The sequence below is a fragment of the Apodemus sylvaticus genome, chromosome 10, assembly GCF_947179515.1.
Source record: "Apodemus sylvaticus chromosome 10, mApoSyl1.1, whole genome shotgun sequence".
NCBI lineage: Eukaryota > Metazoa > Chordata > Mammalia > Rodentia > Muridae > Apodemus > Apodemus sylvaticus.
Genome location: NC_067481.1, coordinates 20,265,204 through 20,336,662, shown reverse-complemented (window position 1 = coordinate 20,336,662; position 71,459 = coordinate 20,265,204). Strand labels below are relative to the sequence as shown.

General features: G+C 44.8%; 2 protein-coding genes across 2 annotated transcripts; one reads left to right on the top strand and one right to left on the bottom strand.

Annotated features, from left to right (window-relative positions):
- The first annotated feature begins 39,338 nt into the window (after positions 1–39,338).
- On the top strand, positions 39,339–53,362 carry Meioc (meiosis specific with coiled-coil domain). The gene is made up of 8 exons (XM_052196346.1): positions 39,339–39,404; positions 39,894–40,028; positions 42,908–43,065; positions 44,336–44,440; positions 46,060–47,932; positions 48,577–48,711; positions 52,536–52,716; positions 53,133–53,362. The coding sequence occupies exons 1-8, from the start codon at positions 39,339–39,341 to the stop codon at positions 53,360–53,362; spliced, it is 2,883 nt and encodes a 960-aa protein (XP_052052306.1).
- A 4,734-nt stretch (positions 53,363–58,096) lies between these two features.
- Ccdc43 (coiled-coil domain containing 43) lies at positions 58,097–71,013 on the bottom strand. Its single transcript, XM_052196363.1, has 5 exons — positions 70,767–71,013; positions 65,740–65,827; positions 63,516–63,651; positions 62,308–62,366; positions 58,097–59,959 (listed from the first exon to the last, which is right to left on the bottom strand). The coding sequence occupies exons 1-5, from the start codon at positions 70,962–70,964 to the stop codon at positions 59,772–59,774; spliced, it is 669 nt and encodes a 222-aa protein (XP_052052323.1). The 5' UTR covers positions 70,965–71,013; the 3' UTR covers positions 58,097–59,771.
- Between the last annotated feature and the right edge of the window lie 446 nt (positions 71,014–71,459).

Sequence of the window (71,459 nt, the reverse complement as noted above, 5' to 3'; positions counted from 1 at the left end):
ACACAGCCCCTGTGAGCCATTCCTGTTGGAGGCTCCTTCACAGTCCTATTTCTTGTAGATCTGAGGAGATGAAGGATCTTTCTTATGTCCCCAACCCAGCTCTTGTCCCAGTGGAATCAAAGGAGGGACTCAGGGGAGACTCTTGGCAACTTTCTCAGTTCAAGGTAATGAGACTGAGGCCAAGGTCAGGGAGAGGATGTGTCTTGACTGAGCTGAAGCCAGGTCCATTTATGTTCTTCAGGGCAACCCTCTTCATCCCATAACCCACCCCCAACCCCTGCCAGTGCCCCCCCCCTTCCCCATCCCAATCTGTCCCTTCTCTCCCCACCCTTCCTTCCCCAGCTTCCCTCCAGCATAGAGTGGTGGGGACTCAGAACTTGGGGTAATAATGGGTGTGGTTGTTTGAATGAAAATGGCCTCCGCAGACTCAGAGGAAGAGCATTATTGGGGGTGTGGCCTTGTTGGAGGAAGTGTGTCACAGGGCGTGAGCTTTGCGGTTTCAGAAGCTCAAGTCAGTCACTCTCTGTCCCTGCTGCTGCCTGGCCACCCAGGTGTAGAACTCTCAGCTGCTCTCCAGCACCATGTCTGCCTGCATGCCGCCATGCTTCCTGTCATGACAGTAACGAACTAAACCTGAACCTATAAGCTAGCCCCAATGAAACGTTTCCCTTATAGAGTTGGTGTCATGGTTTTCCTTTGTAAGAGTTGCTGTGGTCATGGTGTCTCTTCATAGCAATAAAACCCTAACTAGGAACACAGGCAACAGGCAGCCTTCCCTGGCGAGTGTGTACCTGACTCATTTATTGAATGTGTGAGGGACATAGGCACACTTCTGAGCAACTTCACACATGCACGCACACACACACTCACACACATGCACACTCTCTCACACACACACATGCATGTGCACACACACTCTCTCTTTCACACACACACTCACACACACTCTCACACACACATGCACACACACACTCTCTCACACACGCACACACTCATACACACTCACACACACATACGTACACACTCACACACACACACATATACGGGCACACACGCGAGCGCGCGCACACACACACACACACACACACTCATGCCTGTACTTCCATTAGTCCCTATGTGGTCCCCCAGTCACCCAGATGGACCCTCACTGTTGTCTATAGCTAGCATAACTTTGGGCGACAGGTACAGGACACACGCATAACTTCTTCTGGCTCTGGATCCAGAGGTGGAAAGAAGACAAGTCTATTGACAACTGCATATTAGCAATACAGTATACTTGTGTCCCCTTGGGACTCCTGCCACTGGGTCCCCAAATGTCCATCACTGCTCCCTGTGTACCTCCCCACTCTCTTTTTCAGGGTGAGGGTGGGGGTGTCAAGCCCAGGCCCTCTGCACGTTCGTTAGGCAAGCACTTAACTGCATCCCGGGCTTCTTTCTTATTCTTGATAAGAACCTGTTTGTACAAGTTCCTGCCTGGCCACAGAGTCTGAGAAGACACAGCCGGATCTCTTTATTAAACATAAGGGCAGATGCTTATCTTTTCTCTCAGAACAGGCTGCTACCTCCTTCTGGGCCGTGCCAGGCAAGGGCACTGCCTGGTGAGACAAATTAGGTAACACTGAGCAGGCCCCTGATACCTACTGCAGAGAGAGCGGTCAGCGCTGGAGGAGGGGAGAGGCGGGGGGAGGGGCCGTGAGCAGGATCAGAGTCCCTTAAAGTTCCTTCTCTCTTCCCTTCCCTTCTCCTCGCTCCCACCCCCCAGCCCACAGCCCCAGCCTTCCCAGTGCCCCCTACCTCTGGAAAAGCTGAATTGGGATTCGATCCCCAGCCAGTTGCCGAGTTCCGGAGCAGCTGTCCCAGGCTCGGGGGGGAGGGGGTCAGGAATGCTGGGGCTGAGGCCCGGGCCGCCCCAGACAGAGCCGGCTCTGAATTCTGGGAATGTTTGTGCAGCTGGAGCCCATTAGGGGAGGGAGCCGGGCCGCTTATTAATCCCAGCCTTGTTCCCCGGGTGGGGCCAGGGCCCCCGCACACGAGTGAAGGGGGAGGGGGCTTTGTTGGAAGAGGTGGGCCCCAGCCCTCAGGCCCCTGCTTGGTTGTGTCTCAGATAGGAGACTGGACATCTGCACCTTCCACCTCAGAATACTGATGTCTATAGGGAGACAATCATGGAGCCAGGTGTGGACCCTTGTGAGAGGCCTCTTGGGGACATGACCAGGTCTGACAGAAGAGCTTTTACTGGGAGAGGCAGGGGACATTACTGGTCCTGAGAGGGATTTTGCATATTCCTGGGGTACCCTCTCTTGCCTTCCAAGAGCTCTTTCTGGCTGGCACCCTGGGTAGTGGAGAAAGGGGCATGGGGTTCATGTGTCAACTGTTTGACCGTGTTCCCAAAGCAGCTCAGGAGAGAGACTGGAGGCAGGGTGTCCGCAGACAGTCAAGAGGTTGACAGCTTGCAGCAGCTCCAGGAACCGCTATCTACTGGGGCTCTAACTGGAGGAGTACATTGGAGATTTGTGCAGTGTATGACATGCCCAGCCATACACAGCGTTCTTGGGTGTAGGCTGGGATAACAGGGGTCTGGGTTTGGTTCTAAATTGATACTATAAGCCAGAAAAGGTCCAGGCAAGGGTTAGCTGTGTCTGAGTCTTCCTTTCCCATCTGCTAATTGGAATAGTCTGCCCTATGCATCTCGCTGTTTGGCTGGATTGCTGGGGTGTGCTAGATAAGCCCCCCACCTCTGGCTACATCCCCAGCCACTCGAAGCGTCATGTTCATGCTCCTTGCCCGTTTATGCATCCGTGCATCAAGTCATCCATCAAGCTTAAGTGACTGCGTGCCACATGCTCTGTGGTTGCCGAGGCCGCTGGTCATTAAGCAGCTCGAACGTGTTGGGGTGTGGGCTGGGTCCGGTGCACATGCAAACGTGGTGTCAGTGTGAAACACGCTTGAGCCTGACGCTGTGCTGTGGAGTGTGCAGAGTGTGTGTACGTCAGCAGTCTCGGGATGGTGCTTGGGAAGGCAGCAACGCAGATCTAGTGGGCAGAACTGAGGCCTCCGTGTAGTTAGGGTGCCCAGGCAACTCTGTCACATCTCCAGTGAGGGAGAACTGCAGGGGGTTCATTAGTTCAGTTCAATTGCAGCTCTGTGTGTGTGTGTGTGTTTGTGTGTGTGGTCAGAAGCTATGATGTGTCTATCTTCACACTAGGTATGTCTAGAAGACATGGCATTCCCTTCCAAGGGAGAAGTTTCTGTCTCCTATACAGATTAAGAAATGTCTCAAAGCAGGTCTTGGGCCTCCGGAATTACAGAGGCCTGCTTCTTATCAGTCCCAGTCTCCTTCCTTCTTCCTTCCTTCCTTCCTTCCTTCCTTCCTTCCTTCCTTCCTTCCTTCCTTCCTTCTCTCCCTTTCTCCCTCCTTCTTTCTTTCCTGCTTTTTTCTCTCTCTTCTCCTCCTCCTTCTTCTCCCTTTCCTCCTCCTCCTCCTCCTCCTCCTCTTCTCCTCCTTCTTTTTTGAATATTGGTGATAGGGTTTCTCTGTGTTGCATCCATGACCGTCCTGTAACTCTCTCTGTAGACCAGGCTGGCTTTGAACTCACTGAGATCTGCTTGCCTCCCGAGTGCTGGGATGAAAGGTGTGCACTACCACAGCCGGCAACCCCGTTTTCTTTAACAAGCAGTTCTGATATTAATTCCTTGCCCACATGATCTGGTTTTTTTGTTTGTTTGTTTTGTTTTTTTTTTTTTTTTTTTGTTTTTTTTTGTTTTTTCGAGACAGGGTTTCTCTATAGTCCTGGCTGTCCTGGAACTCACAGGCTGGCCTCGAACTCAGAAATCCGCCTGCCTCTGCCTCCCAGAGTGCTGGGATTACAGGAGTGTGCCACCACCACCCGGCTGCCCACATGATCTGGGATGCACGTGTGGACAACCCTTAGACAAGGAGTACTCAGCTGAAGGACTGTGGGTAAGAGGACAAGTGGCATTTGGAGACATAACTGGGGAAATCTCAGACAGACGTCCCAATTCCTCGTTCATCCTCAGGATTCCAGTTATTTCTGTCACGGTAACAGTTAACCTTAGTGTTCCTGTCCCACTTGCTCCCATGGAAAATTCTCTGATATTTTGAAGGGACTCTTTGGACACTGGAGACATTTTGAACTACAAAGTCCCATAGCAGGAAGGGGGAGACAAGTCTCTGCAGCCTTGGCCATGGCCAGAGTTTTAGGGATTGACTTTAAGGTAGAGAGCCGTCTCCAGGGCTGCCCAGGGCCCCTCACTAGCCTTCTCTCCCATGTGTTTCAGCCGCCCTCCTCCTCAGCTCCCATGAGGTCATCGATTTCAACTATGTAAAGCTAATTCTTCAGAGCTAACCCGTTCTTTAAAGACAGGTTTTGGTGCCTTCCTCTCTGTTCCCCAAACATGGATGATGGAGATTAGGGGCGCTGCCTAAATGATGCTAGAGGATCCTCTGTATTGGAGGGGAACAGAAAAATGACCCTTTTCTAGACACAAGTACCCTGGTGCCTGTCCCAAGGGAGGGCAGTGCACAGAGCACTGGACTGAAGGATTAGGTGTTTGCTCTCCAGTTTGCTGTGTGACACTGGGCAAGACACGACCTCTCTGAGCCTGGAAAATGGTAAGATGGCACCAGTTGAATCCATCCTTAAATCCCTTCAAGCCAGACTACCCTAGACTTCCTGGCCTCTCATCATGCTTTCTCTCCCTCAGAACCTCCCGCATGGCCGATCTTCCGTTTGCTTCCATTTGGTCCGTCTTGAGGCAGGTGGTCCAGCCAGCTGTTGGGCCCGTGTGGCGATGAGGTTCCACTCACAGTGTGGGTGGTACTCAGTGTTGGTGGGTTGTGACCCAAGGAAGATCTGCTGCCTGGGGTTGCCAGCTGGGATTTGGGGTACAGCTTGAGGGCTTGAGGGGATTCAGGCTGTCCTCCTGACCCTCTATTAGGCAAATGTGTGAGGGAGAAGAAGAGATGTCAAGGTTCAGGCTGCGGTGGGTCTGTGTCCTTTGGGCAGGCACAGAAGCAAAGGTTGGACTCCACTTTCCTTGAGCTTGGGGACGTTGGGGCCAGCCAGGCCAGGCTGGGTGGTTCCTGCAGCTGCTGGGTGGGTGTGCTTGTTGCTGAGGAGCTGGGGCTAGTGTATGGATCCGAAGGGACAGCTGGGTTGTCCAGGAAACAGAGACTGGTGAGAGCAGATGCAAGCAGGGCCTTAGAGAGCCCTGCTCCCTTCCCCTCTCTGTGGTTCCATCCAGAAGACTTGCGTGAGGACTTTGTATGGCAGTGTACACCTGTAATTCCAGCATTTGGGAGTTGGAAACAGAAGGATCAAGGGTTCAAGACCAGCTTCCTCTACTCTGTGAGTCTGATGCCAGCCTCCATGAAGCAGACCCTCTTTCAAGAGAGAGAGGGAGAGAGAGAGAGAGAGGGGGGGGGCTGGGGAGATGGCTCAGCGGTTAAGAGCACCCAACTGTTCTTCCAGAGGTCCTGAGTTCAATTCCTAGCAACCACATGGTGGCTCACAACCATCTATAATGGAATCTGATGCCCTCTTCTGGTGTGTCTGAAGAGAGCAATGGTGTACACATATAAATAAATAAATAAATAAATAAATCTTTAAAAAGAGAGAGAGAGAGAGACAGGCAGACAGACAGACTCTGGAGGGAACCTGCCTGAAAAGCACTCTGGTGCTGCAGAGGTGGAGAAAGTAGCAGCAGGGCCTTGAGATAGCTCAGGTGAAGTGCTCAACTCCCATTAATGGGACTAGCCTGGGATATTTCCCACTAGTCTTTATCCTCAGGGTCCTGGATTTCGAACTCTGTTGTGCTGGTGAGTTGTCTGGGTGGCTTGTTTGTTTTTATTTGATTTTATATATTATTTGTTTTTGAGATAGAATCTCCTGAAGTCTCGACTGGCCTCACACTCAGGATACGTGGTTGAGCTCGCTAAATAGCTAAGGATGACTTTGGATTCTTGGTCTTCTTGCCTTCGCCTCTTGAGTCCTGGGGTTACAGGTGTGCACCATGCCTGTTCTGGGTGGCCACTCCCCAACCAGCTCATCCGTTGACTCACTTTAGGAAATGGATCGGATCTGGTGTGGATCCTGGAAATTTGAATTTCCAACATGTTCTCAGTTGCTACCGATACTCAGGGTCTACAGGCCATGCTTATCCCCGGAGTCTCTCTGCTCAGCTGTCTAACCCGTCTCCACACCCTACCATCCACAAGCCATGCCAGCTGTTCAAGACTATCACATGGCCCTAGTGGCAGAGGGCCAGGCTCAGTGCCCCACAGGAGTAGGAGGAGGTGGAGCTGGGCTTAGCTTGGCTGCTTCTGTGGTGCCCAGGCCCCTGTAACACAGCGGGGTGATCGTGGGCCCGTTGTCTCTCTTCCCCAGCATGGTGACTCACAGTCTCTGAGAATCCTGGGGATTTGTAAAGGGCCAGAGTGTCATCTGTGGGTGTTTCCAGTGTCTCCTAGGTCTGTATCCTGTAGACCTAGGAGACACTGTCAATATGTGTGGGAGATATTGTTGTAATTTAAAAAAAAATAAATGTATGCTTTTTTTAACTTTGACAACATTGTCAATCATGCATGATGGCTCATATTTGTAATCCCAGCATTCAGGAGTTAGAGACAGGGGGATTGCTAAAAGTTCATGGCCAACCTAATCTACATAGTGAATACCAACACAGTTAGGGCTACAGAGAGTCTCTATTTCAAAACAAAACAACAATAAAACTCACATATATGTATACATCATATACATAGGCATACACACACACACACACACACACACACACACACATACATACACACACAGTGTATCACGCTGAGTTAATAGCTCAGTGACAAAGTATCGTGTCCAACATTTGACAGCCCGGGTTCCATCCCCAGCACTGATAAAATAATGACAGCAGCAACAGCCTGGGTTTGGTAAAAAAATAAACAATTCTGCTGGCTGTGGCTTTGTGCATCTGTCGTCCCAGGAGGTTGGGAGGTTGAAGCAAAAGGACTTGGACCCAGGTGCTCAGGAGGCAGCCTAAAGAGCAACAGAGTAAAACCCTGGCTATTGCTGGGTGGCGTCCTGCACACCCTTAAGCACTTAGGAGGCAGAGGCCAGCCAGGGTTGCGCAGTGAGACCATGTCTGAGGAAAAGAAAAAAATAACACAAAACAAAACAAACAAACAACAAAGAAAGAAAAAAACTGCTTGTCTCTCCCTCTCTTTAAAAAAAAATAATTTTCTTTGATGTGTATACAGACACCAGGAGAGGGCATCAGACCCCCTGGAACTAGAAATATAATAAATGTAGGTGCTGGGTGTGTGCACACGCACGTATTAGAAGACAACTTTTGGGAGTCTGTTCTCTCCTTCTATGGGTCCAGGGACTGTGCTCAGTTTAGTCAGGTGACAAGAAACGTCACCTCCAGAGGCATCTCACCAGCCTAAGTTGTTTCAGCTTTGTATTTTGCTGTGTAGCTTTGATTGGTTTCTGACTCCCCTTTTCAGACTGATAAATTCCCCAAGACAAGTACTCTTTCTGATGCAGCTCGAGAGCCAAGCACCAACCTTGGCACTACCCGGGCACGGGATATCATTCATCAGCCGACCCATCACCGCATGAAAGACCCGGAGTCAGTAGCCGAGGGCTTGTGACCCACCTGGCACCAAGGGACAAAAGTCACTAAGTAAATAAATGAATAGAGGCACACACAAAGTACCGTCTGCCTGTAATCTCACCACCCAGGAAGTTGAGACAGGAGGACTTTGAGTCAGAGGCCAGCCTGGGCTACATAGTAAGGCTCTGTCTCAAAAAACCTAAAACAAAGCAAAGAATCTAAAGAGAGAAGGAGGACAATGGCCTCTTAGGATGCAGCAAAGGGAAAGGAATGAAGGGTTCGGAAATGCATTTATGGGGAGGTCAAAGGGTCAAAGGGTATCGTTTGACTGCCTTCCTTTGCTGCGTCTCTGTTCAGAGCCCCACTCCCACTTCCCGACCCCCCCTTAGCCCCCTCTGCTCTGCCCCAGGAGCTCAGCTGGCTTATTTTCCCTGGGAGGGCTTCCTGAAAGGGGAGCCTGGCTTTCCTGACACGTGAAAAGTGTCTCAGACTGACCCTTCCTGCAGAGCCCAGCTCCGGAGATTTTTGTTTGACAAGCAGTCATGCACGTGGACACAAGTAGATACCCTGGCACACAGCACACACATGCACCCAGGAACCCTAGTGTGAATAGGAGTGCTGTGTGCACAGACATATACGCACATGTGCTCATTTAGAATAAGATGCACATACTCCCAAATGGTGCGTGCATAACTTCCTCCGAGGAAACATTGTTCCAAAGTCCCAAGGGTGACTATCGGAGACAAGAAGAACCAGCCATGGACATGGTGTAAGAGTGGAAGTTTTAGTCCCCACTGCAGCCCTGGGGCCAACAGTAATTTCTCCCTGAGTCACAGAAAAAGCTAGTAGGCAAGAGAGACCACCCACTGAGGTGGAGTGGATTGTCCCCCACCCCCACCCCTGTGGGTGGGAGGGATGTCTGTGTCCTCAGGGCCCCTAACTTCAGGCTTGCGCCATCTGTACTTCCCTAGCAGGCTCCTGGGAAATGGGAGTGGTGTGCTCCCCTAAACACGTGCTTCCTCTGGCTCTCCTAACCGTTGGGCCGAAGCCCACACCCCAGACCCAGGGTCCTTCCTTCAAGATAAACTCTCTGGGGAGTGCCCAGGGATGCTTAGACCTCACCAAGACTCGCAAGAATAAAATTCAGCACCCGCCATCTGCCAGATGTGTTAGGTATGATATTCTATTTAATTCCTTTAACTACTGGGTGGAGAGTCCTCCACTCTCCTCAGCAGATGGGGGAAACCGAGGCTATGGGGAGGAGTGCAGGAACTTGTTCCAGCCACAGAGCTGAGGAAGCCAAGGACTAGGATTTGGTCTCAAGTCTGTTGGCTGCAACCCAAGTCTTGAACATGAGCCATGCTGTCTCCTGCCTTGTCCGCCTCAGTATCCCTTCACTCTGAGAGCATCTACCTCAAACAATCCCAAGAGAGGGCTGAGGAGATGGCTCGGTGAGTAAAGAGCTTGCCAGAGGACTGGACATTAATCACCAGAACACACATGAAACAAAACAAAACAAAACAAAACAACAACAAAAACACAACGAAATACCTGTGACACTAGGTAGCGAGGTCCAGGGCTTGCTGGTAAGCCAGCCCAGATTCAGCAAAGAAACCTGTCTCCCAAAGCAAGAGTGAAACCTGGTTGAGGAGGATAGCCACTACTGAGGCCTGGTCTCCATGTCGTTGTCAGGTGCACACGCACTGTCCCTCCCCCCTCCCCACACACAAGTCACAACAAAGCACTTTACTGGACAGAAACACACAACAAAAACCTTTCCAGGGGAATCAAGTTTATTTTTGTAACAGCCTCACCACCCCAATGCCTGGCACAGAGGGTGAGGGTGGGGTCCGGGGAGGTCAGGGTGGTGGTGGGTGGAGACATTGGAAAACTGAAAATTTAAATTTCCTTCTCCTTTGGATTCACATCTTTTACGAGAGGAGGTGTGTTCAAACCTCCCTTGGACCAAAGGGAGGGACTTAGGCAGCAAAGAAGAAATTGATCCAAAGCACAGAAATCATCACCTGAGCCCCAAACTTCAAGGGCGGGAGGGTTGTTCCCACCACATGCCCCTCTCTCTACGACATCCCAGAAGGCATGCAGGCCTTCCCAGACTCCCAGACAGAAGGAGGAAGGAGCTGGGAGGATGGGGCCCGTCAAACACTGAGCCATTGTGGGATTCCCAAGCATTTAAGTAGAAAGACTTCATAGCCAAGAGTCTTTGTCCTTCCCCCGGGAGATGGGGGAGGAAAGAGAGAGAGACAAAAGGGAGCTGGGTAACCGGTGAGGGTTTCAGCCTGAAATAGGAAATACCAATGTGTAACCTGAGTTAGGTGGGAGGGAACTGTGAGGGCCCTTCCTGAGGAACTGCCTCATTCCATTTTGGGCTTCTGAGATCCCCACTCAGAGCCTTCGATTGCCCCTCTCCAGGCCCCTGCTGATTCACTGCAGAGAAACGCGACCCACGTGCTCCTTCCAGACCCCTGCTCTTCCTGCGGGCCTCCACTACTCCCTTTCCTGCTTGCTGCTCCTGCTTAATCTCTGGTTCCCTGCCTTGTGTCCCCGGTCCTCCCCATCAGTTCTTGCCTCTTCTGACGTCACCCGCCAGGATCCTGCATCCCATCCCGCATCCCTTCCTCTTTTCCTCTTTTGTATTATTCAGCGGGCGCCCAGGACTTTCCGAGAGTCAGGCAAGTGCTGCACCACTGAGCCACACTCCCAGGCCCCTTCTGTCTTCTTAACCCAGTTCTGGTTGAGTTTCTGAGACCCCGGCCCCCAAGTCTGTCCAGGGATAGCCGATCCTGCTTCTCTAAACCTCAGCCAGCATTCTTACTTCTGCTTCCATCCCTGGCCCAGCCAACATCAAAACGCCCGGGGTAGCACAGAGCGTGACCTTCCCTGTAACCCTTGAAAAGTTAGTGTTATTCATTTATTTACTCAAGAGCTGTTCATTTTTGAGGGCCAAGGCAATGTCGGATGCTCTGTTGGGTGCTGAAGCTCGTGTGCAATTTTCATTTCCCACCATGCTGTGGCTCCACGAGACTGGATTCCCGTTCTAGGTGTTGGCTTACAGGCGATTCCACCAAGCTCCTCCCAGGGACTTAGCAATGGCTTTACGTCATCATCTGCTGCCATTACCTGCCGCCAAGTGTGGGTGGCGGCATATAAAAGGTCCCTTGTTATCTCTCTGTCCTCTCTCTCTCTCTTTCTCTCTCTCTCCCTCCTCCCCCTCCCCTCCCCCTTCCCCTCCCTCTCCCTCCCCTCCCTTCCCCCTCCCCCTCCCCTCTCCTTTCCCCTCCTCTCCCCTCCCCATCTCCTCCCTCTCCCTCCCCTCCCTTCCTCCTCCCCCCTCCCCTCTCCTTTCCCCTCCTCTCCCCTCCCCATCTCCTCCCTCTCCCTCCCCTCCCTTCCCCCTCCCCCTCCCCTCTCCTTTCCCCTCCTTTCCCCTCCCCATCTCCTCCCTCTCCCTCCCCTCCCTTCCCCCTCCCCCTCCCCTCTCCTTTCCCCTCCCCTCCCCTCCCCATCTCCTCCCTCTCCCTCCCCTCCCTTCCCCCTCCCCATCCCATCTCCCTTCCCCTCCCTTCCCCTTCCCCTCCCCTTCCCATTCCCTCCCCTCTCTTCCCCTCCCTCCCCTTCCCTCCCCCTCCTTCCTTTCCTCTCCCCTCCCCCACTCCTCCCCTCCTCCACCCCCCTTCGCTCCAGGCTGGTCTCTCCCTGTCCTTCTCTGTCCCCCACTCCCCTGCTCTCATGGCTCTGTCCCTGTCTATCAGCCTCTACCCCCTCCTCCATAACTTCTCAGGGGGACACGTTGGCTTGGGCCTGCTGTACTCCTTCCTTCCCCACGGCCTCGTTATAACATCATACACATTCTATACATCATTACACTGGCAGCCTCCAGGCCCTGTCCAGCCTTTCTCATCCTCTGTTCTGGGGCCCTGCACCAGAGGATGAAATCACATTGGATCTGAGGCTAAATAAATAAGTCAATGAAAAGAAAATAAAAGTAATATTGGTTTTGTCCTTTAAAAAAAAAAAGATTTACTTATTTATCATATATACAATGTTCTGCATGCATGTATGCCTGCACACCAAAAGAGGGCACCAGATCTCATTACAAATGGTTGTGAGCTACTATGTGGTTGCTGGGAATTAAACTCAGGATCTCTGGAAGAATAGTCAGTGCTTTTAACCTCTGGGCCATCTCTCCAGGCCTGATTTTGTCATCTTAAAAGTGGATTTCTTCTTTTAAAAAGATCAGTGAAGAGAAAATGGGGATGCCAAGAAATGGGGGGGGGGGGCGCCACCATGCTCTCATTCAAAACCCCAAGTCACCAGGGACACATGCGTCCAGATAAATGTTTTATTGGATGATTTTCTTGGTTTATAAACTTTAAATATTTATAACTTTTTTATCTATGACCTTCTGTTTGGAGTCTTACCCTAAGTCCTGCAGATGTCACCAATGGGCCAGGGCTAAAGAGATGGCTCAGCAATCGAGAGCACTGTCTGCTCTTCCAGGCAACTGAGCTCTGTTCCCAGCATACACACGGCAGCTCACAACTGTCTGTAACTTCAGTTCCAGGGGATCTGATGCTCTCGTCTCTATGGGAACCAGATATAAACATGATACACAGACATACGTGCAGGCAAAATGCCCATATACATTAAAAAACAAACAAATAAATAAACAAAAAAGAGAATGGTGTTTGTGTGTGTGTGTGTGTGTGTGTGTGTGTGTGTGTGTGAGAGAGAGAGAGAGAGAGAGAGCGCTGAGAGCTGCTTACAGGACATAAGCATTAACAGGCTTCAGTAAGCCAGCCTGATACACCCACTACCATGATGTCACCTGTGTCACTTTGTCACCTCCGTGACAGAAGCAACTGAAGGGTGGAGAGACTGATTTTGGTTCACAGTTTCAGCCCACCACGGTAGGAAAGCCATGGCAGAGCAAGCAGTCTATGGCTGCAGGAGAACGTGGAGGAGGCTGTTCACAGCCTGGAGGACCAGGAACTGGAGGGCACAGCGTGAGCCAGGCGGTAGCCCTGATGGCCTTCTTCCAGCTCGGACTAGCTTCCTGGAGATTCTAGATATGAGCTTGGGAGGGGCTTCTGACTTAACGCTGCACCAACTTCTGATCTGATGACTTTGGTGGCTCTTTTGTCGAGACACGGTTTCTCTGTGTAGCCCTGGCTGTCCTGGAACTCTGTAGCCCAGGCCGGTTTTGAAATCATACTGATCCACCTGACTCTGTCTCCAGAGTGCTGAGACTAAAGGCGCGCACCACCACTGGCTGGCTGGTTCTGTCATTCTCAAAGGCCTCTGAACCTCCAGGCTCTCAACTGCAAGGTCTGGGAAGCAAACTTGAACCGGTATTTTAGTGTGTGTATATGCGTCTCATCTGAGGAGCCAATTATCTGTTTTGTTTTGTTTTTGTTGTTGTTTGTTTTGGTTTTTGGTTTTATTTTCTTAGAGACAGGGTCTCATTATGTAGACCAGGCTGGCCTCTGACTCACAGAGATCCACCTGCCTCCACCTTCAGAATGCTGGCATATGTGTGCCACCATGCCCGACCTGATTATGATGGTCTGAATCTTGGTAGTGACGATTTTATAGTGTTTTTAGTCTTCATGTTCTCTGTGGTATTGTATTGAAGTTAGAAAAGTACCAGGTTGAAGTTGGCCAGAGACCTAGGGTGGTGTCAACCCTGTATCTTACTTGCGTTGTGTCTTTGGGTAGTTTAGCTTTTCTGAGCCTCAGATTTCTCACCTCTAAAAAAAACAAAAAACAAAAAACAAAAACAAAAACAAAAAACAAAAAACAATAACAAGGTTAGAAATACAGCTCTGTGGTGGAGTGCTTGGCTAGCAGGAGATCTTGGCTTTAATCCTCAACACTGAAGGTAACATAGGATGTAACGATTGTTTGGCAATTTGTTGTGAAGAAATAAGTATGTATATTTATTGTTTGATTTTTTTTTTTTTGAGATAAGGTCTTGCTATGTAGCCCTGGCTAGCCTAAAACTTGTACATAGATCAGGCTGGCCTCAAGCTTAAACTTATGGCCCCTGCCTTGGCCCCCTGAGTACTGAGTTTAGAGATGAATGCCGCCACCCGCGTCTGGGTCCGCCAAACCAATCAATAAAATGTATCCCAGAATGATTATATTGTATACACTCTAGTAATATATAGTTGATAGTTAGTATGTACCTGCCATTCTATTGTTAATCAGATGGTTGGGGACAGCTGGGGGACTCCTGGCGCCTATGTGAGTAGGAGTGGGGTCCTACAACTTGATGCTCTTCTAAGAAAAGAGTCCGAAGAAGCCTGTGGTTGGGTCGCTGTGGTAAGGGAACTCCTGGAGTCCGCACTTCTTCCTCAGGCCTTTAGCTCTGGAGTGAGAACTGCACAAGGCTCAGACTTAATCCTTCCTTGTGGCAAAACGCTTCTTGACCCTGGGCACTTCAGTTAGCCACGCCCTTGGCACAGTCCTGTCCCTGAATGCTAGTAGCAGCTGTGGACCTGGCGCCACTTCCATCTGTTGGAGAGTTGGCCAGTCTTCCCAGCACACCCTAGAGTGTCTGCCCAGGAGAAACCATGGGAACGGGGGGGGGGGTAGGGGGGGTAGGAGGGGGCAGGGATGGCTAGATCACAGATCTCAGGACCACCCACCCTGACCTCCTCTCCTATGCTTATTAAAGACATATTTTCAAAGGATTAGCAACTATGCCAGGGATGTGGATCTGCTCGTCCTCAGTCGGACCAGTGGTTTTAATCACCAGTTGCAACCACATTAATGCTGCTGACAAATAACTGCTCAGCCAAGGTGTGATGGACATTGGAGGAGGCTCTGGTGCTGACAGAAATACCTGTTTGACTGAATCAAAGCGGGCATCTAACTCCTAATCTGGACCGGCTCCTTAAGGCATTAAAGACAGTGCTGGGGCTGACGGTACACCAGGCTCAGAGACACAGTACTTGCCTAGCATTCTTGAGACCCTGAGTCTGATGGCTACCATGATGAGGAAGAGGAGGAGAAATTGGCTTATAGACGGAGAGACTCTGTCCAGGTCTTCTGCAGGTCCACATCGTGTGGGGGGAAGGTTCAAGTCGGGCCCACCCTAACACATAGCAGGAAGCTCACCTTAGGCCAGCCAAGTGTCTAGACAGCAGCTCCTAGTAAAGACCCAGTTCTTGTCTCACAAGTGTGTGCTCCAGGCCTTTCTCCTGTCTCCTATCAGAGACAATAGCTAACTTCACGGCAGTCTTCAACTTCATCTCTCCCAGCTGGTCCCTTGGTTTTGGTTTTTGTTTTGTTTTTAACTTTAATATTTTTTTTTAAATGCACATGTGTGTCTTGCCTGTATGTATGTCTGTGCACCACATGCATGCCTGGTGTGCATGAAGGCCACAAGGGAGCGTTGGGTCCCCTGGAATGAGAGTTAACAGATGGCTGAGAGTTGCTGTGTGAAGTGAGCCACCATGTAGGCGCTGGGACTTGAACTCCTCTGGAAGGACAGCCTTCTTGTTTACCCAGCCATCCCTCTAGACCTTTGTCTCTTCTTTTTTCTTTTTCTTTTTTCTTATTTTTCTTTTGTTTTGTTTTGTTTTGTTTTTTTGAGACAGGGTTTCTCTGTGTAGCCCTGGCTGTCCTGGAACTCACTCTGTAGACCAGGCTGGCCCCGAACTCAGAAATCCGCCTGCCTCTGCCTCCCAAGTGCTGGGATTAAAGGTCTGTGCCACCACCTCCTGGCTGATCTCTCATTTTTTAGCAAGCACTTCTACTTATCAGACAGGGGAGGCTACGAGCTGGTGAGGAAGGTGTAAAAAGTTCCCTTTGTCCGTGAAGAGTGTGGTCCAGGAAGAGACAGCATAGGAATACACAGGGGCAGAGGAGGCATAGAAGGAGAGGAAAAGGGTGAGGGGCCTCTGGAGACCCCTCTGGTTTCTATAGACCCCATGTAAAAAGCAGCAGTCAGCCCAGGACCAAGTTGTTGCTGCGACTCACAGTCGTAACCTTTCCTGTTCAGTTGGTTAGCGAAACCCTGGTTCCGTGGCACATACACGCGCTGGCGTCTGTTGCATTTTCTCCTTTGTTCTTGTTCTAAAGAATGGTTCAGGCCAAAGAATTGTCTTCCCTTCATCCAGGGTGGATTTTTTTTTTCTCCCTGCCTGGAGAGAGTCCTAGGAACTCAGCTTCCGCCTGGACCTGCATCAGCACCACCCCGACCCTCCCCCACACCTCCCAGCCCCAACAGACCTCCTCTTTCCGAGCACTCACCCTGAGCTAGGCACCTGGGATGGTTACAAGGGAGATCTGCCGGAACCTGCAGCAGTTCCAAGGAAAAGAAAGTTACAAGAGCCCAGAGCCAAATGAGACCGAATGAAAGCGCGGGTAGCCAAGCACAGGCTCGGCTAATTGGGCAAAGAGAAAAGGCATGAGAGTCCTTGGCAGAAAGACATTCAGGTAAGGAAGGAGTTGGGGCTGGCCCACTGGGCGGCTGCAGGGATCTCTCTGGACAGGGGATGAGGCAGCCTTCTGTCTCATGTACCTGTGTCCCAGCTAGAGGCTGGCCTGGGGGGCGGGGTGGGGAGTAAGTGTCCCTTGGGGGTAGCTGTCATGAAACTGCTCTTCCGCCTTCCCAACCTGGAGTCTCTGAAATCTAAAGGCTCAGGCAGTCTCTCCTGCCCCACCCCACACAGCCAGTGACAGCCAAACCATCTCTGAAGTAAACACCATGTAAGGACAACAACCCCCAGAAACTCTAAAGGAGCTTTGATGTTGGGGCCAAGGGCTTGACTAAACAAACTGGAAGCGATTTGCCTGGAGGAGGCTGGTGGCTCCTCTGGGGAATTGAGTCGGGCTGTTACAAATGAGGAGGGGACTCTCACCCCCAACCGGACCCAACCAGCTTCAGGATGGCAGAGAGCAGCTCAGCGAGATCAGATGTGTGTGGGTGTCTTCCCTGCTTCCTTCCCTTCCACCATCTAAAGGCACCTAGGAAATGCCAAGCTACGAAGCCGTCGGCCAGGACAGTCGTGCCACTGCTGTGTCTTCCCCAGAACATACATCTATCTCCCAACTCATGTAGCCGTCTCCGCGCCCAGGCCTTCCTGCAAGGTTCTCTATAAGGAACCGTTGATTTGGGGAGTAACTCTTGTCATGGCGACAAGTCCTCAGACCACACACAACAGTGTCTGTATTGAGGACAGTCACTCCGGCTAAGCAACAGAAAGGTCCTCCTTGAAGTCCTTCCTGTGGAGTGATCCTGTGAAGGCCTGGCCTGCATCTTACCCATCTTTGTGCCCCATATCATGCCCAAGGGTTTTGTTTTTGGTTTTTTTGTTTTTCTTTTGCCTGCCCGTTTGTTTGTTTTTTTTGGGGGGGGGGGACAGTAGCTCATATCTATCCTATGCTGGCCTCCAGTTCTCTACAGAGCTGAGCATAACCTTGAGATTCTGACCCTCCTGCCTCTACTTCCTAAAGGCTGAGATTACAGGTATGTGGCACCAGGCCTGGCTTGTGTGATGCCAAGGCTCTGACCCAGGGTTGTGTGAATGCTAAGCAAGCACTCCAGCAACCCATCTCTGTCCCCAGGCCCCACGCAAGGTCGTGGAATGGATAGACAGTAGATACGTGATCATTTCAAGGGACTAAAGAAGGTTAAGGTCTTTGCTTTCAGAAGCCTGATTTTCTCTCCAGAATAGTAGTATCTAGCTTATTCATAACTGCTTTACACACACACACACACACACACACACACAACTGTGTATAAGCTGGGGCTGAGGATATAGCTTATTGGTAAAGCATTTGCTTAACACCCACCAAGGCCTGATTAGGATCCCCGAGTACCACAAAACCCAAACCAAAATCCTACCAATCTATTTGTAGAGCAGCTAGGCCAGGGTCTAAGACACAGTAGGTCCTTCACACCTAGTGATGGCCCAGCTAACCTGCCTCCAATTTCTGTCAACATGTATACTCGTTAATGCAGAGGGGCTTTGAGGGAAGATGCGATTCTCCTTCTGAGGCCAAGGTTCAGGTAAGAAGGCAGGGCTGCTCTGCCCCAGTGACCTTGGGGCACTCTGAAACACTCTGGAAGCATGCGACAGCCTTTAACAGAGAGGAAAAGAAGCCGGGGCTTTGTCTGCACTTCAAGGAGTTCCAAGGTCCTGTGCAGAGGTCCCCCTTAGCTGTCTTTCTAACTCTGCTTGGATGTCCCCATACATCCTCTCCCTGAAGGCCATCTGCCTTCCGGCTATTTTTGCTTTTTGTTTTTTGGGGGACCTTTTTTTGTTTTTTGGGTTTTTTTGTTTGTTTGTTTTTTTCAAGACAGGGTTTTTCTGTGTAGCCCTGGCTGTCCTGGAACTCATTCTGTAGACCAGGCTGGCCTCGAACTCAGAAATCTGCCTGCCTCTGCCTCCCAAATGCTGGGATTAAAGGCATGTGCCACCACTGCCCGGCTGTATTTTTTTTTTAATCTTAATTATTGTTTTACATTTACTCATCAAGTCTTAGATAATAGGATCCTAAAAGGGTTGATGAGGTTTCCCCAAGCTGTTCTGAATCTCACAAAGGAAACTAAACCAAACCAGGGAAGTTTCTCACAGTGTCTCAGATACACACACACACACACACACACACACACACACAGTCCATCACTCTAACAAAGAATACAAGGAACGTAGGCATGTTTCTCTTGTGTCCTGTAGATATACATCCCACACTGACTCAAATGCTTATGTCTATACAGTCACACACTCACACATACATACATGCACACACACACACAGATACACACCATACATACTAATAAAGAATACAAGGAACATAGATGTGTTTCTCATGTGCACCATAGGACTCAAACACAAGCATCTACATACCCCCCCCCCTCTCACACACACACACACACAAATCCCACCAAAGCCACCTATGCTTGAGCGCACACAGACCCACAGGAGGCTCGATGACTGTATTCTAAGCCTCACCCGCCAATCTGAGCCCCCAAATCTGTCTCCAATTATCTGGCCAGTTTGGGGAGCCATGGAAATCCCAGACCTGCCTCTGTCTTCTATGGGAGATGGAAGAGTTTTAGCCATTCTCACTAGGAAAGAAAACCCTTCTGGCCTTGCCCTCTGCAAGTCATCTGGGGCTAAGCAGGTAGAGGTGGGCTGGGTAGGAGAGCAGAGACATCAAACACAGCCTGAGAGCAGTTTGGGTAGCCATGTAGATAAAAGCCCCAAACCCTGGGTAGGAAAAATTGCTTGGGCAGTAGAAAAGGGGATAGGGTAGGGACCCAAGAGTCAGCCATGGCCAGGGAAGGGAGACTAGCCTTGTGAGGTGGCAAGACAGCATCGTGGATTGGCTCCCAGCCTAAGATCAGAAAACAGGATTGCATCTCCAGTCTCCAGTCAGCCAGGTGTCAGTCGTTTTGGTCCTTGGAATCTCACTTGGAAAGCAAGAGGGGTGTACTGTGGGAGACTGAGAAAGTAAGACTGAAAGGCCAGGGTCATCCTGGGCAACTTAGCAAGACCCTGTCTATAAACTTCTAAAAAAGTGTTCTTGCCGGGCATGGTAACCCACACCTTTAATTCCAGCACTGGAGATTAAACTCCAGGCAGAACTCAGGCAGAGTGCTGAGTTCGAGGCCAGCCTGATATTCAGAGTGAGTTCCAGGACAGCCAGGGCTACACAGAAAAACCCTGTCTCAAAAAATAAAATTAAATTAAATCAAAATTAAAAAATAATAATTATTTAAAATTATTTTATGTGTATGGGCGTTTTGCCTGTATATGTGTCTGTGTACCATGTGGGTGCCTGGTACAGGTGGAGGCAGAAGGTATTAGATCTCTTGGAACTGGAGTTATAGATGGTTGTGAACTGCCATGCAGTTGCTGGGAATTGAACCTGGGTTCCCGCAAGAATAGTCAGTGCTCTTAACTGCTGAGCCAACTCTCTAGCCTTCCTCTATTTTATTTTTTAATTTGCTATTTATTGTTACTTGTATGGGTAATGTTTGCCTGAAGTGTCTGTGCCTATGGAGGCTAGAAACCATCTCTCCATCTCTCCATCTCTCCATCTCTCCATCTCTCATCTCTCATCTCTCATCTCTCCATCTCTCCATCTCTCCATCTCTTCATCTCTCCATCTCTCCATCCCTCCATCTCTCCATCTCTCCATCTTTCCATCTCCCCATCTCTCCATCTCTCCGTCCCTCCATCCCTCCATCTCTTCATCTCTCCATCTCTCCATCTCTCCATCTCTCCATCTCCCCATCTCTCCATCCCTCCAGCCTATTCTCCTTTTTCTTTCACCCACCTCTTTTTTTTTCTTTCTTTTTTTTTTTTTTTTGAGTCTTATTATGTAGCCTTGGCTGTTCTGGAACTCTCTATGTAGACCAGCCTGGCCGAGAACTCACAGAGCTCTGACTGGCTCCCAAGTGCTAGAATTAAAGATAGATGCCACCCAGCCTGACTCTCTCTCTCTCTCTCATATATATATATATATATATATATATATATATATATATATAAAAGATTGAAAAATGTTGGGCTGGAGAGATGGCTCAGCAGTTAAGAGCACTGACTGCTCTTCTGAAGGTCCTGAGTTCAAATCCCAGCAACCACGTGGTAGCTCACAACCATCCATAAAGAGACACTTCTTCTGGGGTGTCTGAAGACAGCTACAATGTACTTACATATAATAAATAAATCTTTTTAAAAAGATTAAAAAATGTTTTTAAAAAGCTTTTTTAAAAAAGAAATCACCCAATCTTTATTCGTTTTAAAGATTTGTTTAGTTATCTTATGAATACACTGTCTTTATGCACACAAGAAAAGGACATCAGCTCCCATTACAGGTGAGTGTGAGCCACCATCTGGCTCCTCTGTCCCTGGTCCTCATTAGGTCGAGCAGATCTCCTTATGCCCACACTGTCTCCATCCCCTGTATTGTCACTTCCACCCCAAGAATACTCAATGAAGTCATCGTAGTGGCTGGGTGTAGTAGGACACTGGGTTTGGGGATCTTTCTTATTCCTAAGGACATCTAAGCTAGAGGCTGTGCTTCCTAATTGAGCCCAGCGTTGACTCTTGTCTTTACATGTGACCCATATGCCTGTGATGGTTCTCAAAAAGGTTATATGGAAGATTTGGTCCAGTGACACAGTGGAATTCAGGGCCTCAGATTGCTAGGCAAGTGTTCTTTTACCAAGTTATACCCCAACCCTAGAAAAGAGTGTTTGAAGCGCTGCGGGACCCTGTGTGATTCAGAGCCGCTCAGAGCGTGCTTCTGGAGAGTCTTGCCACAAAGCCATCCAGTGGCTGTACTGGCTGTCTTTGTAGCATTTGCAACTGGAAACAATACTGCTTTGTCAAAGACTTCCTGATTGTTTTAGCTTAAATTCCTCCACCAGATGGGGAGTTCTTGAAGGCTAAGCACTGTCTCCCCTCGCAGAGGGAGTTCTGGGACACCTTCTCAACAGCTCCAGTCAGATCCTGCTTCAAGAATGGGAGAAGAGAATTGCCTGTCCCTTAGGGAGTCCTGCTTGATTCTAACTCCATAGCTTGACTTAGGGTCCCCACGATGAGGCAAGGGCCAGGTGCCAAACCTCTGGTTGGATGAGAATGACTCCCTCTTCTCCCTCACCCAACACACACACACACACACACACATTCATATATAAATATATAGTATATAAAAAGTATACATTTGCTTACTTATTTATACAGGACTTCACAGTCTAGGCTGTCTTTGAAACCCTAATTCTCCTGCATCAGCATCCTGAGTGCTGAGATTATCAGGGAACACCACCACACCCAACTCCAATACATAAACTGTTAAAGTGTGGGGCTCTTCCATATGGGGTAAAAGGACACGGAGCAGTCTGCCTCTGGAATTAAGAGGTCTGAACTCTGGCTTGCCAACAGTGTCGCAGAGGGTCATGTGCAGTCCTTTGAAGGCTCTGAAAGCTGAGGGTTGAGCTACCAGACTGCCACAGGAGTGAGTCACAGTCTAACAATGTTATCTGTCAAGTGCTGCCGCTCCCTGGGCTTCTCTTGCCCACAGCCTCATGCGGCCTGGATTGTCATAGGTCGCCCCTTGACCTTACAGCCTCTGGAGGCCTCGTAGTTCTAGATCTCCACTACTTCCTATATGGCTAATCTGGGGGGTGGGGGGCACACTGGCAAAGAGAGGGAACAGAGATGGAAAATGCTGGAATATGAGGCAATTGTTACACAATTTAGGTCCAGGATTCTTGGGAGATTAAGAAGGAAGGCAGGAGGAGCTCTGAGGACAAAGGGCTGAGTCTGTGTGGCAAAGAACAGACTGAGGTGGCGCTGACACAGATCTGAAGTATGTTCGTAGACTCTTAAACAACCACTGATACGTGCATTTTAAAAGGATGAGTCGGGGCTGGGAAGATGGTTCAGTAGTGAAATGTGCTCACTGCTCTTGCAGAGGACTCAGGTTCAGTTCCCAGCACCCATGTTTAAGAGGCTTAAAACCAACTGCCTGTGTCTCTTCTTCCAGGGAGATCTGATGCTTTCTGGCCTCTGAGGGTACCTGCTTGCACGGGGTGCACATAACTCACACAGGCACACACATGCACACATTAAGTAAAACAAACATTCTTTAAAAGCCTTTGATTGTTTGTTTTTTGTTCTTTTGAGTTTTGTTGTTGTGGTTGTTGTTGTTGTTGGTGGTGGTGGTGTTTTTGAGACAAGGTCTCTGTGCTCTGGCTGTCTCGCTTTGTAGTCCAGGCTGGCCTCGAACTCATGGAGATCTGCCTGCCTCTGCCTCCCTAGAGCTTCCATTAAAGGCCATCATATCCTGTCCTAAAGTTTTTGTTGTTTGTGTAAGGACAGAGCTACCCTCCTATAGTTCTAGCTACTAAAGAGGCTGAAGCATGAACAGAACCCAAGACCAAGAGTTCTAGGTCACCATGGGCAACACAGCAACTCATCTCAAAAAGAAATGGAACAATTAATTTTATGACATTTTTTAAAAGATTTATTTATTTATTTATTTATTTATTTATTTTTATGTATATAAGTACACTGTCACTGTCTTCAAGCACACCAGAAGAGGGCATCGGATCCCATTACAGATGGTTGTGAGTCACCATGTGGTTGCTGGGAATTGAACTCAGGAACTCTGGAAGAGCAGTCAGTGCTCTTAACCACTGAGCCATCTCTCTAACCCTTTATGATGTTTCTTATACATGCATACATATGTGTATAAACATAAAACTAATTTTTTGTTGTTTTGAGACAGAGTCTCATATAACCTAGGTGCTCTCTTCAAGCACATTATGAAGTTGAGGATGACCTTGAGTTCCTGATCCTTCTGTCTTCTTCATGAAGGAGGTGTCATATTGCTGTATGTGTGAGTAGGAAGAAGGACCTGGCTGCCCCCAGGTCCGAACACATCTGGATTTGGACTAGAGAAGTAACATCTGGACAAAGGGTGAGATTGAAATCGGCCCCTGCTCTCATATCCATGGCCTATTCCAAATCAGTCAGCTTTTCTATTGAGCCCTCAGTTTCCATTCTAGGCACCCCAAAACACCATCACCCCAAGTGACCTCTCCCACGGATTCAGAATATACTTTCCAGCATACATTACCTAGAAACCTACACACACCAATGTAAGCATCTGTCTGCGTTTCCGACTCATTCTGCTCTTGCCCGTTTTTAATTTTTGCTATTTTTATATTTTACATTCCTTTAAACCCTGTAAATCCATCCCCCAGCAAGGCGAGATATAAATATTTTTAAAAATATAATTTGCAAGGCACTCTTGTGTACATTTTCTCTTTTGATGTCCACACGGAGAGCACGGAGAAGGTGCAGCTATCTCTATTTTTAGGTGAGGGAGATTAAGGAGCCTGGCTAAGATCAGCTGGGCTGTTGGAGGGAGAAGCAAACCTCCTAACTAACTCTGGGATCTCACTCTCCTCATTGCAGATGTGTTGGAAGTTGGAAGTCCTCCTCCTCTTCCTCCTCCTCCTCCTCCTCCTCTTCCTCCTTCTCCTCCTCCTCCTCCTCCTCTCCCAGCTTTGTTGGCACACAGATCACGGCCCATCATGCACACAGGTCCTTGGCATAGCAGTGTCTCTGCTCATCTCTTAGCTTCAGGCACACCAGGGCCTTGGGGGCAACAAGCAGCTTTCTTTTTCCAGCTGCGTGTATTTCAACTCCTCCGAGTAAGCAAAAGCTCTTCCTGCTGATCGGTTAGACATATTTGCGGGGTGCCGTGCCTCACACATGGTAGTTGTCTCCACGCCTAGGCAGACTTGCTCTGTAGAGTGTGTACAGGGGAATGGGGGGTGCAGGGGGGCACGCAGAGTTACATTATCTCCTGACATTCCAAGACTCTGAAGTGTGCCTGTAGCCGTGGGAGTGACCAGATGCCAATCAGGAAAGATGCTGGGGGTGTGGCTTGGAGGGAGTTGCCTAGTATGGATGAGACCTTCAATTCCATCCTCATCATCACACAGGAAAAAAAAAATCAGGCTTGGTGTCACAGGCCTATGCTCCCAGTTACTGCTTAGGAGGCTGAGACAGGAGGATAGGAAGTTCAAGGCTAGTCTCAGCAATTTTGTAAGATGCTGTCTGTCTTTATAGAGAGAGACACATTCCTGCAACTCACTTTGTAGACCAGGCTGGCCTCAAACTCAGAGATCCACCTGCCTCTGCCTCCTGAGTGTGGGATTAAAGGCATGTGTGACCAAGGCCTAACAAGATGCTATCTTAAAAATTTAAAATGTTGTGTTGAGCCTGGCGGTGGTTGCGCATGCCTTTAATCCCAGCACTCTGGAGGGAGAGGCAGGCAAATTTCTGAGTTCAGGGCCAGCCTGGTCTACAGAGTGAGTTCTAGGACAGCCAGAGCTATACATAGAAATCCTGTCTCGAAAAAACCAAAAATAAAATAAAATAAAAAATAAAATAAAATAAAATAAAATAAAATAAAATGTGTGAAACTGAAGAGATGGTTCGGAGGTTAAGATCAGGAACTCTTCTTCCAGAGGACCAGAGTTTGATTCCCAGAATCCACTTCAGACAGCTCAGCTCAAACTATACTTGTACTTCCAGCTCCAGGGGGATCTGATACCTGGAGACACATGTACAACCCACGAATGGACACATCCACCTAATTTAAAATATTAAAAATAGCTAGGTATGGCCTAGAACATAGTGAGTTCTAGGCCAGCCAGACTACACAATGAGACCCTGTCTCAAACAAATGAACAGAAATCAGAAAGTAAATCTTAGAGGGAGCTCAGTTGGCAAAGTGCTTTCCAGGTGAACATGAGGACCAGGTCTCTGATTCCTCGTTCCTGTGTAAAAGTCAGGTACAGTGGAAACGGGTCCGTAATCCCAACACTATGAAGGCTGCAGCCTTCCATGCACATAACCCCCACACAGACACACAAATATACACATAATTAGAAGCCAAAACAGGGTCTGGAGAAATGGGTAGGTAGTTCAAAGCTCTGGCCACTTTTCCATGAGACCCATGGGTGGGTTCCCAGCATCCACTGGGCAGCTAGCTCTAGTTCCAAGAGATCTGATGCTGCCTTCTGGTCTCTGTAGGCACTGCACACATGCAGTGCAGACAAACATGCAGGCAAAGATATCAATACATATAAAAATATAATAAAGACATATTAAAAAAATCTCAAGGGCTGGAGGAATGGCTCAGCAGCTGAGTGAATTTACTGCTGTTCCTCTAGATGCTGTTCCCAGAACCCACATTAGGCAGCTTACAGCTCCAGGGAGAATGTGATGTCTCTGTTCTTTGAGGGCATCTGAACTCATGTGCACAGACACACAGAGAGACACAAAGACAGACAGACAGACAGACACATGCACGCACACACACAATCTTTTTTAAAGACCTATTTTATTTATATGAGTACACTGTAGCTGTCCTCAGACACACCAGAAGAGGGCATAGGATCCCATTACAGATGGTTGTGAACCACTATGTGGTTGTTAAGAATTGAACTTAGGACCTCTATAAGAGCAGTCCACGCTCTTAACCACTGAGCCATCTCTCCAGCCCCTAATACATTCTTTGAAAGCATTGAGCCTGGCATGACGCTCTTACCTGTACTCTCAGCGCTTGGGAGGATGAAGGTCAGGAGTTCAAGGTTATCTTCGGCTACACAGCTAGTTTGAGGCCAGCCAGGGCTACAAAGTTATGATCATATCTCATAAAACCCAAATAAGAACAAAACAAAACGTTGCCTCTCTTTTTCAAACAAGGGCCTGACGGGAAGAGTAAGGTGGAAATGTGTGCGCAGATGGGTGTGCCCTTGGCTGGGGCAACTCAGTGCAGGAGGCACACAGGCACAGGAGACCTGTGGAGAAACTCAGTATGGTTAGAGAATGAGGTAGTGGAAAAAGGACCAGAAACGTAGACAGGAGTCATATCACAAGGCCCTTAAATTCCAAGCTAAAGAATGTGCACTTCATTTAGTGGGCCTCGGGGAAACCTCCCCAGACGACTGGATTAGCTATGGGAGAACAGGGCACCGTGAACAGAAGGAAAGCAGGGTAGGCAGCGTAGGCGGCAGCGAGAACCCAGAGGCCTGGTGAGTTAAGCTACCACCTAAGGGGACGGGCCTCCCGGAGGATGGATTCTTAGAAGCTGAAAGGCAAAAGTAAACCCACTTGAAAGTCCCCTGTAGGACCAGGAAGGTGGCTCTGTTGACAGAGGGCTCACCTGGCTTTACAAAGCTCTATGTTCAACCCTCAGCACTGTATAGACCAGGCGCATGCTGGTAGCCCCAGCATTTGGGGGTGGCGGCAGAAGGGTAAAAGAGTGTAAGGTCACCCTCCGCTACTCAACGGGTTTGGGTAGCCTGGGCTGCCAAAAACAAAACAACAACAACAAAAACAGAACCTATCTAAACAAATAAGTAAATAAATAAAGACAAACATTCTTCTGTTGATTCCTTCTTTGGTCTGAGGAGAGAGGGGCAAAGGGGGCCTCTGGGTGCTTCACAGCTAACGACAGAAGCAGTTTACGGAGCAGCTGTCTGCAACAGTTGGTTGGGACTCACCTGCGGGGGAAAGTGTTCTGGGCTTTGAGAAATAGTTCAGAGCTTTCTCACAGAGAAGGGAATTAGTATTCTAACCTTTTCTTCAAATAAGCTCCACTTCAAACTTTTCTTTTAGGGGCTAGAGGGTGGCTCTGAGGTTAAGAGCACTGGCTGTTCTTCCAGAGGGCCCGGGTTCAAATCCCAGCACCCACATGGCAGCTCACAGCTGTCTGTGACTCCAGTTCCAGGGGATCTGACACCCTCACACAGACATACATTCTGGCAAAACACCATGCACATAAAAGTAAATATTTGAAAGATATTTTTCTTTTAGATTTATTTTATGTGTATGAATGTTTTGCCTTCATATATGTATACATACCACATACGTGCCTGGTACCCACAAAGACCAAGAGGTCATCAGATACACTTGAACTGTAGTTACAGATGTTATGACCTGCCACATGGATGCTGGGAACTAAACCCAGGTCCCCTGAAAACATGACAAATGATGCTGGCGAATACCTTGCCTGTAACCCCAGAGTGCTCAAGGGATGGAGACAGGAGCTAGACTAACCCTGTCAATGAGCTGTGTACTCAAGGTGACTTTGCCTCCATATACTAGGTAGGGATCGATCAAGGAAGATATTCAACCTCTGGCTTCCACAGGCATGCTCACACACAGGCACGGTCCACACAAAAGAAAAGAACAATAGTTCATGGTGGCACATGCTTCTAATCTTAGTGCTCAAGAGGCAGGAAGGGGTTGGAGAGATGGCTCAGTGGTTAAGAGCACTGACTGTTCTTTTGAAGGTCCTGAGTTCAAATCCCAGCAACCACATGGTGGCTCACAACCAACCATCCATAATGGGATCTGACGACCTCTTCTGGTGCATCTGAAGACAGCTACAGTGTACTTAGATATAACAATAAATAAATCTTTAGCCAGGGACAGCCAGGGCTACACAGAGAAACCCTGTCTTGAAAAAAAAAACCCAATAAATAAATAAATCTTTAAGCCGGAGTGAGCGAGGGTGACTGGAGCAAGCAGAGGTCCTGAATTCAAAATTCTCAGTAACCACATGATGGCTCACAACCATCAGTACAGCTACAGCATGCTCATATATGTAAAGTAAATACTAAATAAATAAATCTTAAAAATAAAAAAGAGGCAGAAAGTCAGAAGCAGACAGAACTCCATCAGTTCAAAATAGCATGGTCTACATAGTGAGTCTATGTGGTCTACTCTCTCTCCTGTTTTTGTTTTTGTTGTTTGTTTTATTTTATTTTTTGAAGACAGGGTCTCCCTGTATAGCCCTGGCTGTCCTGGAGCGCACTCTATAGACCAGGCTGGCCTCGAACTCACAAAGATCTACCTGCCTCTGTCTCCTGAGTGCCAGGATCAAACCTGTGAGCCACCATGGCCTGGCTAAGAAGACTCTTGACCATAGATAAGGTCACAGTATCTGCAACATATCTACCTTCTAAATATCCCACAGGCTGGGGTGTGGAGACACTTGGACTGTGGGTCTCAGAAACAGAAGGACTCAGGACCAACTCTAACCATCCCATATTCCTCAAAGCCCTGCTCAGAGGGGTTATAGGAATTAATCTTGGGAAACAAGGAAGAGGTCAAACAAAAAGCATCACATTTTCCTCCAATTTAACGCTGTAAGGTAAGAAGGCCAAGCAAGGTCTGCTTGGCCTGGTAAAGATGGTCACGCAATGGAAATGGCTTCTTAGATACAATAAAGCAGGAGGATACACATTAGGCAAGAAATAAAATGAAAGTTGGGCTAGGAAGGGGCCAGCAAGATGGGAAAGTGCCCAAAGGTGATTGCAGCCAAGCTTAATGACCCAAGTTCAATCCCTGGGCCCCACCTGGTAAAGGGAAGGAACTGATTTGTAATAGTTGTTCTTTGACCTCCACACACAGGTCATGGGGTGTACCTCAACTGAGATAGAGAGATGATAGATAGATAGATAGATAGATAGATAGATAGATAGATAGATAGAAAGATAGATAGATAGAATAAGACAGATAAGAAGGAATAGGCGATTGGGGCTTGCGGGGCTGGATCCAACTGGGCCAGAAAAAAAGAAAGAATAGATGATACAAAGATAGGTAGATTGAAAGATAAACGATAGATAAATGAGATAGATGTACTTAACACTTAAAAGAAAGTTGGGCAAAGGCTAACTGGGGAGAAGCCCCAGCAGAACCTGGTATGGAAAGGTACCTGCTAATTATTATGTATATACGAATTTCAGAGGTCAGAGAGCACTCATTATCAGAATCAATGAAAAATTATCAGCGAAGATCAGACTCCATCGTAGTAAGTCTCTGGGTTGGCGAGCGTGTGAGAAACAGTCCACGTGGACATGAATGCAGCTGTGAGTATTGCTTGCGTATAGAACTTAGCAATAGTGACTGACATTACAAATTGCAGACAACTCGGATTCTGAGAAGCCGGCCTTCAGAACCACGCATGCCCAAAGCCACTGAAGCGCCACTGCCTTTAACAAAGCTTCAGCTATAACTGTACAAGAGGAGTTGATCAAATGGCTTCTGGCTCATCTCCATTTGATTAGGTATTGGAAATTCTGACGTGGGCTGATCTGTGTGATAAGTCACCTTGGGCTGGAGGCTGGAGCTCCGATGAGTAAGGCTTGCCTGTCTTGTGCATTCGATTCCCAGCACCACTGAAGCGGAGTGAGAGGTGGAAGCAAGAGGACTAGAATTTCTTTTTTCTTTTTCTTTTCTTTATTTTGGGGGTGTGTGGAGGAGGGGCAGGATTTCTGTGTGTAACCCTGGCTGTCCTGGAACTCGCACTGTAGTGGAGGCTGGTCTCCTGCTCAGAGATCTACTCTGCCTCTGGAGTGCTGGAATCAAAAGCATCCACCACCACCCAGCTAGAATTTCAAAGTCATCCTCAACTACACAGTGAGTTTGAGGACAGCCTGGGCTACATGAAATTCTGCCTCACTAACAAAAACAATAGCATACATAAAAGATAAACAATCTTGAAATATCTGGAGTAAGAATAGTGGCTATCGTATAATATAATTTGTATGGGAAAGAAAAGATAATGTGTGGGTGTTTGTATGCTATCATCTGGGTGGAAAAAAACTTACATTTGATTATATAAGCATCCACTTCTTGGATTCAAATGCTGAGAGAACTGGGGAGCTGGGAATCAGATACATCGTATGCTCAATTATACCTTTAAGAACATACACCACATGCAAGTAGTACTTATAAAAATCAAAAACATTAATAAAACAAAAAAGGTTTATCAGAACTAGTTTGTGACCACCAACAGGGTCTCCTGAAGCGCCGGACTGGTGAGTTAGTCCACAGCGCCCCCTGCTGCTGCTTGAGAGCACACCCTGTGCAGAGCTATGCATAGCACGCACTCTGCGCGAGCACACTGACACCGGGGTCACAATGAGGAGGCCTGCTGAGAAAACACCGGTGCCTCTCTAAAGAAAGATGCAGACAAAAGAACAGCGGACTATGCTGGGGCTAGAGGAGAGGGATGGATGAGACGCCCTGGACACACTGGGAACGGGCAGCGCTGGGTGATGGCGCGCTGGTGGCCTTTGCTAGCAGCATGTCTTGGGACACGTGACCCTCTTAATAAGTCTGCTCTTGCCCCATAAATTGGGTTAATAACACCTACCCTTAGGGTAGTTGTGACGATCAAATAAAGCACGACCAAGAACAGTGCTTCAGAATGAGGAAAAGTGCCGTTAAAATGCTACGGGATTATTTATAACTATGCCCCTCATTTTACGAGGTAGTAAGAGGCAGTATCGGGCAGCGGCAAAGTTGGGGACTCAGGAGGCAGAATGACCAGTTCCACCACCCACCATCTGGGGGGGGGGGAAATCTAGAGTAAATTATTCAATTTAGAGACCTCTGTTTTACGAATGTGAAATTAGGGTTGACAATAACATTTTCATAGGATTTCGGTGGGGATTAAGTGGAGGGATCTCTAAATCTCCCATTGCTGTCTTCTATGTGTGCAACGTCCACGTACTTTGCAAACAGGTGTTTGGTAGCTTACATCTTGGCATCTTATAAGCGAAGAAACTGAAGCCGGTCGAGGAGACGTGGCCTGGCCCAACCCATCTGACACAAGTTATCGAGCAGTAATAATTCTTCTAAACTGGGAGCAGAGGCTGGTGCACAGCTGTAACCCCAGCACTTAGGAGGTGCAGACAGGAGGAGCTGAGCCTTAGCTACATGAGGCCCTGTCTCACAAACACTAAATAAAAATATAAGTAATAATTCTTTTTTCAAAAATCCCCTTCTATTTTAGAGGGGTGTCAAAAAATCTTCCTTCCTTTTTTCCTTCCTGTCTTTCTAAAAGATTATTTATTTACTTTTTTTTTTTTTTTTTTTTGGCTTTTTTCGAGACAGGGTTTCTCTGTATAGCCCTGACTGTCCTGGAACTCACTCTGTAGTCCAGGCTGACCTCAAACTCAGAAATCCGCCTGTCTCTGCCTCCCAGAGTGCTGGGATTACAGGCGTTTGCCACCACCGCCCGGCTATTTGTTTACTTTTTAATAAAATTATGTATATGTGGGGCTGGAGAGATGGCTCAGAGGTTAAGAGCACTCTTCTAGAGACCCTTGTGTTCAAGTCCCAACACCCACATGGCAGCTCACGACAGTCTGTGACCCCCAGTTCCAGAGGATATGACACCCTCACACAGACAAACATGCATGCAGGCAATGTATATAAAATAAAAATAAATTATTTTTTAGAATATGAATATGTAAATGTGGAGTATGTTCCTGTGATGGCAGGTGCCCATGGAGGCAGAGGCCAGGGGCCATGAATCTCTCAGAAGCTGGAGTTCCATGGGTTGTGAGCCACTCGATACGGTTCCTGTGAGCTGAACTCAGGTTCTCTGCAAAAGTTAGAGCTGCTCTTAAAGCTCAGCTGACTCTGGCCGGGTGGTGGCGGCGGCGGCGCACACCTTTAATCCTAGCACTTCGGAGGCAGAGGCAGGTGGATTTCTGATTTTGAGGCCAGCCTGATCTACAGAGTGAGTTCTAGGACAGCCAGGGCTACACAGAGAAACCCTGTCTGGGGGGAAGTGGGCGGGGGGGACCAAAAAGCTCAGCCACCTCTACAGTCTATTCCCTCTCACCCTCCTGCCTTTCTTTTCTTCTTCTTCTTCTTCTTCTTCTTCTTCTTCTTCTTCTTCTTCTTCTTCTTCTTCTTCTTCTTCTTCTTCTTCTTCTTCTTCTTCTTCTTCTTCTTCTTCTTCTTCTTCTTCTCCTTCTCCTCCTCCTCCTCCTCCTCCTCCTCCTCCTCCTCCTCCTCCTCTCCTCCTCCTCCTCCTCCTCCTCCTCCTCCTTCTCTCTCTCTCTCCCTCTCTCCCTCTTTCTCTCTCTCTCTCTCCCTCTCTCTCTCTCTCTCTCTCTCTCTCTCTCTCTCTCTTTCTGTGTGTGTGTGTTTGGTGTGGTGTGGTGGTGTGGTGTGTGTATGTACATCCATGTGTGTACATGCCAAAGCATACATGTGAAGGAAAGAGGGCAGCATTGTGGCTTTGGCTCTCTCCTTCTACTCTGTGACTTCCAAGGATCAAACTCAGGTTTGGCAGCAAGCACTGTTTACCTGCTGAGCCATCTCTCTGTCCCCTAGCATGAATCAAAGCAGGGGATCGACAGAGGACACAGAAATGGGGGCATGCAGAAGAGGAGCTTTAGCAGGAGACAATAGAAAGAGGGACAGAATCCGTGACAGCCCCAGGACATCCTGGGTCGGGGTGCTGTTAATAGGAAATGGAGTCTGAAGTAGGGGTTCAGAACTCTGGAGAACATCAAGGATGGGGAGCCTTCAGATACAATCCTCCCTGTGAAAACGTTTCCCAGAGAAGGCAGTATGGTGCAGTGGGAGTTAGAGAGGTGCGTGTCCACGTGGGTGCTGGGAGCTGAATGCAGGTCCTCTGGAAGAGCATAACCCTCAGAACCGCTGAGCCATCTCTCCAGCCCCAGTATTTATTTATTAAAGATTTATTTATTATTAATTGTAAGTACACTGTAGCTGACTTCAGACACCCCAGAAGAGGCATCAGATCCCATTACAGATGGTTGTGAGCCACCATGTGGGTGCTGGGATTTGAACTCAGGACCTTCGGAAGAGCAGTCCATGCTCTTAACCACTGAGCCATCTCTCCAGCCCAGCAGTATTTATTTTTATTTATATGTTGATGTGTGATGTGTGCATATGGATATTTGCACATGAGCACAGGTGCCTGCTGATGCCAGAGGTGATGGATTCCCCCCCACACCCCCCCTCCCCAGCTGGAGTTAGAGGAATCTGTAAGCTGCCAGATGTGGGTGCCTGGAATTGAGCACAGGTCTCCTGGAAGAGCAGTATGTGCTTTTAACTGCTGAGCTGCCTCTCCAGCCCCGGCCTGCCTCTTTCCCTTTTTCTTTTCTTTCTTTCTTCTTTCTTTCTTTCTTTCTTCTTTCTTTCTTTCTTTCTTTCTTTCTTTCTTTCTTTCTTTCTTTCTTTCTTTCTTTCTTTCTTTTTTCTTTCTTCTTTCTTTCTTCTTTCTTTCTTCTTTCTTTCTTTCTTTCTTCCTTTCTTTCTTCCTTCCTTCCTTCCTTTCTTCTTTCTTTCTTTCTTTTTTTTTGGATTTGTTTTTTTCTGAGAGGGTTTCTCTGTATAGCCCTAGTTGTCCTGGAACTCACTCTGTAGACCAGGCTGGCCTCGAACTCAGAAATTCCAGAGTGCTGGGATTACAGGCGTGCGCCACCACCGCCTGGCGTGGCCTGCCTCTTTTTTTAACAGATAACTAAAAATGTAAGGGCCAAGTAAGTGGCTTGTCCAGTCCCGAGATCACGATAACCTCTACAATGCATTGGTGTATCATGAATTCATACCTTCTGACTCCACAGCCATCCACAGAGCAAGGCCTGCTCATCCCAGAGGTGGCCTGTCTCTCTGCAGGCTGCGAGGGAGAGGTTGGGCTGGGCACGCCTGACTGCTTTAGAATTTTCCCAAATATTTCAACCCTGCTTCCATATTTAAAAATCCATCTGGTCTGTGTCCCGTTTATTTTCCTTTCCATTTTAAAATGTGAGTGTCCTTCTGAGGAAAAGCCAATCCATGTGTTTTTGATTCATTTAAATTTAATTTCTCAAAAAAAAAAAAGGCAGACATCACTGAGTTTCACACATTTTTAAATGACAGGAAATAGAGAGAGGCCAAGTATGGGTAACTGGGCCCAGAGAGACCCCAGGCACTCCTTGGGCTCTCCTGTTCAGGAAATGATGTCGTTCAACCCTACAGTGGACGCTGAGCCTGCCTCTATTTCCTTATTCCAGTGCCAGCTCCAGCAAAGGGAGCGGTTTATAACACCTGGGCCAGCCAGCGCTAAGACTATAATAAAACAACGGATGAATCTGATCTTTGAAAGCTTGGCTGGGGTGTGTAGTCAGGTCATGTAAGGGAAAAAAACAATTATTCTCTGATGCTTCCTGTCTGTTGGGGTTTAAATTCAAACAGACCACAAGAACAAGCAGGGTCTTACTATGTCGACCAGGCTGGCCTTGAACTCATACAGGTCTGCCTGCCTCTGCATCCCCAGAGACAGGATTAAAAGCAAACACTACCACATCTGCCCTTGCCTGTTACGCTAATATCCCACAATGGCTCACGCTGGGAAAGTCTTTTCTCCCCTCAGCTGGCTCCATTATTTATGGGAGGTATTAGCTTACTCAGGATTCCGCTAGGCTCTTCCAGGGACATAGGCGATGACTTAAGCCACAATCACCTGCCTCCACCCCTGTCACCTCTGCCAGGTGTGCCAGGTGTGAATAAAAGGACTGCCCGCCACTCCGGGGCTCTCTGCTCCCCTCTTTTCTCTCCTCCCCCCTCCCAACCCCGTCCTTCTCTATCCTCGTGGCTCTGTTCCAGCCTGTCTGCCTGTCCACTTGTCAGCCTGCCTCTACCCCTTCCCAGGTCCTCATTCCTCTCCCTTCCCACAGTAAACCCCCTTTATACCAGATCTGTTGCGTGGTGTAGTTGCACGCCCGGGGGCACACCTTGGCATGAGCCGGCCAGGTATCCCCTCCCAGTGTTATATTTTATGACAGGAAGTTGTGCAATCCTTAGGAGGTAAGGTCTAGCCAGCGGAAGTAGGTAAATAAGGCCAGGCCTTTGACTATAGCCTGGTCCCGGTTTATTAAAGTCGCTCTCTTGGCTTCCTGTTTCACCACGAGAGCCACTCCTCCCTGCCTCTCCCAACAGGATGGCCAGGACAGGCTCTCCCATACAGAGCCAGAGTAACGCTTCCTACCTGCCACTCCACGGCTTCTGTCAGCTATGTTATCACAGCAACATGAAAGTGACTAAGACGCCGAGCATGTAAGCCAGCAGGAGCTCTGTGTAAGCACACCTGCTTATACCGATGAAGTAAAAACCCAGGCTGGACGAACTCGCGGGGTGGGGGCTGTAATGGAGACAGTACTGGTTTGTAGAATGTGCTGTAGTCAGGCAAACCTGGAGTGAGCGTTTCGATTTGACACTTAGGCGCAGGAACTTTAGGCAAGTGACTTTCTATGAGTGTCATCAACAAACTACTCCAAAGACCACTGTAAGAATTAAATGAGACAGTGGTGGCGCACGCCTGTAATCCCAGCACTCTGGGAGGCAGAGGCAGGCGGATTTCTGAGTTCGAGGCCAGCCTGGTCTACAGAGTGAGTTCCAGGACAGCCAGGGCTACACAGAGAAACCCTGTCTCGAAAAAAACAAATCCAAAAAACCAAAAAAAAAAAAAAAAAAAAAAAAAAAAAGAATTAAATGAGACATGGGGATGCAGTGGGGGATGGGAGGTTGGGTGGAGATGATATAGGCCTTTAATCCCAGCACCCAGGAGGCAGAGGCAGGTAGATCTCTGAGTTTGGGGGCAGCCTGGTCCATAGAGCCCAGGGCTACACACAGAAACCCTGTCTTGAACAAAAAAAATTCTGGCCGAGCGGCCTGGTCTACAGAGTAAGTTCCAGGACAGCCAGGGCTATACAGAGAAACCCTGTCTCCAAAAAACCAAATCCAAAAGAAAAAAAAAAAAAAAGAAAAAGAAAAAATAATTCTTCCAGAGGGTCAGAATCAGCTCAGCGGGTCAGAGTCCTTGCTCCCGAGCCTGATGGCTTCAGTTGGGCCTCAGAACCCACAAGGTGGGAGGAGAAAACTGACTCCCCTGAGTTCCACATCTACTGCGGCACATCCACAGCCATCTGCACCCCCCAAACAAATAAAATGCAATAGAAATACATCACAGTTAGTCTTTGAGCGCCATCTTATGGAGAAGTTGACTATTATCATATTAAGACATGCCCTATTAAAACATGGCTACTGAGGCTGGAGAGATGGCTCAGTGGTTAAGAGCACTGACTGCTCTCTTCCAGAGGTCCTGAGTTCAATTCCCAGCAACCACATGGTGGCTCACAACCATCTGTAATGGGATCCAACGCCCTCTTCTGGGGTGTCTGAAGACAGCTACAGTGTACTCATATAAATGAAATATAGAAATCTTTTAAAAAAATACGTATAAAAATACTTACATGAGAAAGATCAAAGACTAGTTCCTTCCTCCTCCTTGACCCCCTCTTTTAGAGACAGATGTCTCACTCCTATGTAGACTTGGATGTCCTAGAATTCACTATTTAGACCAGGCTGGCCTGTACCTCACAGAGATGGCCTCTGCATATCACCCCCTATAAGTGCTGGTATTAAAGACTTACACTTCTGTGACCAAGCACCCACTTTATTACATTTAAATTTTTTTTACTACTACTACTAGTTTAAACCATTCTTAGCTTATGGGCTATGTAGAAATAAATATCAGGCAAGATTTGACCCTGAAAATTGTCTTCTAACCTCCATACTTGGGCCTGTGCCTGTGTATGCTGATACAAACACACACACAACACACAGTCACACACTGCTGCTATTACTACTACTGATGATGAAGATGAATTTGAAAACATCAAGGGGCCAAATATTTTACCTTTAGTTCCAGCATTTCGGAGGCAGAAGCAGGTGCTCCAGACAGGTCTACAGAACAAGTTAGGACCTAGTTTAAGATTTCTAGGGCTAAGGGTGTAACTCAGTGGTACAGTACTTACCTATCATTTCATTCATGTTGGCCCGAGTTCTAGTCCCAGCATAAAAGAAAAGCAATAGCAGAAAAAAAATTCTGGAAACCCTGTATTATTTATAAAATATGTTTGAGAGTACATATGTGTGCATGAATGTGGGCTTGTGTGAGGGGATCTCTGCTTGTGTGAGAGGATAGCTACTGTCTTTAATCTCACTTAGGTTTTGAAGGAGGGTCTTTTTATATAAAGATTTATTTATTTTTATTTTATGTGTATTGGTGTTTTGCCTGGATGTCTGTTTGAGGGTCCTGTATCCCCTGGAACCGTAGTTAATGACAGTTGTGAGCCTCCATGTGGGGGCTGGGAATTGAACCTGGATCCTCTGGAAGAGCAGCCAGTGCTCTAAACTGCTAAGCCATCTCTCCAGCCCAGAATTTTATTTCAGTGAACCTGAAGCTCACTATTTCACGGAGGCTGGCTGAAGCCCCGGATCCTCCTGCTTCGCTGGGGTTAAGACTTGCTTGGCTCTTACACGGGCGCTAAGGCTCCAAACTCAGGTTCTCATGCACAGGCAGCTTTACCGTGGAGCCATCTCTCCAACTGCTCCATATTTACTTTTAAAAATTATTTTATGTTTGGTTGTTTTACCTGTATGTATGTCCATGTACTGTGTGCATGCCTGGTTCCCAGAGGGTCAGAAAAGGGTGGTGTTCTTTCTCTGGGAACTGGAATGACTGTCAGACCATGTGGGTGCTCGGAACTGAACTTGGGTCATACTGGGATCATACATTTATCATGCCTCGTTTTTATTTTTGTTTTTGTCTTTGGTTTTTTGTTGTTGTTGTTTTGTTTTGGATTTGGTTTTTCCAAGACAGGGTTTTCTCTGTATAGCCCTGGCTGTCCTGGAACTCACTCTGTAGACCAGGCTGGCCTTGAACTCAAGAATCTGCCTGCCTCTGCCTCCCAGAGTGCTGGGATTACAGGCATGCGCCACCACCGGACCGACTGTCTTTGTTTTTTTTGAGACGGGGTTTCTCCGTGTAGCCCCGGCTGTCCTGGAACTCACTCTGTAGACCAGGCTGGCCTCGAACTCAGAAATCTGCCTGCCTCTGCCTCCCAAGTGCTGGGATTACAGGTGTGCGCCACCACCCCCCGGCTTGTTTTTGTTTTTGTTTTTGTTTTTTGTCCTGGGTTCTGAGGATGAGACTCAGTTCTCACACTTGAAGGCAAGTAATTAGTAAATCAACCCAATCCCAAATCCCTTTTTCTAATTTGTGTTTGTGTGTGTGCCCGTGTGCGCGTACTTGCCCGTTTGTGTCTATGTTGGAGGCCGGGGTTTGATATGGTATATTTCTTCTATCATTCTCCATGTTGAGTTAGAGATGGCTGTGAATCTAGAAAGGCTGTCAGGTCTATGTGGGCCAGTAAACTCATTCTCCTAGTCAACTTCCATTAGTGCCCGAGCTAAATGAACATCTGCTTAATCCGGTGCGTCTCAAATTTTTATTTTAAGTATAAACACCCTAAAATGCCTGAGTTTATGCCTCTTAACATTTTCAGTGCTCCCCTGTCCCCGTGCTCCCACATACGCACATTTTGAGGATTGTCTGGGGATGGACTTTGCATTTTTCTAAGACCCTAATCAGACTGCCAATGTCATCATCTCGTAAGGTCGCCGGAATAGCTTTCAAACAACAAACAAACACCCATCCTCAAAACAAAACAAATAAATTCAGGGTTAAGTTTGTTCAAAAAGCCATATTCATATTTAATAGTCAAAGCACCTTCACCCTAAAGGAAACCTGGGCCTAGCATACAGGGCAGCTTTCGTCATTAGGTCTCTAAGGGTCTCGTTTCTTTGCCCTCTGCAAAAGGCTACAACAGTCTATTGGGCTGGCGGTTCTGTGGAATTCTGGGAACTAGGGCCAGAGAACATGACACAAAACGAAGATGTTGGCCCAGGGTGCGGGGCAGAGGGCTTTAAGGTCATTAGCCAGTTGCTGTGCAATTTCCCTAATCTTCCAAGCACCGCTACCAAGCCAGTAGGCGCGCGCCTCCTATCAGCCAATCAGCGGGCCGGTGCTCGGCCCTTCTGACCAATCCCGAGCGAGCTAACTTTGAGCGGGAAAAATTTCAGACCCGAGCAAGCCTAGGGCGAAGTCGGCTAACTGCTGCTTGGTAGCCTTGTCTCTGGGGGCTGGGGGGGGTAACAGACCCTGGAGGCGGTTGCCCATTGGCTGGGCAGCCGGCCAATGAGGGGTGCGAGATGAGGGGTGACGGGCCTCCTGGGCGTGGGCGTGGGCGGGGCGCCGGCAGCCGGTGCCTAGTCGCGAGCCACCCGGAGCAATGTAACGGCCTCTTCTGAGTCGCACCCTCTCGGCTCGGCCCCCCCACCCTCAGACCGGCTCCAGGCAGCGCCGACGGCGGCTGCGGCAGCGGTGGGGTGCGGGCTGAGGGAGCTGGGCCTCGACGTCCTCCCTCATCCCCGTACCCCGGGAGCTGTAGCTAGCCCGGGAGAAGCTGGGGGGCCCCCATGGAGGTGAGCGGCGGAGACACCTGCCGGCCCCGTCACCCCCAAGGCCTGAGGGAGGGACCTGAGGTAACTGGCGGGGCCTTCGAGGATGGCGACCCGGGAGAGACGCTGAGGAGCGGGCGCGTCCGTCCGACTGCACGCTTCTTTAAGGAGGCGCCCGGGGTGGTGGCGGTGGTGCTGCGGTGTGGGGGGCACGGGAGATTGTGGGTCGCGGGTGGGGCTCAACATGTCGTCGGGCCGAGTCGCGAGTGGGGAACGGGGGCCTCTGGGCGAGGGTTGACCTCCCCGAGGCCTCCATAGCGGAGCCGCCACCTCCGTCGGCCTGTCGAGGCTGTAGCGCGGAGGCGTCTTGTCAGGGCCGTCGAGGGCCCGACGCGTCTCCGAGCTGGTGCGCGGGGGCGAGGAGGGCTCGAAGAGGGAATGGCGGGGGGCGGCGTGCGCGCGCGCGCGTGTGCGTGTGTGTGTGGTGGGGGGACCGAGGGAGGGACCCCAAGTTAGTGTCCCCGCCCGGGCCGAGGGCTCCGTGGTGACCTCGCGTTTCCTCGTCCCGAGCAGCCGAAGGTGGCGTTCCGCGGAAGTGCGAATCGGTGCTGGAACCTCAGTGTGGACACCAGCAGCAGATTATCTGATGTGTTCAACAGCATGATGCTGACCGGCTCCACGTCCTTCTACGACTGCTACAAGTCGCAGGTCCAGTGACAACCTCAATACTGCCCGTCCTGCCCCCCATCTCCCTCCCCCCCACCCCTACCCCTGCGCCCTTGTCCCTCCTCCCCCCCCCCCCCGCTTCAGTTTTCGCCTCCCCTCCCCCCTCCCCCATGCGCTAACGCACCCCCCCCCCAGGACCTTCAGCTTCAGTCCCCATACATGTTGAAAAAACTCCAGTCAAAATTAGAGGCTGGGGAAAACTGGGGGCTATTATTTTTATTATTTTTTTATTATTATATTTATCTAGTTCTATATAGATACCAAATTTTGTAATATATACATATATTGGTTAACTTCGTGTATTTATTTATTTATTTTTTTCGAGACAGGGTTTCTCTGTATAGCCCTGGCTGTCCTGGAACTCACTCTGTAGACCAGGCTGGCCTCGAACTCAGAAATCCACCTGCCTCTGCCTCCCAGAGTGCTGGGATTAAAGGCGTGCTCCACCACCGCCCGGCAAACTCTGTGTATTTATAAAATGAAAAGCTCTATCAAAATACCTTTCACTGGAAAAATAAATAGAACAGATCGGCATGGAAACGTGCCATGATAAACAGGCAGATATAAGAGAGGACTTTTCAGTCCCCGAGGGTTTGAACGCAGGTCCTCGGGATCAGCCGCAAGCACCCTGCCCACATCTGACTGGTCCAGAGGAAAATATTTTAGAGTTCGCATAATACACACTTGGTTTTGGACTTTTTTTTTAATTTTTAAAAACATTTAAGCTAGGCAGTGTTGGTACATATCTGTAATCTCAGCATTCGGGAGGCATAGGCAGGCGGATCGGTGAGTTCGAAGCCAGCCTGGTCTACAGAGTGAGTTCCAGGACAGCCAGGACTACACAGAGAAACCCTGTCTCGAAAAATCAAAAAAAAAAAAAAAAAAAAAAAAAAAAAAAAAAAAAGAAAGAAAAGAAAAAGAAAAAAAACCCACTTTTTTTTTCCGTTTTTTTCGAGATAGGGTTTCTCTGTGTAGTCCTGGCTGTCCAGGAACTCACTCTGTAGACCAGGCTGGCCTCGAACTCAGAAATCCACCTGCCTCTGCCTCCCAGAGTGCTGGGATTACAGGCGTGTGCCACCACTGCCCAGCTTGTTCTGGCTTCTTAAAGCACAGTTTCATTTCTCTGGGGTAGCCCTAACTATCCTGAAATTGACTCTGTAGACCAGGGTGGCCTCCAACTCAGAAGTCTGCCTCTGCCTCCTGAGTGCTGGGATTACAGGCATGCGCCACCACCGCCCGGCAACTTTTTTTTTTTATGATAATAGTCAAGTGTTCTGCCACTGAGCTATATTCTCAGACTCAGTTTGTTTTTAAAATAGAAAAGCCAAATGGGGCACTGTCTGTAACCCTAGTGTTTGGGAATTCTGAGGCAGGAGGATTGCTGTGAGCTCAAGGACAGCTTGGGCTATAAAATGAGTTCCAAACCAGCCTGAAATACAGAGCAAGACCCTGTCTCGATAATAACAAACAGATAATTCCCATTTCCTAAGTTGACTAAATAAAATAATATATGTAGAATTTCTATGAAAATAAAAGTCTTACAAAGTTATAAGTTTTTCATTGAATAAATTTTGTAAAGCTGGGTATGGTTGGTGCACTCCTAAAATAGTAGCATTTGAAAGATAGAGCTACTGGGAGTTTTGAAATATTAGGCCATTCCCGGTAAGTTCAAGGCCAGCCTGGTCTATATGAGGTCCTGTGTAGAGAGAATATCTTATGTCTGTATGGATGTGGCATCTGTCAATAATAAATTTGATGACCCTTAAAGATGTGACAAAAGGTACACATACTACCTAAGCACAGGTAACCAGCCATGTGGCAGAATGTAGATCAGAATAAGTGGGTTATATTAAGTTATAATCTAGTTATAAAAGAGCCTAGCTATATATGGCCAAGGTATATGTAAATATGTTTTGAGTATGAGTCTTATTTCTCAGAGCCAGACCAAACTTCTATAATCCTGTCTAGGAAAACAAAGTAAATTTTGTGTGGAATTTACTTAAAATAATACCATCAATATCCACACAAAGTCTTCTGTGTTTCAAATATTAAAACTACAGCAATTACACCTATCAGTAAGTTTTTGCAAAGAGGGACCTAAGGGAATGATGTCCTCTTCTTAAAATAACCTTTACATTAAAATTTCTACTGTGTTATGATATGCGCATGTGAATATAAGTGCACATATTCCATGGCATACACAAAGAGGGCACAGGACAACTTTCAGGATTTTTCTCATCCATTGTGGGTCCCAGGGATAGAACTCAGGTCATTAAGCTTTCGAGGGCAAACACTTTAACCCTCTGAGCCATCTCTCCGCTCCTACCTTTATGAGTTAAAAAAGATTACATATATCATTTGGGGAGTGGTGGGAGACAGGGTATTTGTGTCTGTGGCACATGTGTTAAGATCCAAGGACAACTTGAAGGAGTTGGCTCTCCTGCCACATGGATCTTGGCCATGTAAGCTCAAGTCATGAGGCTTGGTGGCAAGCACCTTTACTCACTGAGCAGTCTCATTGGCTGATCCCTTGGAGGCTTGATATGTCTTTAGTTTAACAAAAACTCTAGGTCTGACCAATAACTTTTTGTACATAAAAATTTATTGCAACAAAACCATGTTCATTTGTTTATATATTGTTGTAGTTGCTTCAGCGTCAGTGCTAGAACAGAGCCGAGGAATTGCAGCAGATTGTAATGCCCCTCAGATGTTTGTATTCCAGCTATTGACAGAGTTCTTGAGTAGCTATCCCAACTTCTTCCAGCACCTGCATTATTATGTTTTCTTACTATTTTGCTAATACTCTCTAATAAATGAAAATTTGTTCTCTCTAATGTGGAAATATTTCTTTAAATTTTCAGAATGAAGACAATGTAGACCTAAGGCAGACCTGCACTCCACTCTCCTCATCAACAGAGTATGCAAGTTCTATAGACTCCTCACTCTTCTATGCACCATGGTCTACTTATGGAGATGATATTAAACAACCTTCTAGTTCTCAGATCAGTGTAAAGAATAGGTAAGTTAATAAAATTGCTTAGAAGTTACGTTTTAAAACAGCAAAACATTACATTTAGGAAAGAATTATTTTTAAAACTAGAAAAAGTAGAAGATAGCAATTTTCCAAGTGTTTGTGTCTTTTCATTCAGGTATTAGACCAGTGGTTCTCAACCTTCCTAATGCTGTGACACTTTAATGCAGTTCCTATGTTGTGGTGACCTCCCCCAACCATAATATTATTTTTGTTGCTACTTCATAACTGTTATTTTGCTACCATTATGAACCTTAATGTAAATATTTGTATAGTCTTTGGTGACACCCTGTGAAAGTCATTCAAAGCCCCCAAAGGGGTCATGACTCAAAGTTGAGAATCACTGTATTAGATCCTATTAATTGCTGTATAGCATTTCAGAGATGTGAAACTCCAGCTTAATCATTACTTGGCAAATATATAGGGATAGCCCATAAACTACTATATTTAATGAACATGGTAAAATTATCACGTTGTCTATGATGTCCATATCTCATTACATCTTTTTATCCAATATTTAACACAGGGGCCTAAAAGCATCAGCAGTATCATAGTTTTGTGGTTGTTTTGGTTTTGCTTTAGTTTCTTCCTTCCATTTTTTTGTTTTTGCTTTTGTATTGTTTGTTTCTTGTGACAGTCTCACTTTGTAGCCTTGGCTGGCCTGGAACTTGCTGACTAGACCATGCTAACTTCAAAGTCATAGATATCTGTCTGCCTCTGTCTCCTGAGTGCTAGCAGTGAAGGAGTGTGCTACCATACCTCTAGCTCCATTTGGTTTTTAAATAACAAATGAAAAAATTGAAGAGATTTAGAATGATGTATAATTATACTGGACATGCTTTCAGAAGTTGGTACCAAGCGTTTCTGTGACATTGTTGGTCAGAAATTTTTATCTTGGTCACTTTAAATCAATAGAATGTTATAGAGAAATAAGAGGTAAGCATATTTTGTAAACTAGGCATAGGACTTGAAATGATAAATATTTATATAATAGATAATATACTAAACTAGAAAATGTTCTTGTCTTTTCTTTGTTTGAAATGATGTATAGAAGCAATCTATCTTACAGAAAAGATGATAAAAGGGGAGGAAATATAGTTTAATGTTAGAGCACTTATCTATCATGTATGAGATACTGGATTTGATCTTTAGCACCACAAATGAAAAAGAAATAAAAACAAAAAAAGAATGGAATATGGAAGGAGAAATTGATATATTTTAATAAATAAGATAGTTTCTATATGATATTCATTTTTAGGATTCAGACTGAAAGAAATGACTATGGCAGTGAAACAGACTTATATGGACTTGTGTCTAACATTTTGGAAGAACAGGATAAGTCGCAGCCATATTTTGCTGAAGGGTTAGTATATAAACTTTATGGTGTATAATAGTCCTTTTAATTGACATATACTAGGTTACTTCATTGTTTAATATTTAATTATATTTAACAATGGGTCGAAATATTTGTTTTTAGGAACCTTGATTTTGCTGAAGTACTTGCTATACAATTGAATGTTCAGGATAATGTTTTGCTTGCTTAAGAACTTTGATTTTAAAAAATTCTTGCATAATTCATAGTTATTTCCCTTAAGTTCATGAGCCTGAAGCTTGGCTTAAAGAACATATAAGTTCTAAGAGGCTTTAAACTTAGACCTCGAAGGATAAAACTCATTGCAGGAATACATATGGATTTTATTCATGTGGGTAGAGGTTTTAAAATATTTTAATTGTTTTATTTGGGTGTGGAAGCCATATTATCCAAGTGCCCTATTAATAAGAAAATATGCCATACATGTGTAACCAGTTAAAATACTTTAGTTTCAAAAATATTTTAAGCAAAACACATCTTTTTTCATTAAAAATTTTGGTCAACATACTTTTGAATCATATAATAACCTATTCAGAGGAAAAACTATTTGCTTAGTATAAACAATTCATGTAAGACCCTAAAGTTACTCACCTTGGGCATTGGCTAATGACTTTTAGAAAAGTATAGGATATGTTTGTGTCATGTATAGGCCAGTCATTCAGTATACCTCCTTGATGTAGTCAAAGAGACAGTAACCATAAAGTGCTCCAACTGGGTACACATATCTATAATTTCAATTTGAGCTGAGGTAGAACAATCAAGTTGGAGGCCACCCTTGGCTACCTAGAGGGTTCGAGGGTTTGAGGTTGAGTTTGACTTATAACAAGATCCTGTCTGTAAATATACAAAAGACAGAGAGAAATGAGAGAGTGTAACCTTAGAATATACAAGGCTGTTGATGGTGTAATGACAATTTTACAATGTTTTAAAAAATAAATAAACAGGCAATAAACATATACAGGGGCTGGAAAGATGGCTCAGTGGTTGAGTATTTTCTATTCTTCAAAGAACCCAAGCTTGTTTTTCAGTACCCATGTGAGACAGCTCACAACCTTTTATATCTCCAGTTCCAGTGTATATAATGCCTTTAGCTCCTGAGGGAACTGGACATACAGACACATACCCACATACAGACACATATACATAGACATAATTAATAAAAATAAATCTAAAAATTTTAAATATTCTACAGTAAATTATAAACTAGTAACAGTCATTATCATCCCCTAATATTATAGATTATACATAGCTCTGTCCTATACTATTAAAGGGCTGGCAGTACAGTAACCATGTTTATATAAGTACCACAAACATAAGTAATGCTTTGTGCTATGCCACTAAGGCAGAGGGAATTTTCCACTTCCACTCGTAATCTTAAAGCACCATCATATATATGTGGTCACCTTTATTTGGCACACAACTCTTACAGAAGGTGGCACATTTCATATTATTGACTTGTTTGGAAACAGTGGTAGTTTATAAATAAGGGTTGGTAAAGACTTGAGAATGGTGGGGGGGAAGAGAATTTCTTTTTATTCTTTCCTAATATTTCCAAAGGAAATAAAGTCTCTAAGACTTAAATTGTAATTAAATATGTTTACTTGTTCTAGGACCTGCTCCTCCAATTTAAAGTCAGTTTGGCCAATGAACACAAGCAGATTTGTAGATCACCATGACCTCTTAACAGAAACCAAAAGGCCAATAGATACATCTATCTCTCAGCAAGCTTTTTATAGTGGTGAATCTGTGTCAGCAGTGGAAAAGCAATACATGCATAATAATACTCTCACACCACAGCAAAAAATAGATGAACTTTATCATGGATATACTGGTTTAGACCTTGAAGAACAGTGGTTGTACCTCTCAAGAAGTGATCATTCTAACTGTTACAACATTCAGACAAATGATACAGTTAAGGCAACTTTCCAAGAATATCCATTTATCAAAAACTGTTTTACACCACAGACTGGTCTGTCTGATATCATGAAAGAATCAGGAATTGATACTTACGCCTATGGAAGAGAGAAAATATGTACTAAAGGTCTTGAAACACCATTACAGCATAAAAGGGCAGAGATATTTCTTTCCCAATTTAATAGATATAATGAAAATGCAGATTATTGTAGATACCCAGAATATTCTCATCCTAATAAGACAAAGCTTAACAAATGTTCAAATTTTAGTGTCCAAGATGGTAAAAAATTAGCCAATGGTACACCTGAAACACCAACTGTGGAAGCAGATGCCTATACGAAGTTATTTCAAGTTAAGCCAGCAAATCAGAAAAAAATGGAGGAGACAATACCTGACCAGCAGAATTTTGCATTTCCAAAAACAACACCACATCTGACAGAAAAACAGTTTGCAAAGGAAGCAGCATTCACTGCTGATTTTGGCTTAAAATCAGAATATGGATTAAAGCCTCACACAGCTTGTCCAGCTAATAATGATTTTGCTAATGTCACTGAAAAGCAACAGTTTGCTAAGCCTGATCCTCTAAACTCTGAATATTTTAAATCAGTGAATTTATTCTCGAATTCAGCAACATCTTCAGGAGGTATCAGTTTAAACAGACCAACTTGGATGAATGTTCAAACAAAAAATAACCTTCCTATTCCTTATCGAAATCAAGGTAACTTGATGAAATTGAATAGTCATTTAAGTGCAGCTTCAAAGGGTTCTAACCATTCTTCAGATTTTCCCCAACTCTCATCTACAAATTTAACCTCAAATAGCAATTTATTTCAGAAGTATTGCCAAGAAAACCCTTCAGCATTTTCTGGTTTTGATTTTAGTTACAATGGTGCAGAAAGAATTCAATCTGTGAATCACATGGAAGGACTAACAAAAACTGGAGAAGATAATCTTTTTGAATCGGTTACAGAGAAAAAAATAAAGCAGCCGAATGGATTTTGTGATAGCTATTCAGCTTCACAGTATGGAATAATAGAAAATGTAAACAAACATAATTTTCAAGCCAAGCCCCAGAGTGGACATTATGATCCTGAGGACATTCCAAAGCATTTTGATGGCTTACCTCAAAATACATATCAAGATCTGTTAGAGTCACAGGGTCATTTTAATAGCCACAGACAAGGAAGTGGAGACAGCAATATTAATAGCCGTGTGAATCGCACACAGGCCTCATGCTTTTCTAATAATTATATGATGGGAGATTTACGACATAATCAGGGTTTTCAACAACTTGGTTCAAATGGGTTTCCCCTAAGATCTACCCACCCATTTGGCCATTCAGTTGTTCCACTGTTGGATTCCTATGATTTGTTTTCTTATGATGACTTAAGCCATTTATATCCCTATTTTAATGATATGATGTATGGTGATAATTCCTTTTCTGGTTTTGTGCCAACTTTTGGATTTCAAAGACCAATTAAAACCCGTAGTGGACCAGCTAGTGAGCTTCATATTCGTCTAGAAGAGTGCTATGAACAATGGAGAGCTTTGGAAAAGGAGAGAAAAAAGGTAACAGAATTATCCATTTAGAAGTAACAGTATGTTCCATCTACTTGTTTTTGTTTACTTTGCTTGGTTTAGGAGTACTTTTTTGTTGTTTTTTTGAGACAGGGCTTCTCTGAATAGTTCTGGCTGCTTTCATGATACTCTGTAGACCAGACTGGTCTTGAACTCAGAGATCTTCCTGCCTATGCCTCTTGAGTGCAGGGATTAAAGGTGTGAGCCACCACTGCCCAACTTAAGAGTATTTCTAGCTTGTTGCTGTACAGTATTTTATTCAATGCTATAAAGGACATAACTAGGTTACTTAAAGATTGAAAGTTTAGAGTTTTGAAGCAGTTGTTACTTTTCTCTTTTAAAAGGTAGATTTTCTTCCTTATTGGGTTACAGGTTTTTTTTTTTTTTTTTGTATTGTTGGAGAGTTTTAAAGTAAATATAATAATTATAAAAAATTATGGTACTGTGTTTTTTATTTGTTGTCATTTTTCTTTTTTAAGTTTTTCACTTTCTAAGTTAGCATATAAATGTGGTTTATATTGATTTCCTTTTGACACCAAGTAAAGGGGAAATTTTTATATTTCTTAAAACTGTGAAAAATATTTACAGGTGAATCGTGTCTTTAAAATCTAGTCTCTAAAAATTATATTTCACAGACTGAATTAGCCCTTGCCAAGAATTATCCAGGAAAAAAAGTATCCAGTACTAATAATACTCCAATTCCAAGACTGACTTCCAACCCATCTAGAGTTGATCGGTTAATTGTGGATGAACTTCGAGAACAAGCCAGAGTAAGCTATTAAAACGTCCAATAATGGACTTTTAAAAATTACTTGATAAAAATTTTAATAATTTCAGTAAGTTAGAGTGGTAAAGGATTTTAATATCACATTTACAGCCAGGTGATGGTGTATGTATGAAATGCCAGCATTTGGGAGGTAGAAGCAGGGGGATCAAGATTAAGGCCAGCCTCAGCAATATTAGTGAGTTTGAGAACAGCCTAGGCTCAAAACAAACAAAAAACATAGTAAAATCAATTACATATAGCTGAAAAAAACTTTTGTGTGTATGTGCATATGGAGGCCACAGATGGACATTAGGGTCTTCCTCAATTGCTTTTCACCTTAGTTTTTTGAAACAGGGTCTCATGGGACCTGGAAGTCACATCTAGGCTAGCTTATGAGCTGACTTAGGTACCCTCTTATCTCTACTTCCTCAATACTGGGATTACAGGTGGCCATCACTGTGTTCAGCTCTTTTTTGTTTTTTGGGTTTTTTGTTTTTTGTTTTTTGTTTTTTTTTTTTTTAATTTGGTTTTTCCGAGACAAGTTTTCTCTGTATAGCCCTGGCTGTCCTGGAACTCACTCTGTAGACCAGGCTGGCCTCGAACTCAGAAATCCGCCTGCCTCTGCCTCCCAGAGTGCTGGGATTACAGGTGTGCGCCACCACCGCCCGGCTATTTGGCTCCTTTTTGAACCATGGGTACTGAAGATCTGAACTCAGGTTCTCATGCCTGCTCAGCTAGCACTCTACTGTCTGAACTACCTCTCCAACACAACTCAAACAAACTCATGTTTGGTTCTATAACTATGCTCAATATTAGGGAATGACAATAGTTCCATAGTCATTTAATAAGTAACTTGAGTGGGCTAGAGATGGTTATCAATCACTGGTAGATTTACCTTTATTTAACATGTATGAAGCCTTGAGTTACATCCCCAGCATCATAACATAGTATCTTTAGTAATTTAAAGAATTTCTCTTCAAATACACATTGGCAAAGGAACCCCTGATGGAAAGAATGCTTTTTTTTTTTTTTAAGATTTTATTTTTATATGTATGAGTACACCATAGCTCTCTTCAGACACACCAGAAGAGGGCATCAGATCCCATTATAGATGGTTGTGAGCCACCATGTAATGGTTGCTGGGAATTGAACTCAGGACCTCTTGAAGAGCAGTCTTTTAAAGTCTCATTAAGTACTCTTAAATAGTGCTCTTAACTGCTGAGCCATCTCTCCAGCCCCAGAGAGAATGCTTTTAAAACCAACACTTTAAAATGCTTTAAAAGGCCTGAAAGATGGCTCAGTGGGTAAAGGTGCTGAATGCCAAGGCTAACAACCTAAGTTCGATTCCTAGAAGCTACAAGATGGGTGGAAAGAGAGAACCAACTCCTGTACTTTATCCTCTGATTATACAAATAGATCTTTTTAAAAATGTAAAATAAAAATTAAAAAAAATGACATTTTGATTGTACGCTTCACCATACCTTGCTTTTTACCTCCCATTACCTTCCCTTGTTCCTTCTCTCTTCAAGTAGTCTCTCTGCTTTTGTTGTATACATTTACATCTGGATTCCACATGATGAAAAACATTAGCTACGTGTCTTTCTTACCCCATTACCCTCTTGGCCCTCCCCTATTGAGAAATACTTTTTACCTCACTGGATTGTTACTGTTCATCTGTTTAGCCCTCAAGGATCTGACTGGCGTATATAAGGAGGAAATTTTTTAACACTTGGAACAGACTTGTTAATAATTAGTTCCCAGTGGTAATTATTTTACTTACTTGATAGTCACATGTCAATTAAAAAGTTCTTTACATTGGTTGGATCTTGAAACATGTTAGGCATATTAAACATAACTCCCCATACTAACTTAATATACCCAGTAATGTTTTAGCTTTTCATGTATATGCATGTTTGTGTGTGTATTTTATATCTGTGGGCACACATGTGAGGGTATACATGTATGTGTGTGCAGATGTCTGTGGAGACCAGAGGTTGGTATTGTTTTCCTTATTCACTCTCCACCATATATACTGAGGCAAGATCTCTCACTTGAACCCACAACTCACCAGTTTGCCCAAGGGAGCCTGTCTCTGCCTCTGGAGCACTGGGATTACAGGCAGGCTACCAAGATTACATGAGTGTTGGAAATCTGAACTCTGGTATTTGCACGTGTGTGGCAAGCACTTTATCCAGTAATCCATCTTTCCAGTCCTGGTACCCTTTTAAAAGTTCATTAACAAAAATATTGGAAACTTTCCTGGGATTCAAAATAATGTAGTTCAGTTGATAGAATGCTTGTCTAGCACACACATAGTCCTAGTGCTGTATAAACCAGATATGGTGGTGTACACCTGTAATCCCAGCACTAAAATCACTGCTGACTTTTATTAGCAGTTTTGGCAATTATAATACTTTATATCACTTCAATGTAAATTTAAATATTGTCTGTTACTATGGTTAAGTATGGTTAAGGCAACATTATGGTTGCCTTAAAACTAAGAGGTGTGGCTAGAAAGGTGGCTCAGAGGTTAAGAGTGCTTACCATTCTTCCAAAGAACATGAGTTTGACTGGGCGGTGGTGGCGCATGCCTGTAATCCCAGCACTCTGGGAGGCAGAGGCAGGTGGATTTCTGAGTTCGAGGCCAGCCTGGTCTACAGAGTGAGTTCCAGGACAGCTAGGGCTATACAAAGAAGCCCTGTCTCGAAAAAACCAAATTCCAAAAAAAAACAAAAAAACAAAACAAAACAAAGAACATGAGTTTGGTTTTCAGTACCCACAGTGGGCTGCAGAACTGCTTATGACTTAGCTTCAGAGGCTTTCATACCCTCTTCTGGCATTCACACACATACAGACAAGACACACATACACACACACACACAATCTCTTAGGGAAAAAATTGTTAGTTTGAATGGTCTATTTCTGATCTCCAAAAAGAAAATATTGGAGACCCAGAAAGAAGACTTGCTGAGGTCAGGATTAATAAAAAATAGTTCATGTCTTTTTTAGAAAGATTTATTTATGTATATGAGTACACTGTTGCTCTTTTCAGACACACCAGAAGAGGGCATTGGATCCCATTACAGATGGTTGTGGGCTACCTTGTGCTTGTTGGGAATTGAACTCTGGACCTCTGGAAGAGCAGTGTTAATTCTTAACCTGCTGAGCCATCTCTTCAGCAACCCCATCCCCTCTTTTGACATCTTTTTGAGTGGGGTCTCACAATGAAGCTTTGTTTGGTCTGAAAATTGCTGTGTGAACCAGGCCTTGAACTCAGAGATCGATCTATCTTTTTCTCCCAGGTTCTGGGATTAAGATGTGTATCATCATGCCCAGATGACTTTAACGGAAATTCTTCTTTAGGTGATCCTTACTAATAGCATTCTACTTATGAGCTATTACTAGACAAAAACCCAATATCAGATCTTAGCATTGTCAGTGATATATATGTGTTTGAATATTAGATCTTTTCATTATTCTCAGTAATCAACTATAACTTTTAGAATTACCATACACAAATATAGAGACTTTCTGCCAGGCAGTGGTGACGTACACCTTTAATCCCAGCACTTGGAAGGCAAAGGCTGACGGATTTCTGAGTTCAAGGCCAGCCTAGTCTACAGAGTGAGTTCCAGGACAGCCAGGGCTATACAAAGAAACCCTGTCTCGAAGGAAAAAAAAAAAAGAGAGACTTTCCATTTTTCTTTCCACTACCATAGTATTAGGACATAGTAAGCATCCATTTATTTATTGAATGATTATTGTTGTTCTCTATTATGCTTCATTAAAGACTAGTTTTCCTTATCAAAATTTAAATGTTTCCCTCAGGTTGTGACTTTACTAGGCAAAATGGAACGTCTTCGAAGCTCTCCCCTTCATGCTAATATCTCCACTGCTCTTGATAGACACTTGGAATCAATTCACATTGTACAGTCACGGAGAAAGGATGAAATTGTTAATGCTTCAAATCGGCAAAGACAAGGAGTGCCTAGGTGCCAAGATGACAGAGGTACAAACATTTATTCAAACTCTTTTGATACAGTAGTGTAAGAATTTGAATATTAATAAAATCAGATTCTGGGATTAAAAGACTGAATTTCTAAAATTAACTTATCTGAACAAATTAAAAATGATCACCAGATTATTTATTCCCAAAGTATATTGTTCTCTTTTGTTAATTTTATGCATATAATTATAATTCTTGTTTTAAGATATAGTCTTTTTTTTTTACCAAATCATAGTTATTGCTATACAGATCAAAGATAAAGCAACAGTGCTTTAAACTATTTTTTTTAAAGTATTTCATTATCTTAGCTATCACCATTTCTGTAAAAATAATGTTTGATCACTTGGTAGCAACAGCACTGAACTTCTTAAATGTAAGGAGTATTTAAATAATAAGAAATAACCCTATTTGTTTTACAGATGTTTTTGCTCTTGCCACAGCAATTAAAGAGATGTGTGTAGCTACTCGAAAAGCACGCACTACCCTGTGGTGTGCACTGCAGATGACCTTGCCAAAAACAGCAAGTACAGCAGGCCAAGCTGACATGGAAAAGGCTTTCCAAGATCTAGTAAACTGTGAAGATAAAGTCCATGAAAGCATAAATAGTGGCAATCCAATGAACCAGAGAGGTGAAACAAGCAAACATTAAGGAAATGCAGCAGAAGGAAGAGTTTAAAAGCTGATAAGTAAATGTATCAAGATGTGCTAAAATTTTTAATGAACTTGTCAAACTTTCAGTCCATTAATTTTCTTTCAGATTTAAAGTTAATACTTCAATGAAGTCTAACTTCTATTTAAAAATCTGCTTGGAATGAATCAGATACAGTTTAAAGGGAACTCAAAGGTAAAGTTGATTATTCTAGGAGTTCTGAGTAGTCAAAGATAGCAAGTTTATTAAATATCCCCTCACAGCTAAAAATTGCTTAAATCCATTCTTCAGTGCAGGTAAATGCAAATGTGAAATTCTTCTAGGAGATAAGTTTCATTTAGTTCTGCCTTAGTAAGTATAATTCCAAATAATGAGTCTAAGTGACTGTAACCCAATTATGGCTACAGTTTAGTAACCAAGACAAGTTTTGATTGTGATTTAAAAGTATTTTCCTTACAAAACTGGATAATACCTAGGAAACAAAGGAAAACAGGGATAATAAACCCAATATTCATGTAAAAATTTAATATTTAAAATACTACCATATTTATAAATTTGAAATCTTAGTGCCTAAGTATATGGAGGGAAATGTATCTGATTCTCCTAAATTAGTGATGAAAGTGCCAGTGTGAAAACCATGCAAGTTACTGAATATAAAACCTGTTCAAATCATTAGTGTATATTCTTTAAATTTTAATTATACTATCAATTAAATATTTCCAATTTTAAGGTATTTAAATTGAATCAAAATAAAACATTCCTTTATCTGGATCTTATAGACTCGATGCCTAGTAACTAAAATAATGACTCTTGTTTTAATACCCTTAGTTTGCTGTCTTTAATGAGGGTATCACGAAGTTCTAAAATGTATTTTTAGGTTAATCTTTAACTAGTTTAGTTTCTCAATTAGTTAGTGTATATTTTGTGTAGTTATGTTCATTTGTTTGCTTCTGTATTTTTTAAAAGAGCACTTGAAAGCTTGGCTTTTTCTGTTTTCATCACTTAATATCTTTGTATTAGAACCCGAATAATTTATTCATTAATATGAAATGTTGGTATTATGTGACTCAGAAGATCTTGGGTTTTAAAGTTTCTAGCATGAGTTAAACTATAATATAATGTACTGATGAAATTTAATTGAAATATCCTTGACTAGAAACACTGATGTTTTTGATGTTAGTGTTTTTTTCTTAGCTTTAGAAATCCTGGTATTAAAAAGAGTGTAATCACACCACATAAATTTTCTTTAGATGATGTGCGGAAGAAACTGATTGAGAATGCAGGAGTAACTGTAGGGAGAAACATTTTGATCACTGATATGCTTTAGAACTACCAAATGAATTACATTGAGGGCAGTCAAATAAAATAGACTACCTGACCACAGTCACTGCATAGAAAGTGGTTAAGTTTGACATAAAACATGTTGAATGTTATGGAAACAAATATTGTACTGAGTTTAGTCTCTCAGGAAAAAATAAATTACTTTGTTGGAAATGTTTAGTTTCATTTTTTACATTTGTGTTAATTTTTGTTTGTTTGTTTGTTTGTTTTTTGGATTTGGTTTTTTTCGAGACAGAGTTTCTCTGTGTAGCCCTGGCTGTCCTGGAACTCACTCTGTAGACCAGGCTGGCCTCGAACTCAGAGATCTGCCTGCCTCTGCCTCCCAGAGTGCTAGGATTACAGGCGTGTGCCACCACCGCCCGGCATTTGTGTTAACTTTTAACATTGTATTTATGTCTGAAAACCACACAAAATTCATTTAGCTAAAAGCCTTCCTGATTTAAATTTCATTATTAACGCATAAGAATATTGACAGATGATTGTGATTCAGATAAACTTAGATCCCACCTGACCTTCCAAAATGATACTTTCCCTTGCTGAATAAAAACTCTGGGGAGACCTTTACAAGACAATGGTCACAAGTGAAATACCAGTTGGTTAAGGAAAACCAAACCCTGGCCTGGGAATATAGCTCAATTGGATGAATGTTTAGAGTATGGAGGAGACCCTGGGTTGCTCCTGGGTACTGTATAAAAATGTGTGGTTGAGTGTCTGTACTCCCAGCATTAGAGGGGGTGAGGGCAGGAGGATCAGAAAAGCAAAGTTATATGCAGTGATGAAGTTTTTGAGGCTAGCCTGTAATACAGGATGAGTCAGATTTAACACTTGGGAAACTTAGGAGGTGAAGGCAGGAGTATCAGAAGTTAAAGGCCAGCCTCAGCTAAATAACAAAGGTTAGCTGGGGCTATCCTATCACAAACAAGATCTTTGAAATTTTGCTTTATTGTCTTTTTCTATAGTGGTTCTCAACCTGCGAGTCATGGCCCCTTCAGTAACCTATCTTCAAAAATATTTACATTACAACTCAACAATAGCAAATTACAGTTATGAAGTAACAATGAAAATTACTTTATGGTTAGGGCTCATGAGAACATGAGGAACTAACTGTAATAAAAGACCACAGCATTAGGAAGGCTGAGAACCACTGGTAATAGAGGTAATAGAGATCCCTTGGCCTAGCTGTCCTGTAACTAGTTATTTGGACCTCAGGCTGGCAGTGGTGATTTTTTTTTATGTGTTTTTAAAATGTGTTTATACATGCACACACATAAAATACAGTGGGTGTTGGGGTCAGAGGGCAGTTTTGTCTCTCCTGACAGCATGTGGGTTCTGGAGATCAAACTCCAATTGTTGAATCTTTTTACACACCCTACTAACCTAGCCCATGTTTTTATTTTGGTTGTTTTTCCTTAAAAGAGTAATGTATATGTCTCCATGTTAGTAAGCACTTATAAGCACAAAATAAAAGAAGTGCTTTTTAAATTAGGTGGAAAGAGATCAAGGAAGACACCCAACATCAACCCCTGGCTTCCATACAGCATGCTCACATTTCACACAAACATGTAGCTACCAGACACAAATTTATATGGAGGTATTTGAAAATTATCTTGAATCATTCTATCAGTACCCTTTGCATTTGGGTAAAATAGTTACAATAAAGTTTTGGAGGAATTACTTCTGTGATTAAAATTCCATTTGAGGGGCTGAAGAGAGATGGCTGAGCAGTTAGGAGTAGCCATTGGCTACTCTTCAGAGAATTTGGTTTTAGGCTGATTCCCAGTACCCACTGGTGGTTCATGTCACCTCTACCTCCAGTCCCAGGGATTCCATGCCCTCTTCTGGCTTCCAATAGCACTGCATACATACACATACCCATACACATAAAAATACAATTTTAATATTTAGCTAGGCATGGAAGTGCATGCCTTTAATCCCAGCATTCAGAGGTGAGAGAGGGGGATCTCTGAGTTCAGAGCCAACCTGGCCTACAGTGAACTCCAGGACAGCCAGGGCTACATAGAAAAACCCTATCTTGGGGCTGGAGAGATGGCTCAGCGGGTAAGAGCACTGACTGCTCTTCCAAAGGTCAAGAGTTCAAATCCTAGCATCCACATGGTGGCTTACAACCATCCATAAAGAGATCTGTTTACTTACATATAATAAATAAATAAATAAATAAAAAAGGAAAACCCTATCTTAAAAACCAAAGCAAAAAAATTAAATTTTAGATTTAAAAATAAGTATATGAATATTGTACTAACATTTGTCTATGCCCCATGTGCATGGCTGGTGCTCAAACAGGCCAGAAGAGGGGTTCGGACCCCCTAGAACTGGAGTTACAGTTGTGAGCTACAGTGGGTGTGCTGGGAATCAAACCTCTGGGTCCATATGCTCTTAACTGCTGAGATTCTCTCCACTACCATAAATAATTTAAAAAAAAAATCCTATTTGGCCAAAGTTCAATCTAAAAGACGTAATTTAAAACCTGCCCTTTCACATTTCTGATTTTAAAAGTTAATTAGCATCTGTTAAGTGAATAACTTTACCAAAGCCTAATGTTTTTTATTTAAGCATTAGTTGGGTGTACACTCTAACATAAAGGGTCCCAGAAAAAAAAGAACTAATTATTAGCTGGGTGTGGTGGCACATGCCTATAATCCCAGTGGTTGGGAGGCAGGTGCAGAAGATCAGGAATTCAAGTGAAGCCTAGATGACAAAGCCAGCTGGAGGCAGCCTGGGTTATGCAAGATCCTGTCTCAAAAGAGAAAAGAAACAAAAACAAACTGGCAAATTGAAACAAGTACCCTTAAGGAAAGGATATAGTCTTGACTCCTTCAGAAGCCAAAATGAAGGTGAGAACCTAAGTCCTAAAGTAAGGATTAATTTTATTTATTTATTTATTTATTTATTTATTTATTTATTTATTTATTTATTGGATTTGGTTTTTTCAAGACAGGGCTTCTCTGTATAGCCCTGGCTGTCTCACTCTGTAGACCAGGCTGGCCTCAAACTCAGAAATCCTCCTGCCTCTGCCTCCCAGAGTGCTGGGATTACAGGTGTGCACCACCACCGCCCGGCATAAAGTAAGGATTATTAAAACAGGTTGTCATATACTCTGCAGAGCTGTGGCTCACAGCTATTGTAAAATAAAGAACCAAAACCACTAGTACCTCAAAAAACTTCAAAGCCAACTTACTTATGCTCTTAAAAAGGTAATCCTCTGAGCTAATCTTTACTTCACAGAAAACTTGGAAAGGATTTATACATTTAAGGGAAAAGACACTGCATGTGTAGAGTATGGCTACTGCGCTGACCAGACAATAAAAACCATTCCCAAGGGAGCAGCCACAAGCATCTTTTCACCAGCAGTTGGAAAGAACAAGACAGAAGACACTGACTTAAATAAAGTTTATTTAAAAAAAAGAAAAAGGTGGTTATTTTTGCAATGCCATGGTTGTAGGACAAAGAGGCAGCATATCTCCTTTCCTTAACCATGTTTTTTTTTCTTCTGCACAAAGGTAGCTAATGTTACAAAAGTCAGCAAACTTTCTCCAGATACTAGGTTTTATAGGCCACATATGGTCTCAATCATGAATGTCTTCCTTTTATAACCTTTTAAAAATGTAAAAAACCATTTTAGTTTTTGCCCCATACAAAAAAGACTGGGCCAAACTTGGCCTGTGAGTGGAGTCTTCTGACCCCTGGTATAAAATAATCTTATCAGAGAAATTGTTCTCTTGAGGCTTTTGATACCTGTTGCCCAAAGTCAAGTAAAGAAGGAGTTTATATACAACTAGATGTGGCTGTGACAGAAGTAGACTTGGAGAGTTCTGTCACCCTTCACTCCCCCAGTTTTTCCACTCACTCATTTCATAAGTGTAACCACCAACCATATACTTTTAAGTATTGTGTTAGCAAAATTTCCAGTGTTTTTTCTCTAAAAGAGTAATTCCTTCAGTTTCTCTAAGCCAGGAATTATTAGGTCTTACTATTCATGTTGCAGGTGTGTCCAACCCGTGGTCAAGGACAGCTATAAATTCAGCCTAACACAAAAATCATAACATTTAAAACATAATTTTTTTGCAAGTTTTTAAAAAAGCCATGTCACAATGTCAAAAGGTAGGACATGCCTGCAGGATAAATCAAGATTAAAATCGAGGTGATTCAAGAGAACTCATGATTACAAAAAGAAAAAAGAAAGAGAATCTAGCTAACAAAATGATATCCTTATACTCCAAACATCCTTCTTGAAACCAAAGATATGAAAAATACATAGCTCTCTATTTAAAAAGATACTTGTTTTTCCCATAGGTTAACTCTTTCTTCCATACTGGGGCTCAATGCTAGGGCCTTGAATATGCTAAGTAGGCACAAAACACAACTATAGCCTGAGCCCAAGTCAACACACTAAAAAAACCAAAACAAACAAAGAAAAACCTTAGATCTATCACACTCCAAATAATTTCCTCCACTTCCCTAATTTGATGTCATAAAATCTGGATCTAGGTAGGGCTCTTCATTAGCTACTTCAGCCTCAAAATAGTTATAAGCCAGACGTGGCGGTTAATGTCCATAACCCTGAAGCTGAGAAACAGACAAGGACACTGCAACAAGTTCAAGGCTATCCTGGGCTACAGAATGAAACCCAGTCTCCAAGCAAAAGCCCACTATAGTTTAGGGCAAATATTGCCTCAGAAGCAATTTGTACTTGCTTTTAACTCAGAAGGAATGGTCATGTTTCCTTCAGGATGTTAGCTTTCTGTATCTGGCTAAATATACAAAATGAGGGAAGACCTATTTAAAAAAGAAGAGCACAGGAGTTCAGTACTAAAATAGAAAGGTTACCCTAATTCCAGATCTTTGGTAAAGATACTAACTATAATTGACTGCCCACGTCACCAAAACATGGCACATTTACAAGTGATTGCGACTTTCCTTTTGAACATGTAAACAACGGGGGGGGGGGGGGGGGGAAAGCCTTAGGAAATTTTGGGAAATACATTAGTCTCAGTTCTCTTAAATACACAGACACACAATTCATGGGTAGAAGGAACAGAGTGGGCCAAGGTTATCGCTTCCGTTCGCCTCTCTGTGTCCTTTTCTTTTCCTTCTCCTTGCGTTCCTGCTTGGCTAGTTTGTCCTTCTCCCTCTGCAGCTTGTCCTGCTCCTTCTTCCTTTGGGACTCATCCCGAAGTGAGTCTCGCTCCAATTTCCGAGCATTGAGAACATCTTCCACATTGGTGTTTCGGAACAGGGCTGCCAGTGAGTTAAGGGATTCAGGCCCAAGTCCTACAGGCAATCATCTTGCTCCTTCCTCAGTCCGGCTGCCCCCTCTGCACACTGAGTCCTAAATGCACTCTAGCTATTCCTAGTCTAGGAAAAGAATCTTTAGTTTGGACTAGGGATGGCTCAGTGGTCATAGGCATGTGTTCTTGCAGAGAGGACCTGGGTTCAGACCCACACTGGTTCATTCCCTTGCATAACTCCAGTTCCAGGAGATCCAGTGCCCTCTTCTGGCCTCTGCAGGCACCAGACTAGGCACAAGTACACATATATGCATGCAAAACACTCATTAAAAAACAAAAAGAATCTTTGGTTTAATGGTAAGTCTTAATGTTACAATTCACCCTAAAATGTTCCTTGGATTAAAAAAAAAATCTTATTTGGAAAACTAAGCCTGAACTTTGGACTATTTTATAAAAATTAATTTCATTAACAAGGACATCTGAAAAATACAGTTTATATTTGCAAATAAAGTTGATCCAAAAAAAAAAAAATCTCACTCCAAACAGTCTAAAGCAAAATAACTGCTGTGGAGCCTAGGGCACACGAGTGAAGAGAGCAGCACTGTGGCTGAAGAGATGCTTATGCACCTGGACCATCAACATGCTTGGAAGCAATTAAGGTTAATTATTACTAGCTTTTGTTAATTTGACCTTTTTTCTAAAGTCTAAGTGAAAAACCAAGTTATGCAGTCAACATTGAACTCATATAAAATGAGTTTAACAAAAGTTAGAAAACAGCCAAAAACTTTATTCCTTATTTCTTTTAACTTTGAAATATCAGGGGCTGGGTCAGCAGTTAAGAGCACTGTCTGCTCTGGCAGAGGACCCAGGTCCAATTCTCAGCACCTACATGGTGGTGGCTTACAACCATCTGTAACTCAAGTTCCATGGGATCTGTCACCCTCTTTTGGTCTCTGGGGGCATCATGCACACGCATATGGAACACGTGCAGACAAAACACTAAAATCTAAAAAAAAAAAAGTACCAGCAGCAGAGTACTAGCCTAAGCACACACAGGCCTTACAGTCAGTCACACCAAAAGTGACTTCCTGAGACAGTCCCTGAGAGCTCACTATAACCTCTTACTTCAGAGGGGAGTCCTAAATTTACCTTCTTAGGAAACAGCTCAGAGTGACCAGTTAGTGGGACCTTTTTCCTCAACACTTATTTCAATATTTTGTATTTTCAGCTTCAAAAATTTAGTCTCTGTTCTTTTTCAATTACATTAACATTTGGGCTGGAGAGATGGCTCAGCGGTTAAGAGCACTGACTGCTCTTCCAGAGGTCCTGAGTTCAAATCCCAGCAACCACAGGGTGGCTCACAACCATTTGTAATAGGAGCCAATGCCCTCTTCTGGTGTGTCTGAAGGCAGTGACAGTGTACTCACATACACTTAAAAAAAAAAAAAATCTATATAAAAAAGAAAAAAAAAAACCTTAACATTTAAAACTTTCCCACAGCCCCGAGGCAACTCAGAGCTCCAGGCAATATCTGTTTTTTCCTCTAATTGGGTATGGTGGCTCATACCTTACAGGAGGTGAAGGGAATTCAAAGACAGCCTCTAATAGATCCAGTTTGAGTTTAGCCTGGACTAAAAGACACTCCTGTCTTTAAAAAAAAAAAAAAAAAAAAAAAGCCAGGTGAGGCCTGTTGTGGTGGTCTACAACCTTTAATCCCATCATTCCGGGAGGCAGAGGCAGGCAGTTTCTGAGAGGTCATGGCCAGCCTGGTTTAGATACCAAATGTCAAGTTCCAGAACAGCCACAACTACACAGGGAGACCCTGTCTCAAAACAAAACAAAACCCCAAAACAAATGAAAAAAAAAACAAACAAATCAACAAAAACCCAACAAGAAGCCAGGTGTGGTGGTGCATTCCTTTAATCGTTGCACTCAAGAGACAGAGGCAGGCATATCTCTGTAAGTTCCAGGCCAGCCTAGTCTATATAGATAGTTCCAGGCTAGCCACGACTATCTAGTAAGACCCTGTCTCAAAATAAACAAAATAATACAAATTAATTAAAAAAAAATACCTCCTTTGTTAGGTGTGGGCTTTTAATCAGAGTTCGTGAAGGTGGAGGCAGAGATGAGGAATTCAGCCATCCTGGCATGGTGGAGGCTAGCCCTTGTTAACTTGGTTTTTAGGGTAGAGTATTTTGTACTAAGTTGGCTACCCAGGGTTGTGCTAGGCATAGGGCTCCCAATACAGCCATGATATGACTTCCTTGGAGAGGGAGCCTGTGGCAGTGACAGCAAAATGACAACTGATCTCCAGGAGGACTGTGGAGAAACAAAAGGGATGGACAAAGAGAAGGATACTTTTGTCGGAACCGATGTTTGCTGTTGAAGCACCCGGATCGTCCTTCTCATCCCCTTCAGTGAGTGACGTTAAGGAACACCAGGTAGAATAAAGGCCTCACACATCTCAAACTGAGCTTAAAAAGCATTTCATCGTCGAGGGGAAGAAGCAGGCTGGATGCAGTGAGGACGGGCACTGCCGAGACTCATCTGTGAAAATCTTAACATGGGGGAAACGTCTGAAGTGTCTCTAAAATCCTCTTAGAGGCTAAAAAGAAGGGTCAGTAGGTCTGGAAATACCACCTCACTGACATCTCCTAAAAGCCAGGGGCTAGACATTCTGAAACAGCACAGCTCCCATCAGCACACGGGAGATGGAAGCAGGAAGATCAGGAGTTCAAAGCCACCTCTGCTTCAGGAGAACACACAGACACACCATTTCATCCATGGTCTCTATCTTAAGGCAGACAGAAACTCAGAAAAAGCCTAGAGATCTGTGTTTTAACCTGAGGAGAACTCATACTTTAAAAGCTGTTTTTTGAAGCTAAGCATGGTTCTGCATGCCTTTAATCTGGGTGAGGGAAAGGGAAGGCAGGAGGATCTTTGTGAGTTTGAGGGCAGCTTGATCTACATAATGAGACTGTCTCAAAAAAGTTGTTTTTGGCAGAAAGCAAGTATGATACTACACCACGTATTAAGAGCAGCCATGACAGGTCATCTTGCCTGTCAGCTGGATGGGATTTAGATGATCACAGACACAAACCTCTGGGATGTCTAGATGGGCTAAGCCTGAATGTGGGAGGCAACCTTCCCTTGGGTTACAGACTTGGACTGAATCAAAAGGAAAAGCAGGTTGATAACAGCATTGATTTCTCTCTGCTTTCTGACTGGATGTAATGTAACCAGCTGCTGCCCCGCTTTCCCCACCACGGTGGAGGGTATCAGTTCAAACTGTAAGCCAAAATGAGAGTAACTAGTACAGTGTCCCACTAGTGCAAGGAATCACCATACTGTCTAATTCTATCTGGAGTGTACCAGTTATGTGTTGAATTAGAAGTCATGTGTCAACTATTCCAACATCATTTCTCGAACCCACAAAGGCCCATGGCCACTGTCATTTTGAAAGAGGCCACTACTGAGGGGACTGAACTCCTCGGGGGTGATGTGAACTGTCCAACATTCCTAGCATGAGCCTCCAGGGGATGGAGCTGAGCCTCCAGAAAGGATATTCCTCTTCGTCCGTCACGTCGGCATACTGGGCCAGCAGGGCCGCTTTCCTCTGCTTCTCTTCCTCTGAAACCACCCTGGGCTTTACCACAATCTGTGCCTGCTTCTCAATCAAGGTGGTGATGGCCTGCACCTCATCTGTGTGGAAGGAGAGACAAAGCTGGGTAAGAGAAAACAAGTTCCCAAGGCACGAGGCCCAGTGGTCAGTGTTGGTAGTGGCCGCTCTGGTCGCATGTGCTGGTCCCTGCAAGCTGAGGACCTGGACCATTCAGGAGTCAAGGAAAAGCCGTGAAGGCTAGGCTTTAGGCCTTCTAAAAACTATTTTAGATTATGTTTATTTATTGGGGAGGGGGGTGCACTGAAGTCTAGAGGCCAACTGTGGGGAGACAATGTCTGCCTTTATGAGATTCCAGGGATGGACCTCGGGACACCTGGCTTGTGCACTAAGCACTTGCTAAGCCATCTCATCAGCCCTAGGGGAACTTTGTAAAAACACCAATACCCGGGGCCAGAGACAGCTCCATGATTAAGCAGACCACAGTCTGTGCCTGCTTCTCAGTCAAGATGGTTCTGCAAAGGACTGGAGCTTAGTTCCCAGCCCTCCTATCGGGTGGCTCAGAGTCCCCTGTGACCGTGCTTGACGGGACCCAAGGCTTCAGTGGGCACCTTCACTCACACGCGCACGCGCACGCCCACACAGACAAACATAGACACTAAAAGTAAAAAAAAAAAGATATTAACAAACCAGTGTGTGTGTGTGTGTGTGTGTGTGTGTATAGCAAACCAGCTTTGCTTTGATTTCCAACACCAGTACCTGGGCCCCAAGGTATATTATGCAATTATACTGTATACTCAAACTGAGTAAACACTGCATAATTTAAGTTTGGCTTCTGTGTTTTGAGTTCTCTGTAACTAATTTACCATTCTAATGAGCACGTGAGCGCGTTACTCTTTCATTTTCAAAGGAACAGGATTCAGCCAAATGGAGTAGAAACGCAACCATAAGTTATGCTATGTAATGAAAATATGAGGGCTGGAGAGATGGCTCAGCAGTTAAGAGCACTGACTGCTCTTCCAGAGGTCCTGAGTTCAATTCCCGGCAACCACATGGTGGCTCACAACCATCTGTAATGGAATCAAATGCCCTCTTCTGGTGTGTCTGAGGACAGCTACAGGATATTCATAAATAAAATAAATATTTTTAAAAAAAATGGGCGGGCAGTGGCACACCTTTAATCCCAGCATTTGGGAGGCAGAGGCAGGTGGATTTACAGAGAAACCCTGTCTCAAAAAAATAAATAAATAAATAAATAAATAAATAAAATAAATAAATAAAAAATAAAAGAAGTAAATTGCCGGGCGGTGGTGGCACACGCCTTTAATCCCAGCACTTGGGAGGCAGAGGCAGGCAGATTTCTGAGTTCGAGGCCAGCCTAGTCTACAGAGTGAGTTCCAGGGCAGCCAGGACTATACGGAGAAACCCTGTCTTGAAAAACCAAGAAAAATAAAGAAAATATGATAAAGGTGGACGGGCCAGTGACGTGGCTCAGTGGGTGAAGGCGCCAGCCTTCAAGACCGACCACCTTGAGTTCAGAAGGGTATAGCTGACCCTTCTGAACTCAATATCTACCCTAGTAGATATGTGATGCAAATCTACTAGGGGTGTAGGGTGGGAGGAAAAGTCAACTCCAAAATGACTCAGGTACCCTCAGGAGGCCGAGGCAAGAGGATCAGGAATTCAAGGCAAGCAAAAAAAGTTCAGGCAGGCCTGGACTGGACAATGAAAGTTTGTTTCCAAAAAAAAACAAAAACAAAAACAAACAAAAAAAACCCCAAACAAACAAAAAAACCAAAAAAGAAAAGAAATGAAAAGAAACAAAAACACCTACACCACAGGGAGCATGGCTGTGGTCAGGGTGGATTGGAAAGACAGAGGGTAAAAGGAAATCCTGACTGCTAAAACTTTAAAGAGAGTCTGTGGGTGCTTGCTAATGAGAATTATCTTAGGAAGAGTGAATGTCCAAAGAAGAAAACGACACCCTTGCCCCTTAACAGCTGACAGGAAAAGACCCCTGAGACGGGACCAGAGACTCTGAGACAAGCACAGTGGTTTAGAGAGTAGAGGTGCTCTGGCATCTTCGTGACCTGCGTTTCTTCACGGCGGAAAGACAGACACACGCACAGACACACAGAAGAAGGTTGTTTAAAAGGTAAGGCCAACTCTACCTCCTTTTTTCACTTTGGTGGCGACGTCCCGCGTTTCCGACCATCGTTCCACGATTTCCTTACAGTTATCAAGGAGGGAATCTTCTTCCTAGTTGGAAAAACATCCAATGAATTTCCTGAAAAGCCCTCAGAAACAACAGTGGCCTAAGAATGGACACTGCTCTGCCCACCGGCGTCGAGGAGAAACCCTGGAAGGACGTGCACCACAGACGAGAGTGCTTCTCATCGGACGCCCCGATGACACAGAAATCGTCTTCAATGTCCCAGAACCCACACCTGCTGTCCAGAATACCCACGCTGCCCTGCCTCATCCTTCATTTTATTTTATGGCTTTTCAAGACAGGGTTTTCTCTGTAATTGCCCTGGCTGTCCTGAGACTCTCTCTGTAGATCAGACTGAACTCAAACTCACTGCCTGCCTCTGCCTCCTGAGTGCTGGAATTAAATGCCTGTACCACCAATACTCAGCCTTCATTTTTTCCTTTTAAAGAAGGAAATGTTTTATTTTTTAATTAATAATTGTATACATTGTCTACTCTTAGGATACAGTAAACAATGTTTAGTTTTCTGTTTGGTGTGTGATGTGTGGTGTGATGTGTGGTGTGTGGTGTGTGTGTACCTGTTGTGAACACGATGGCCTGCCTGTGGAGTCAGAGACAACTGTGGGAGTTGGTTCCCTCCTTCCACCATGTGGGTCTCAGGAATCCAACTTAAGTGATTAGCACTTAAGAAAACCCCTTTGCCTGCTGAGCCGCATCACTAGTCTGATATTATGTACATACTAAACAATGATTAAATCAATCTAATTATTTCCTTAATTCACTGCCTACCAGTTTCCTGTGGGAAAATAGCTAAAATACACATCTTTGAAACATACTATATTATTACATTGTTATTCATGATAGTCTCCATTTCATGTTACAGATTGCTAAAGTGTTTCTCCTTTTCTCTTGCCTAACTTTATTTTTTTTGGAGGAAAACTTGTTGCCTAAATCAAAATCCTACCCTTATTTTGTTTTGTTGGTTTGGTTTTTTTGTTTTGTTTTAGTTTTTATGGCCCAGGCTAACTTCCAACTTGCTAAGTAGCTGAAGTTGCCCATGAACCTCTTACTCTGTCTTTCAAGTACAGGGGTCTAATGGGAATTTTGGTTTCTTTAGAAAACAAAAAAATATTACAAGAACATGTCTTCATTTGCATCACAGGTGTGGGATGTGGGGCTGCTTCAGATTGTCCAGAGAAGCTGACTATGATCCTCGTGCTCTAGCAGGGGTGTGATCTTTGCCGGGCAAATAGTTTCTGCGATTGTTGTGATGTCTGGAATTCTGGGGACTTTTTAGAGGGTATATAAATGAATGGGTCCCCAGGAGGTGGGGTGGGTTGTTGATGGTTTGTTAAGAAGTAGTCATACACAAAGAAGAAACAAGAATAAGAAATTAGACATTCTGACAGCAAAGATCAAACTTGCCCCAAGGAACTCAGCGCTCCTAATCAACCGGAAGCAGTCTAGGGTAGGGCCAGCCCCTTTCTGACCCCTGACTTTATTGACGGGTCTCTTTTCTTCCTCTCTATCCTTCCTTCTCCCTTACCTAGTGTATGGGGTTGAAAGGATGGAACAAAGGAGAACCCACAAAGTAGCCAAAGTCCGGCTACACTGGGTGTTAAAGGCTTGTGTCCTCACACCTGCTGTGGGTGGCTACAGGGTCACACTCTGTAGCCCAGGCTGGCCTTGACCTTACAGCAATCCTCCTGCCTTTGCTTGCCAAGTGCTGGAATTACTAACACACATCACTATTCCCAGCTCAGCTCTTAACAATTAGACACCATCTCCCACAGAAATGTGAGAGTCAAACACAACTTGTTGCAGATACTCTTTTTATTAGCAAGAAATTCCTTCTCCTACCCATCATCCTTTTAGCAGGGGTGCTAACGTACACAACTTCAGTCCAATAACACCCACCCACCAAGCAAAGAAAAACAGCTCTAGATAAGGAAGGGAGAGGCAAGAGAAACAGAACGGTCCTGGAAGACAAACCAGCTTTTCCTCCCAGTCCTCTCCTCTAATCCAAAGCAGTCCATTTAGCACCCCATTAAGTGTCTGCCATGTTCAAGGCACAAAGATGAGAGCTAAGAGTCAGTGATGAAATCAATCTTCATTAGACTTCATACCTTATAGTCCTAACCTAGGATGATAACTCAGTGGTAAAGGCTTTCCTTTCTAGAACAGCACCTTCACAGTGGCAGGGCTTTCTGTCTGTTTTCTTCCTCCAAACACTTCAAGCAGTATCAAGAAGAAAATAGTTCTAGCAGTAAAAATATATGCATGATGCATGAGTTAATCATCTAGTGCAAGTGCTGGAGAGAAAAGGGGAGAGAGGGTATACTACCTTGCACCTTACCTCACAGTCTTGCTAACAAATCCTGAACAATGAATCTATTTTCTTCCTCCAAGAATGGGATTTTCTACAAAAGTCAAGAGCCTCTGACATTACATGGAGTCAAACAGAGCTGTGAACTATGCATTGACTATAGACCATATTCTGCGGTCTTTTTTTTTCTCTGTAGAGAAATGTTCTCAGTTGCCTCACCAACAGGACTCCTGCCTCACTATGATTCCCTGCACTTCTTCTCCAAAGACAGTCTACATATAGATGGAGTTTCAGGAAACTATGAAAAAATTAAACATGATATCTGAATTTGATACATGTGGGGGAGGGAGGAATCATTCTTAAAATAATTTTGTCTTCTGCAGTTTATGCAAGAGACAAATAAGAAGCAAATATGATTCTTGGTGTTGTTTGCTGATGCTGCCTCTTCTACTAAGAGTCTAGAACAAGTACTTGGGTCTTGTTAGCAATAGTCACAGACTCCATCAACATCATCATGGAAAACACTAAGTATCAAACTCAACTGCTTCCTGGAGTCCCTGGAAACCTCATAGCTACAAATAAAGCCCCAAAGTCACTGCCTCTCATTCTTTCTTCTTATAATCTGAAATTCGGAGTCAATGGGAAGAATGTGTTGTGCTGAACTCCAAGCTCCTCACAAGCTGTGTTAGCTCTTTTCCGTTTATAGACCAAGAGGCTCTTGCCAGTGGGATCAGGAACAGCTGCATCAGTGTGTTGTATTTCCAGCACATTCCCAAAGAACTGGACTTTGGTGTGAGCATCTCTAGCATGTGCCCCATACCTAAAAATTACTTTTGGATTTGAAAAAAAAAAAAGAAAAACCCCTTCCTTCTGTTTCTTTACATAAAGAAAGTACATCCAGGAGCTGGAGAGATGGCTCACGGTCAAGAGCACTGATGTTCTTCCAGAGGTCCTAGGTTCAAATCCCAGCAATCATGTGGTGGTTCACAACCATGGGATCCAATCCTCTTCTGTTGTGTTTGAAACAGCTACAATATACTCATATGCATAAAATTAATAAATCTTTCTTTAAAAAAAGAATGTACATGCATATTATATCTATGCTCACCATACCTTTTGATTCTCTTTACTAATCCCTGAATATTGACTTTAAGGACACTAGATAAACCCATTCTCCAAACCTGCTTATTGTGATAGACAACAAAGAACAAAGCTTTTGATGGTGGGTTGACTCTTACAGTAGCAATTTGGTTTTCAAGAGATGCCCAAACCCTGTGTGAGGATAACAGTTTCTATGGTGTTTAGTGTAGATGCAGCAAATGTTACTTTTGAGATGATTGTATTTATTCATTTATTAGATTTGCACTCATTTTATTTTATGTGTGTGTGTATTTTGGTTGTATGTTGCCTGCGCACCACATGCGTACCCGTTACTCATGGAGGTCAGAACAAGTTGTCCAAACCCCTTAAACTAGAGTTACAGAGAGTTGTGAGCCACCGTGTGGGTGCTGGAAATGGAACGCAGGTCCTCTGTAAGAGCAACAAGTGCTCTTAACTACGGAGCCATCTTCCCAGCCCCCAACTCGATTATATTAAAAAGAAAGACTCTTCAGGACAGTCCCAGGCAAGAGAGGTAGGGAATCTAATGTATACACATAATCTGTTTCTGTTGGGACAAGGAAGGAAGGGGGGGGGGCATCTTGATCACCTGATACATAAATACAGCTTTAAATTACAAATTTCTTTCTTTTTTTCTTTTCTTTTTCTTTCTTTCTTTTGTTTTGTTTTGTTTTTGTTTTTGTTTTGTTTTTTTTTTTTTGAGACAGGGTTTCTCTGTATAGCCCTGGCTGTCCTGGAACTCACTCTGTAGACCAGGCTGGCCTCAAACTCAGAAATCTGCCTGCCTCTGCCTCCCAAGTGCTGGGATTAAAGGCGTGGACCACCACCGCCCAGCCCGTTGTTTTGTTTTTTTGAGATAGGGTGTCTTTGTGTAAACCAGGCTGGACTTGAAGTCACAGAAATTGGCCTGCATCTGCCTCATGAGTGCTGGGATTAAAGGCATCCACCAGCCACCATTCCAGGCAAATACCTTACCTGTTTCAAGTCTGTCTCATCACAGGGTACCGCCCCACCCAACACATTAATAATTACTGAATTTCTCAGTGTTGCTTATCATGAAAAGATCTCCATTACTTTACCAACTGATGACTACTTACTGAAATTGGAATCAAGAGGGAACTTCCCACAGTCTTTTGTCATAGGACAGCCTTGAGACTACCCTATAATGGGCAGATATCTCAAAAACATTTTATCTTCCTCTCTGAACATCGCAAACCAGGGAAATGCAACTATTAGACGTTTATGATCAAACTGCCATTTTTACACATCTCAATGGCTTCAGGACACACTCTAGCACATCCAAAGGCACCCCAGGGAGCCTTGTTGCCCGGAATGTGGGAATCCCATCCTTTCTATGCACCTGCAACCCAAAAATCTGGCTAGGGCGCAGCAGCCGACTTCTCCCTCAGTTATGCTTCTTCCCGGTGAAACCACTAAGCCTTCGTGATAGCAAAAGAAGAAGAGAGATGTGAAGTAACGAAAGAGGTTCCCAGATGTCTCCGTGAGGTTGATAGAATAATGTGTCCGGACTACTCTACTCACCAGGAAAGCAGAGAGGATACCCTGTAGGGCGTCCAGCTTCTCTTCCTCCTCCTCCTCCTGTAGGACGCCAAGTATGTAAGCAGCGTAAACGTCTCGGTCTACTCCCAGCGCCTCCAACCGTCTGTCAAGCCAGGATCCAAAACCCCCGCCATCGCCTTCACCGAGATCTGCGGCGGCCACTTCGCTGGGCGCCGCCATGCTGGGGACAGGGTCCTGCCGGACCCGAGGGTGCCTACCGCAGTGCCTGACGGGCCGCGCCACGGGCCCAGCGCGCATGCCCGGAGAGGGAGCCTCCACCCCAGCGAGCCGGGCTGTAACCCGCCGGCAGAGGCATCCCTATATCCTCGCCGCAAGTCCTCGCAGCAAGCGCCTCTGGGTGTAAGCGTGGTCGCGTGGGTCCCCAGGAAGTCCGGCAGGTGAGTTTTGAACGGGCTCGTTATAGTTGGCAGCGATCGGATTAAAAATCTTTGCCAGCCACGCGACCGAGAGCTCGGAGGACAGTCTCTCACCACAGATTCCAGCGCTTCTGCTTCTGCTGCGCTGCGGCCGGCAGGCACTAGTGGAATGGAAAACCAGGATGCCCCACTGAGTCTTGTGTCCGCAATACCACCGTCGCTGCCATTCCAAGCCGCCCTCCCTGAAAACCCAATTTTCCGAAGACGTTCTCTGACTCATCTCCGTACAGAGACGCGT

Excerpts from the sequence above, each read along its gene's own strand:
- Meioc (XM_052196346.1), top strand. The coding sequence starts at position 39,339 with ATGGAGGTGAGCGGCGGAGACACCTGCCGGCCCCGTCACCCCCAAGGC. Across the intron at positions 40,029-42,907 it reads ACGACTGCTACAAGTCGCAG|AATGAAGACAATGTAGACCT; the intron begins GTCCAGTGACAA and ends TTAAATTTTCAG. Across the intron at positions 44,441-46,059 it reads CAGCCATATTTTGCTGAAGG|GACCTGCTCCTCCAATTTAA; the intron begins GTTAGTATATAA and ends TACTTGTTCTAG.
- Ccdc43 (XM_052196363.1), bottom strand. The coding sequence starts at position 70,964 with ATGGCGGCGCCCAGCGAAGTGGCCGCCGCAGATCTCGGTGAAGGCGAT. Across the intron at positions 63,652-65,739 it reads CACCAAAGTGAAAAAAGGAG|ATGAGGTGCAGGCCATCACC; the intron begins GTAGAGTTGGCC and ends CCTTCCACACAG. Across the intron at positions 59,960-62,307 it reads AAACATCGGTTCCGACAAAA|CCCTGTTCCGAAACACCAAT; the intron begins GTATCCTTCTCT and ends ACTCACTGGCAG.